This window comes from Lycium barbarum, chromosome 3 (assembly GCF_019175385.1).
Source record: "Lycium barbarum isolate Lr01 chromosome 3, ASM1917538v2, whole genome shotgun sequence".
Lineage (NCBI taxonomy): Eukaryota > Viridiplantae > Streptophyta > Magnoliopsida > Solanales > Solanaceae > Lycium > Lycium barbarum.
In genome coordinates, this window is record NC_083339.1 from 67,681,727 (window position 1) to 67,753,815 (window position 72,089).

A 72,089-nucleotide genomic window follows, 5' to 3' on the forward strand; every position below is an offset into this window, starting at 1 on the left:
TGCTTCTAAGAGTAGAGTAATATAGAAGCTCGCTTACTCGCTTGTTGGATCGTATCATAAGATCATGCCAAAAGAAGAAAGCAATGACCTTAACATACCTGGAAGTATAATCAATCGTCCAACTTCTACCTCTCGAACTTGCAAATCTGCAATTAAGATAACACAGGGCTAAATTAGGCTATTTTCTTCGCTTACTAACCATCCTCAACTACGTATAAAGCTCAACGAACTATAGACACTAATTTCTTTTGTAAGCTTACAACACTCCAACTTCTCATTCGATCCCACATCAACTAACATACTCACATCAACAATGCTAACACACACACACACACATATATATATATATATATATATATATATATATATATATATATATATATATATATATATAAATCAATATATACGTAAACCCGTTTCAAATCATCTCTTAATATAACCCTATATCACTACATTGCCCTTCATCATTTAACACTTCCACAATTACCTCCTTTTCACTTAACATCACTAAAACTCTTGATAACCAACTTAAATATAAGGGTAGAAATCAATTACATACCTTCAGGGGTAAATAATCCCAAGAATCACTTCAACTTCAACTCCCTAAACTTCACAACCTTGAAGAAACCCTAGAATCAACCTTCTTCTTCACCATCTCGGGTTTACGGGGTCCGGGTTTTCTCAAATCTTCACTAATATGATGGAAAATATTTTGAGAGAATATACTAGGGTTTTTTAATTTAGAGAGAAGGATAAATATGAAATAGGGTCATGGACCACCTATTTATACTTACAAGCCAAAAAGGCTAGTACGTCTGGTTCGACAAGCGGGTCGACGACCCTTCGACATGTCGATGGTCCATCAACTTGCCCCGTCGACTTACACCTGCAGATGCATGGCTACGGGATCCTGTCAACGCCGCATGTCGACGGTCCGTCGACGATGACTGGTGTCATGCAGATTTTTCTGAACAGTTCAAATCGCATCGATTCAATTCGTTCAACTTTTAACTCTATAAATTGCCAGGAATATCTACTGGTACCCTCGTACACGGGGTATGACATTTTGTACCTCCAAACATGGGCTCGAGTCTCTATTCCAAGAGCATACCCAACTAGGAAACCATAGGTTCTACTACTACGAACACGAGGGGTGTAACATTTTCTCCCCCTTAGGAACATTCATCCTAGAATGTTCGAACAATCCTAGGCTATAAATTTTTTTGCAGAGTTTCCCCTGTACTTATACCAATCCACCCTGCACACAACAACACAAATAATGCCACACAGAGCCACATATTATAACAAACAATACCACGGCCTCAGACTACCAATCACGATAACTGAAATGAAATAATACCTGGGGGCGATGATGTCACGGACTGAACCTCCTGTACTGCTGGGAAAAAATGCGGGCACTCAGTCTTCATTGCCTCTTCTGCTTGCCAAGTCACTTCCTCAACCTCCTTATTCCTCCACGAGACTTTAACGGAGGCTACATCCTTAGTTCGTATCCGACAGACCTGTCTGTCCGATATAGCCACTGGAACTTCTTCGTATGTTAACTGCTCCATCACTTGGATGTCATTCACTGGTGTCACTGTTGAAGGATCTCTAATACACTTATGAAGCATTGATGCATGAAATGCTTGATGTACCGACTCTAACTCAGAAGGCAATCCTAGCTCATATGCAACCGTGACTACTGTACGAATGATCTTATAAGGCCCAATATATCGGGGGCTTAACTTACCCTTCTTGCCAAACCTCATCACTCCCTTCATAGGTGAAACTTTCAGGAACACTCAATCCCCCATCTTGAACTCTAGCTTACGTCGCCGATTATCCGCATCGGATTTCTGTCGGCTCTAAGCTGTTAGCAACCTCTCTCTTACCACTTTCACCTTATCAACAGCTTGCTGAATTAAGTCTGGGCCTAGTAACTGATTCTCCCAACAACGAACCACCCTATGGGCGATCTGCATCTCCGCCCATATAAGGCCTCATAAGGAGCCATCTAAATGTTGGAATGGTAACTGGTTTTATATGCAAACTGGATAAGAGGCGAATGATCATCCCAACTGCCTTGAAAGTCAAGTACACAAGCTCTAAGCATATCCTCAGGGGTCTGTATAGCACGCTCCGCTTGTCCGTCTGTCTGGGGGTGAAACGCAGTACTAAGACTCACCTGAGTCCCCAATCCTTGCTGAAAAGACTTTCAGAATTTGGCTGTGAACTGTGCTCCCCTATCTGAAATAATGGCTGAAGGAATACCATGAAGTCGTACAATCTCCTTAAGATAAATCCTTGCTTAATCCTCGGCTGCATAAGTAGTTCTGACAGGCCAAAAGTGAGCTGACTTTGTAAGCCTATCAACTATGACCCATATCGAATCATACTTCACCTGAGTGCGGGGAAACCCTGTAATAAAGTCCATATTAATTACCTGCCACTTCCATGTCGGAATCTCCATAGCCTACAATAGACCTCCAGCCTTCTGGTGCTCTATTTTGACCTGCTGACAATTTGGACACTGAGCGACAAATTCTGCTATATCTCTCTTCATACCATCCCACCAATAAACTTCCTTAAGATCATGGTACATCTTTGTTGAGCCTGGATGAATAGATTAGCGGGAGTAATGTGCCTCCCCCATAATCTGCTGACGGAGTCCTGCAACATTAGTGACATATAATCTACCTCGATCCCTGAGTACTCCATCACCTGTGATCACAAAGGGTGTCTTTTGTTTCTGAGGGGCTGTACAGTAATGAACTAAAACATGATCCTCAAATTGACGCTCCTTTATCTCTACTACCAAAGGGGATACCGCTGTGTCTTGAACGGTAACTCCTGCATCACCTAAATCTATCAATCGACCTCCGAGGCTAGCTAATAGATGAACCTCACAGACCATTTCTCTTCTTTCTGGCAGCACGTATGACAAGCTACCCATAGATTTATGACTGAGGGCATCGGCTACCACATTAGCCTTCCCGGGGTGGTACAGAATATCCACATCATAGTCTTTTAACCTCTCTAACGATCGCCTTTGACGTAAGTTCAAGTCCTTCGGCTTAAAGATGTACTAGAGACTCTTATGATCAGTATAGATATCAACATGGACACCGTATAAGTAGTGCCTCCATATTTTCAAGGCATGAATCACTGCCGCTAACTCAAGCTCATGGGTTGGATAGTTCTTTTCGTGCTTCTTCAACTGTCTAGAAGCATAAGCGACAACTTTACCGTGCTGCATCAACACACGGCCCAATCCAACACCTGAAGCATCACAATATACCACATAGCCATCTGCTCCTTCTGGAAGAGTCAAAACTGGTGCTGAAGTTAACTTATCCTTCAACGTTTGAATACTCCGCTCACAAGCTTCTGTCCATTTAAACTTAGCTGATTTCTGAGTCAATTTAGTCAATGGGGCTGAAAGAGAGGATAATCCTTCTACGTACCTTCTATAATAACCTGCCAAGCCCAAGAAACTACGTATCTCCGTTGGTGCCGTGGGCCTTGGCCAATTCTTCACAACCTCAATCTTCTGGGCATCCACTCTAATGCCTTCCTTTGAAATAATGTGACACAAAAAAGTCATAGAGTTCAACCAGAACTCACACTTAGGAAACTTGGCATACCACTTTTTACCTCGAAGAATTTCAAGCACCGTCCGCAGATCATCCTCTGAAGGTGAATAAACCAGAATATCATCTATGAACACAATCACGAACGAATCTAGAAAGGGCCTAAATACACGATTCATCAAATCTATTAATACAGCTTGCTACACCCCTCGTGTTCGTATTAGTAGAACCTATGGTTTCCTAGTCGGGTATGGCCTTGGAATAGAGACCTGAGCCCGAATTTGGAGGAAGAAAATGTCTTACCCCATGTACGAGGGTACCGGCAGATATTCCTATCAAATTACAGAGTTAGAAGTTGAACGAATTGATTCGACGCGATCTGAACGGAATCAAAAACTCTGCAAGACACCAGTCTTCGACGACGGGTCGTCGACAAGTTTGACGGACCGTCACCGTGCGGCATCGATAGGATCCCGCAGCAATACATCTACAGGCGCAGGTCGACGGGGTAAGTCGACGGACCGTTGACATGTCTACGGGTCGCCGACCCGCTCGTCGAACTGGACGTTGTAGCCTTTTTGGCTTCTAAGTATAAATCGGTGGTCCACGACCCTATTTCTTATTTTTCCTTCTTAAAAAACCAAAAAAACCCTAAGATATTCTCTCCCAATAATTTTCTTCATATTAGTGAAGATTGGACAAGACCCGGACCTCGTAAACCCAAGATGGTGAAGAAGAAGGTTGCTTCTAGGGTTTCTTCAAGTTGTGGAGTTTAGGGACTTGAAGTTGAAGTGATTCTTTGGATTCTAGTGATTCTTTGGATTCTTAACCCCTCAACATATGTAAATGACTTCTACCCTTATGTTTAAGTTGAGTATCAAGAGTTTTCGTGATTCTAAGTAAAGAGGGAATAGTTGTGGAGGTGATGAGTTGATGAAAGACAAGATAGTGACTTAGGGTTATTTCAAGAGATGATTGGAAGCGGGTTTATGTATATCTTGATATATATATGTGTGTTGGCATTGTTGATGTGAGTATTGTAGTGGATGTGGGATCGAATGAGAAGTTGGAGAGTTGTAAGCTTACAAAGGAAATTATTGTCTATAGTTCGTTGAGTGTTATTCGTATTGGAGGATAGTTAGTAAGCAAAGTAAATAGTCTAATTAAGCCCTGTGTTATCTTAATTGTAGACTTGCAAGTTCGAGAGGTAGAAGTTAGGTGATTGAGTACACATCCAAGTATATTAAGGTCAGTCTTTCCTTCTTTGGGCATGTTCCTATGATATGATCCGACAAACGAATAAGTGAGCTTCCATATTTACTCTACTCTTAGAAGCATTAGAAGTACTTCGGTTTTTGATGTTCATATACCCCCATTTACGAGTAATCCTTCTACTCGTGGGTCCTGTCTTATGTAGCCAGTTCTGTGCATAAAGTTTATTCATGCATTTACATACATTATATATTATGTATATTGACCCGTGACTAGAAGGCATTATATACAAAATCATATCAGGCGTTATATACGCGAATATTAGATATATGTAAAGTATGAGAAGAGATATAGGCATTATATACGCGTTACTACAATGATGATGATATTGATTATGGCCAGAGGAGCCAATATGATATGATGAGATGCCATAGAGGCTTACAGGCGTTATATACACATATACATTAGGCGTTATATACGCACTCATATATATGCATGACCATCATTGATAGGTATGAGCATGTATATTATGTGCCTACAGCGGCATTATCAGTTACGCAAATTTATGTAGATTTAGGCAGATACTAGTTCATACAAGTACATGTAGTCAATCATTTCAGTTATGAGTTCAGATCTTATCTATGATTCTTATGTATATATATTGTTCTTATGCCTTAAATACTCGGTACATTCTTCATACTGACTCCCCATTGCTCGGGAGGCTGTGTTCATGCTCGCAGGTACAGGGAGATAGACAGGTGGTCCAGCTCAGTTGGACCTCTAGATCTAGTAGTGGTCAGTACGCTCCATTTGATCCGTAGTTATAATCAGTTTTGGTATGCCCTTTTTGGATGTGTATGCATATGGGTATGACGGGGCCCTGTACCGTGTTTTCTACAGCTTTTATTCTAGTAGAGGTCTCCAGACAGTTGTATGTAGTAGTCAGATGATGTAGCCTTGTCGGCTTCTATTCTTTTGTGTACAGTATATGTAGCAGCCTAGAGGGCTTGCACTGTTCTTCCGCGTGTCGTGTATATATATGCAGATTGTACAGAGTTCTGATGTCTCTCTCTTATGAGATCAGTTTATGCCATTTATGGGCTTTTGATGTTCAGTATGTTCCAGAAACGTGTTTAAGGGTATTTGGTCGCTAGAGCTAAGACTCCCGTTATGACTCATCGGTTTGGGTCGTGACAGAAGCGGTACCAGAGCAGTTTCGTCCTATGGTTGTCTACAGACCGTGTCCAATAGAGTCTTGTTAATGGGACTGTTGTGCACCACACTCATAAATGGGAGGCTACAGGACATTTAGGATGATGTCATTCTTTCTCTCTTAGATTGTGCGATAGAGCCCTGTGTTAAGCGTTCGCTTCTGATGAATTATTCTGATTTCAGCGATTCCCCTCAAGAAAGCTACAGCCGCCCAGAAGTGCAAGGGAGCGGCCGGCGAGGCAACTAGTCGTACTCGACAGGCCACGAGGGCTCAGGATAAGATTCAGAGTGAGGGTCCGTCTAAGACATCACACACCCCGCCTCGAGCACCAGCCCCAGTTCCTCAACCGGATGCGGAGGGCCAGGATGTATGGGATGTTGTACGATTTTTGACCAGATTAGTAGCCGCCCAGCCACAACGGCAGGGAGTTGGTGCTAACCCAGCAGACAGGGCCAGTAGTTCGAGGGTTAAGACCTTCCTTGGGTTAGGTCCTCCCGACTTTTCTGTGGTAAAGCAAAACATCGACCCCCAGGATTTTATTGATGGTATGTAGAGGACTTTGAGGGTTATGCACGCGAATGAGGTTGAGTCAGTAGAGTTGGCTTCATATAGACTCTGGGATATTTCGATACAGTGGTATCAGGCATGGGAGTTATCTAGGGGAAAAATGCCCCTCCAGCTGTGTAGCGAGAGTTCTCAGATTTGTTTCTTCGCCATTACTTACCTCCAGAGGTCTGACGGGACCGAGCAGACAGGTTCCTACATATTGAGCAGGGTAGTATGAATGTGCAAGAGTATTGTGTACATTTCGATTCCCTAGCAAGATATGCCCCTGCCCTGGTGGCTGAGATGGAGGATAGAGTTCATCGCTTTGTGGCTGTTCTAGGGCCACACTTGATAGATGAGTGCACGACCACTGCCCTACATCCAGGCATGGATATCTCCCGTATACAACTGTATGCACAGAATTTGGACGATCGTAAAGGCTAGTGGTGGATAGAGCGTGAGCGTGACTGTAGTCGTGGTAAGAGGACTAGATCTTTTGATATGGTTGGTGAGTTCAGGGAAGGACAGAGGCAGCAGCATCCCGGGTATTCTTATCAGCCGGCAGGGAGTGTACCTCTGCGGTATTCCAGGTCCGAGATTTGACCGGTCATCTTATTACGATGCGGGCCAGAGTTCTAAAGCGTCAGGCTCTCAGTACCGACCAGAGTCAGGTCAGATGAGTCCCCCTTTGCCGAAATGTACTCAGTGTGGCAAGTTACATGCAGGTCAGTGTCGGTTGCGTTCAAATGTTTGCTATGCTTTTGGACAACCAGGCCACAAGATGAGGGAGTGCCCGATGGGGGTTGGTTCAGGTATGGTTCAGCCAACAGGGTCTATGGCTGGATCATCTTCTGCAGTGCGCCCTTCAGAGTAAATTTTTCAGATGCCAGCAGGGCGAGTTAGGGGGAGGAGTAGAGCATCCAGCTCGAGCGGTCCTCAGCACTGCGTGTATGCATTGGCTGGTAGACTGGATCGCGAGACATCTCCTGATGTCGTTACAGGTATATTATCAGTTTTCTCCCACGATATCTATGCACTGATTGATCCAGGTTCTACTTTATCCTATGTTACGCCCTTTGTTGCCGATAAGTTTGGGATCCGGCCCGAGTTAATTAAACCTTTTGAGGTGTCTACGCCAGTCGGTGATCTGGTTATGGCTAGGCGAATATACTGAGATTGTGTTGCTATAGTTTGTGACTGCCATACCGTAGCAGACCTGATTGAGTTAGATATGGTTGATTTTGATGTTATTTTGGGAATGGACTAGTTGGCTTCTTGTTATGCTAATGTTGATTGCAGAGCAAAGATGGTTCCATTCCAGTTTCCAGGCGAGCCAGTCCTAGAATGGAAGGGCAATGCTGCTTTGCCTAGAGGTAGGTTTATTTCCTACCTTAAGGCAGAGAAGATGATTAGAAAAGGGTATGTTTCTCACCTAGTTCGAGTTCAAGATGTGCAAGCAGAGTCATCAACTCTTCAGATTGTTCCTGTGGTTAATGAGTTCCTAGAAGTATTTCAAGATGAGCTTTCAGGCAATCCCCGAGAGAGGGAGTTTGATTTTACTATTGACCTATTGCTAGACGCTCAGCCAATATCTATTGCTCCATATAGGACGGCACCTGCGGAGTTGAAATAATTGATAGAGCAGTTGAAAGCTTTGCTCGAGAAGGGCTTTATTAGGCCTAGTATATCTCCTTGGGGAGCGCCAGTGTTATTTGTAAGAAAGAAAGATGGCTCTTCGAGAATGTGTATTGATTATAGGCAATTAAATAGGATGACTGTAAAGAATAAGTATTTGCCCCCGAGGATTGATGATTTATTCGATCAGTTACTAGGCGATAAATATTTCTCGAAGATAGACTTGAGATCAGGATATTACCAGGTCAGGGTGTCAAGACCTAACCGGAGGGCCATGATAGGTAGCCGGTGCTAACTCACCCGGACACCTCTTATCGTACTCTCATATTCATATCTAGGTGAGCCACATGGCTTACTCATAATTTCTATCCGTCATTCATGCTAATCTCGATGGGCGACAATACATTCATAACATCATTAACGACTAATCCCATATCAATGTACATAAGCCGACGAGGCCATCAAAAAGATATACAAAATATAAGCCGACAAGGCTAAGGACATCTAATCATACACAACTGTCTACAAGCCCCTAAGGAGAGTGTGTCACATCATATAGGCGGGATAGGACCCCGCCTTTCCCATAGGTACGTACACAAAAGAATAATACCAAAAGCTGTAGCTCCGGAATGAAATAGAGCTTCTCTATGTAGTCCCTGAGTGAGATGTCTATGGATCAGTCCTATCTCCTGTCCACCTGCGGGCATGACGCATCGTCCACAAACAAAAGGACGTTAGTACGAATAATGTACTGAGTATGTAAAGGATAATCAATATCATAATAGGAGCATAAGAGACAACATAAGAAATAGAATAAGAAATAGCATAAGATGGGAGATTCGGGGGATAGTAGCCATCATCGTGATTACTTACTTGTCTTTCATAGGGACCTTCCATTTTTAATGCGTGCTCATGTACATACATATATACATATACATATTTCCATATCCATATCCATATTCATAAAACTATTTTTACCCATAGCATACCCGACCATGAAGGTTCGGTGGTTTCACATACCCGGCCATGATAAGGCTCGGTGTCATACATACCTGGCCCTACCAAGGCTCAGTGTTATCTGTACCCAACCGCAGCGGTGTGCGCGCAATAGATATCATACCCGACCATATAAGCTCGGTGTTACATAATAGTCATATATACTTAGACACGTATACATAAAAGTCTATAAGTATCATCAGCATCATTGCCATCATCGTTTTTATTACATCTATCCTTATAGGATCAACTATCATATAAAGGAAGTACTAGTATCGTGAAAGTATCGAGAATCATGAGCTTTGGTACTCTTAGAGGTAGAGTCATTTATAAATCATTATGGAACTCATTAAAGGATATATATATACATATATAGCAAGGGAACCATGCCTTAATGAAAGAAGGGTTAGCCTTACATACCTCCTTGACTTCTTAACTATTTAGCGTTCACCGTTGAAGCTTGAATAATCTACATTTAGAAGGATTCATACTATTGTTATGCCTTAATGACACTCTTCAATTTAAACTAGAATAATTCATTTTCTAATGATAATTGGGCAGCATTTCCCCCATTTCGTCAACTTCCACTATATCACAAAACAACACCCAACGACCACAATAATATCCACAATATCATAATCAAGTATTCACATTCGATTTAGCCTTCAAAATTCATCCTTGTGTTCAACTTATGCTAGCAACTTAATACCCATTTTAGCACTTTTTCATATAATGCTTCTTCAGCACCATTATTACTTTCCGTAGCAATATTATACCCATATTATACTAAGAATCATAACTCAAGTTAGCTTACTACTCAAAAACCTCATAAAAACTACATTTAGAACTCATCTTCCACTTTTTCCATCTACCCAAGTTGTTCAACAAATAAACATTCTTGATAATATTTAATAAGTATGAAAACTAAACTTTTATCTCATAAGAATGAGCTTTGGAGCAAGCTATCAACTTATATGAAAACCCTAGCTTCAATATCCAAAGAATTCATGGAGTTTATTAACCCTAGCAAGACCTCTAGCACATGGGTATCTTGATTCTTGCCTCTTGATATTTAACCTCCCTTGGATTATTTTATAGAGTGGAAGAGAAGGTTTTTGAAGAGCTTTTGGATCTGATTTGGTGAAATAAAATTTCCAAATGAAGTTGAAAGAATTTTATAAAACGGAACTTAAACTCCAGTCGGGCAATTCTACGCCCATTTTGACGGGCCGTATAAATTCCAATGGACCGTCAAAATGGTCCATAGAGCTGCCCAGTCAAATATGAGTCACTGTGACCATTTGACGCTGGGCTGGGTCAATTTGACAGACCGCAGAATTTTCTGCGGGGCATCAAAATTCCTGTGGGCCGTCAAATGGTCTGCAAAAATTTTCTACTCAGATAGTCTATCGTAGAATGGCCATAATGTTTTACTCAGATGTCACATTGACGAGCGGTTTATTGCGTTGGAAACTAGACTCGATCAACTTCAATTTGGGAAAAAGAAACATACCAAAACTCCTCATATTCTAGAAGATAAGAGGCCACAAATTTGGACCAAAATTCTGTCCGAAAAGTTTGCCAAGTTTTACCAAAGTTCCCACAAACTCAATTGCTTTATTTGTCTGTTCTTAAATCCTTCCATAGCTCATTTCGTGGGCTTCAACCCCCATAACCATAATATGGGAACATGTAATCTCATATATCCTAATGTGACTCCCGTTTACGTGATTAGGAAAACTAATGCCTAACGAATCTCAACGGACGAAACTATGAGGTGTAAAATAGGGTCAAGGATAAGGATATTCTTAAGACGGTATTGAGGACTAGATATGGCCACTATGAGCTGCGTGTCATGTCGTTCGGGCTAACTAATGCCCCAGATGTATTCATGGATTTGATGAATTCTGTATTCAGGCCCTTTCTAGATTTGTTCATGATTGTGTTCATAGGTAATATTCTGGTTTATTCGCCGTCGGAGGCCTATCATGCAGAACATCTGCGGACAGTGCTTGGAATTTTTCGAGGGAAAGAGTGGTATGCCAAGTTTTCTATGTGTGAGTTCTGGTTGAAGTCTGTGGCTTTTCTGGTCACATTATTTCGGAGGAAGGCATTAGAGTGGATGCCTAGAAGATTGAGGTTGTGAAGAATTAGCCAAGGCCCACGGCACCAACAGAGATACGTTGTTTCTTGGGATTGACAGGTTATTATAGAAGGTTTGTAGAAGGATTTTCCTCTCTTTCAGCCCCATTGACCAAATTGACTCAAAAATAAGCTAAGTTCCAATAGATATATGCTTATGAGCAGAGCTTTCAGACGTTGAAGGATAAGTTAACTTCTGCACCAGTTTTGACTCTTCCGGAAGGAGCAGATGGCTATGTGGTATATTGTGATGCTTCAGGTGTTGGATTGGGCTGTGTGTTGATACAGTACAGTAAATTTGTCGCTTATGCTTCTAGGCAGTTGAAGAAGCACGAGAACAATTATCCAACCCATGATCTTAAGTTAGCGGCAGTGATTCATGCCTTGAAGATATGGAGGCACTACTTATACAGTGTCCATGTTGATATCTACACCGATCATAAGAGTCTCCGGTACATCTTTAAGTAGAAGGACTTGAACTTGCGTTAGAGGCGATAGTTAGAGAGGTTAAAAAACTATGATGTGGATATTCTGTACCATCCCGAGAAGGCTAATGTGGTAGCCGATGCCCTCAGTCATAAATCTATGGGTAGCTTGTCACACGTGCTACTAGAAAGAAAAGAAATGGTCAGTGAGGTTCATCAATTGGCTAGCCTCAGAGTTCGATTGATAGATTCAGGTAATGCAGGAGTTACCGTTCAAGACACAGTGGTATCATCTTTGGTAGTAGAGATAAAGGAGTGTCATTATTAGGATCATGTTTTAGTTCATTACCGAGATATTGCCCCTCAGAAAGAAAAGACACCCTTTGTGATCACACGTGATGGAGTACTCAGGTATCGAGGTATATTGTGTGTCCCTAAAGTTGCAGGACTCCGTTAGCAGATTAAGGAGGAGTCACATTACTCCCGCTATTCTATTCATCCAAGCACAACAATGATGTACCATGATCTCAAGCAAGTTTATTGGTGGGATGGTATGAAGAGAGATATAGCAGAATTTGTCAATCAAGTCAAAATAGAGCCCAGAAGCCTAGAGGTCGATTGCAGGCTGTGGAGATTCTGACATGGAAGTGGGAGGTAATTAATATGGACTTTATTACAGGGGTTGCCCCGCACTCAGCGGAAGTGTGATTCGATATGGGTCATAGTTGATAGGCTCACAAAGTCAGCTCACTTTCTGCCTGTCAGAACTACTTATACAGCCGAGGATTATGCAAGGCTTTATCTTAAGGAGATTGTACGACTTCATGGTGTTCCTTCAACCATTATTTCAGATAGGGGAGCACAATTCACAGCCAAATTCTGGAAGTCTTTTCAGCAAGGATTGGGGACCCAGGTGAGTCTTAGTACTGCATTTCACCCCAGACAGATGGACAAGCAGAGTGTACTATACAGACCCTTGAGGATATGCTTAGAGCTTGTGCAGTTGACTTTCAAGGCAGTTGGGATGATCATTTTCCTCTTATCGAGTTTTCATATAACAACAACTACCATTCCAGTACTCAGATAGCTCCTTATGAGGCCTTATATGGGCGGAGATACAGATCGCCCATAGGGTGGTTTGATGTCAGGGAGAATCCATTACTAGGCCCAAACTTAATTCAGCGAGCAGTTGATAAGGTGAAAGTGATTAGAGAGAGGTTGCTAACAGCTCAGATCCGACAGAAATCCTATGCGGATGATCGGCGACGTAAGCTAGAGTTCGAGATAGGCGACTGGGTGTTCCTGAAAGTTTCGCCTATGAAGGGAGTGATGAGGTTTGGTAAGAAGGGTAAGTTGAGCCCTCGATATATTGGGCCATATAAGATCATTCGTATAATAGGTACAATAGCATATGAGCTAGAATTGCCTTCTGAATTAGAAACGGTACATCCAGTATTTCATGTATCAATGCTTCGTAAGTGTATTGGAGATCCTTCAAAAGTGATACCAGTGAATGACATTCAGGTGACCGAGCAGTTATCATACGAAGAAGTTCCAGTGGCTATATTGGACAGACAGGTCCGTCGGTTACCAACTAAGGATGTAGCCTCCGTTAAAGTCTTGTGGAGGAATAGGAATGTTGAGGAAGTGACTTGGGAAGCAGAAGAGGCAATGAAGACTGAGTACCCGTATTTGTTCCCAGCAGTACAGGAGGTTCAATTCGTGACATCATCGCCCCCAGATAATATTTCATTTCAGTTACATGATTGGTCATGTGAGGCCATGGCATTGTGTGTTATAGTATGTGGCCCTGTGTGGCATTATTTTGGGTTGTTGCGTGCAGGATGGATTGGTATAAGTAGAACCTATGGTTTCCTAGTCGGGTATGCCCTTGGAATAGAGACCTGAGCCTGAATTTGGAGGAAGAAAATGTCTTACCCTGTGTACGAGGGTACCAGCAGATATTCCAGTCAAATTACAGAGTCAGAAGTTGAACGAATTGAATCTACGCAATCTGAAAGGAATACGAAAATTTGCAAGACATCAGTCATTGTCGACTGGTCATCGATATGTTCGACGGACCATCGACGTGCAGCGTTGATAGGATCCCGCAGCCATACATCTAGAGGCGCAGGTCGACGGGGCAAGTCGACGGACCGTCGACACGTCGACAGGACGTCGACCCGCTCGTCGAACCAGACACTGTAGCCTTTTTGTCTTCTAAGTATAAATAGGTGGTCCACGACCCTATTTCATATTTTCCTCCTTCAAAAATCAGAAAAACCTAAGATATTCTCTCCCAATAATTTTCTTCATATTAGTGAAGATTGGACAAAACCCGGGCCCCGTAAACCCGAGATGGTGAAGAAGAAGGTTGCTTCTAGAGTTTCTTCAAGTTGTGGAGTTTAGAGAGTTGAAGTTGAAGTGATTCTTGGGATTCTTGACCCGTCAAGGTATGTAAATGATTTCTACCCATATATTTAAGTCGAGTATCAAGAGTTTTCGTGATTCTTAGTAAAGACGGGATAGTTGTGGAGGTGGTGAGTTGATGAAAGACATGATAGTGACTTAGGGTTATTTTAAGAGATGATTGGAAGCGGGTTTATGTATGTCTTGATATATACATGTGTTGGCATTGTTGATGTGACCATTGTAGTGGATGTGGGATCGAATGAGAAGTTGGAGAGTTGTAAACTTACAAAGAAAATTATTGTCTATAGTTCGTTGAGCTTTATATGTATTTGACGATGGTTAGTAAGCTAAGTAAATAGTCTAATTAAGCCCTGTGTTATCTTAATTGTAGACTTGCAAGTTCGAGAGGTAGAAGTTGGGTGATTGAGTATACTTCCAGGTATGTTAAGGTCATTCTTTCCTTCTTTGGGCATGTTCCTATGATATGATCCGACAAGCGAATAAGCGAGCTTCCATATTTACTCTACTCTTAGAAGCATTAGAAGTACTTCAGTCTTTGATGTTCATATACCCCATTTACGAGTAATCCTTCTGTTCATGGGTCCAGTCTTATGTAGCCAGTTCTGTGCATACAGTTTATTCATGCATTTACATTCATTATATATTACGTATATTGACCCATGACTAGAAGGCGTTATATACACACTCATATCAGGCGTTATATACGCGAATATTAGATATATGTAAAGTATGAGAAGAGATATAGACGTTATATACGCGTTACTACTATGATGATGATATTGATTATGGCCACAGAGAAGCCAATATGATATGACGAGATGCCATAGAGGCTTACAGGCGTTATATACGCACATACATCAGGCGTTATATACGCACTCATATAGATGCACGATCATCATTGATAGGTATGAGCGTGCATAATATGTACCGACAGAAGCATTGTCAGTTAAGCAGATTTTTGCAGATTTAGGTAGATACTAGTTCATATAAGTACATGCAGTCATTCATTTCAGTTATGAGTCCAGATCTTATCCATGATTCTTATGTATATAAATTGTTCTTATGCCTTACGTACTCGGTACATTCTTCACACTGACTCCCCGTTGCTTAGGGCCTGCGTTCATGCCCGTAGGTACAGGGAGACAGACAAGTGGTCCAGCTCAGTAGGACCTCTAGATCTGGCAGTGGTCAGTACGCTCCATTTGATCCAGAGCTACAGTCAGTTTTGTTATGACCTTTTTGGATGTGTATGCATATGGGTATGACGGGGCCCTGTCTCGTCTTTTCTACAGCTTTTATTCTAGTAGAGGTTTGTAGATAGTTGTATGTAGTTGTCAGATGATTTAGCCTTGTCGGCTTCTATTCTTTTGTGTACAGTATATGTAGCAGCCTAGCGGGCTTGCACTGTTTTTCCGCATGTCGTGTATATATATGCAGATTGTATAGAGTTCTGATGTCTCTCTCTTATGAGATCAGTTTATGCCATTTATGGGCTTTTGATGTTCAGTATGATCCAGATACGGGTTTAGGGATGTTTGGTCGCTAGAGGTCAGACTCCCGCCACGGCTCATCGGTTTGGGTCGTGACACAGCTGGGGCATTGGTTAGCCCGAATGACATAACACGAAACTCATAGTGGCTATATCTAGTCCGGAATGCCGTCTTCGGAATGTCCTCTTCCTTGACCCTGACCTGGTAATATCCTGACCTCAAATCTATCTTCGAGAAATATTTAGCGCCTTGCAACAGGTCGAATAAATCATCGATCCTCGGGAGCGGATACTTCTTCTTTACAGTCACCCTATTGAATTGCCTATAATCAATACACATTGTCAAAGAGACATCCTTCTTTCTTACAAATAGTACCGGCGCTCCCCACGGTGATGTACTAGGCCTGATAAATCCCTTCTCGAGCAAATCTTTCAACTGTTCTTTTAATTTTTTCAACACCGCAGGTGCCATCCTATAAGGAGGGATAGATATTGGTTGGGTGTCTAGCAATAGGTCAACAGTAAAATCAATCTCTCTCTGGGGTAATGCCCGGAAGCTCATCTGGAAATACTTCTGGGAACTCATTAACCACAGGAACAGACTGAAGAGTCGGCGACTCTGCTTGAAAATCTTGGACTCGAACTAGGTGAAAAATATGCCCTTTTCTGATCATCTTCTCTGCCTTAAGGTAGGAAATAAACCTACCTCTAGGCGAAGCAGCATTGCCCTTTCATTCTAGGACTGGCTTGCCTGGAAACTAGAATCGAACCATCTTTGCTCTACAATTACCATTAGCATAACAAGAAGCCAACCAGTCCATGCCCATAATAACATTAAAATCAATCATATCTAACTCAATTAGATCTGCTACGGTATGGCCGTCACAAACTATAATAGCACAGTCTCGGTATACCCGCCTAGCTATGACCGGATCACCAACTGGCGTAGACACCTCAAAAGGTTTAATCAACTCGGGCTCTACCTCAAACTTTTCGGCAACAAAGGGTGTAAAATATGATAAAGTGGAACCTAGATCAATCAGTGCATAAACATCATAGGAGGAAACTGATAATATACCTGTAACAACATCAGGAGACGTCTCACAGTCCTGTCTACCAGCCAATGCATACACGCGGTGCCGAGGACCGCTCGAGCTGGATGCTCCACTCCTCCCCCTACCTCGCCCTGCTGGCATCTGAAAAACCTACATTGGAGGGCGCACTGCAGAAAAAGAGCCAGCCGCAGACCCTGTAGGCTAAACCATAAATGTACCAGCCTCCATCGGGCACTCCCTCATCCAGTGACCCGGCTGCCCACAAGTATAGCAGCCATCTGAGCCCAACCGACACTGACCTGCATGTAACTTACCACACTGGGTACATCGTGGCAAAGGGGGGCTGATCTGACCTGACTTTGGTCAGTACTGAGAGCCTGACGCACTAGAACTCTAGCCCGCTCCAGAATAAGAAGACCGTTCAAACCGCGGACCTGGGATCCGCGGAGGTGCACTCCTTACCGGCTGATAAGAATACCTGGGATGCTGCTATCTCTGTCCTCCCCTGAACTCACTAACCATATCAAAAGATCTAGACCTCATACCATAGCTCCGGTCACGCTCATGCTCTATCCACCACTCGCATTTACGATCCTCCAAATTCTGTGCATACGCCTGTAGACGGGAGATGTCCATGCCCGGCTCTAGTGCAGCAGTCGTGCACTCATCTATCAGGTGTGGCCCTATCCCAGCCACAAAGAGATGAAATTTATCCTCCATCTCAGCCGCCATGGATGGAGCGTATCTAGCCAAGGAATTGAAATTTACACAATACTTTTGTACATCCATACTACCCTGCATAATATGTAAGAACCTATATGCTCGGGCCCGTCGGACCTCTGGAGGTAAGTAGTGGCAAAGAAAAGCATCTGAGAACTCTCGCCACACAGCTGGATGGGTGTTTTGTCCCTTAGATAACTCCCATACCTGATACCATATCCCAGAATCAATATGAAGCCAACTCCACTGACTCAACCTCATCTGCGTGCATAACCCTTAAGGTCCTCTGCATACCATCAATGAAATTCTGGGGGTCCATATTTTTCTTCACCACATAAAACTTGAGAGCACCTAACCCAAGAAAGGTCTTAACCCTCGAACTACTAGCCCTATCTACTGGGTCAACACCAACTCCCTGCCGCTGTGCCTGAGCAGCTACTAATTTGGTCAACAACCGTACAACATCCCGTACATCCTGGGCTTCTACACCAAGCTGAGGAACTGGGCTGGTGCTGGAGTGTTATATCCCATATTTTCATACATTGGGACGTTTTAAACTAAACGCGACAAGTTAAAGACAAGACTATTTTAAGATACGAAGTAGAGACTTTAACTTCCGGTTTCGTTTCAAGTCACAAGTTACCTACAAATTTCATTTGGTATAGAATCATTAATGGAAAATTGGGATTAAATTAACCATGATTAGATTATTAAGTGGGATTGGAAAACTAAATCAGTCCATTAAAAATAGCCATAGTTGGCCGTGTAGTTTAGTGGGATGGTCAAAGATAATTGACCCAAAATTTAAGTGGGACACATGTCAAAATCTTGTAATGCATATATATAACACAAATGTTGATTCACTATCAACTAACTACATCATTTTCATCTTTACAAGTCAAGAACACATAGTGATAGAGAGGGAAGCTCTCGGCTACAAGCTGGCCGAGAGTGAGGTGTTCCAAATTGCTCCAAAAAAATTAGTTTCTTAGGCAATTTAACTCCCCTAAAGGTGTATTAACGTGTAGCATTCATTGGAATAGCAAGAACAAGTGTTAAAATTCAAGAAGTGAAAGTGAAGGGCTAGCCGATTGAAGTGTTGAGTTACAAGGTAAGAATTGATCCCTTCTCATGTGTTTTGTGGTGAATTGAAGGTTATGATGCTGCATGTTGGTATTGGACTGTTTTTCTTGAAGTTGAAGTGGGCCGTGTGTTGTAGACTTAAATGGAATCATGCTTAATCTTCTTGTACATGTATTGGGAATGAATTGAATGTGTTGTAGTGTGGATAAATGGATGAAAGTCATGAAGTTGTTGTAGTTGTGTTGAAGCCGTGTAGGGGGCTGTTTAGAGGAATTTATGGACTGTTTGTGTCATGTTTTGATTGTTGTTGTTATGGACATTGTGGTGTATGGTATGCATTATGAATATGTGAATTGAGGTGTTAAAGAAATGAATCATGTTGAAGGGGGAAAACAGTCCAAACCGTGGACTGTTTTAATGTTGGGAGTGAATTAGTGTATGTTGAATGTTGGATATTGTTATGAACGTATAGTGAAAGTGAAGTTTAATGATTCAAGTTGAAATTGAAATGGTTTGTGGGCTGTTGTAAGAGTTAATATGATGCTAAAACAGTTCCAATAATCATATAAGTAATGTTGTAAACGTGTTGTTGTCGTTGTAGTTGAAGTTGGAAAATTGCGAAGCGAAAATGGTAATGTTGTATGTGTTGTTTGGCCGTGGATAAGGGCCTGTTTTAAATGATGTACGGACTGTCCAAAGTTCCCTTAAGTCATGTTTAAACAAGTTCGGATCGATACATGAAAGAATGACTAACAATATTAGCTTGTAGTACTAGTTGGTTGGAATGCGAACGAAACGTCGTCTAAATGTTGGAAAGGGATTGTTAACGTTAAAATACATATTGAAGTCCCTCGTAGACTAATTGTAGCTCTTGATATCTTGATATAGGATAAGTACTATTGGGCAGCAAGTACAAGTTATAATACGACTAAACGCCAAAGGTATGTAAAGCCTATTCCTTCTTTCTTTTGGCATGTCCTAGACGTAAGTAAGAAATGATATGAACCTTGGGGTAAATTCTACTCTCTAGTTCCAAGCATGACTTATGATTCTATTCATTCCGTAATGTTATGGTCACGAGCCTACTATATGATTGACTAATGAATGGTGTATAGAAGTTCCTACTCTTAAAGAATTGCATAATTAGAGGCATACTTGACTATCAAAAGTTACACCATGTCAAATTGATACATGTACATGAAATCTGAAACATTCCTTGCTATAACTTGTAATGAGATTTAAAAAGAACTGAATATGATTATTATCCTGACACTTTAGAGCTGGTTAGTTACTTGTCTATTGAGTCTCAAAAGATGAATTGCATATATGTGGTTGCTTATTATTCTGCTCGTGCTTACCGTTATATCCTTCACTGAGTCCCGGGCCAGGACACGTTTTCGTGCGCATATTTACTATATTACTCACCGAGCCCCTCACTAGAGGGCTGGGACACGTTATATATATATGATGATATGATGATATGATGATATGATGATGATATGATGATATGATGATATGATGATATGATGACATGATAATATGGAGATGGCGGCCAGGAGGGCATATATTCCTTATTACCGAGTCCCTCACTACAGGGCCGGGACACGTATATGTTTATGTTATGATGCTATGATTATAATTACCGAGTCCCTTACTAAAGGGCCGGGACACGTTATATATGTTATATACAGAATGATTATTCAGCCTTGGTTACAGAACTCTATATTGACATTGATATGAGAACGATACAGATGAAATATGTTCAAAGGCAAGTTTTATGAAATTCTGTTTGTTTCATTGGGTCCTACACACCTTGTCTCAGTATGAGTCTATTACTATATTTCATGCTTTACATGCTCAGTACATATTCCATACTGACCCCCTTTTCTTCAGGGGGCTGCGTTCATGCACGCAGGTACAGACGTTCGTTTCGGAGATCCGCCAGCCTAGGATATCTATTCAGCTACTTTGGAGTGCTCCTTTGTTCCGGAGCCTAGCTTGTGGTATAACTCCCTTTTGTTTTAGATATATGTGTTTAGTCGGGGTACGGCGGGGCCCTGTCCCGTCATATGATTCTGTCATTACTCTTAGAGTTCTGTGGACACATGTGTGGGTCTGTATATAGTAGTTGTTGCGTTGTATGAATATGACTTATGTTTGGGGCGTACCCATTCATAATGGCATCCTTGTCGGCTTGCGTAGATATTTATATATGTTGTTGTTGAAGATCGTAACTCCTCAGGAGACAGGTGCCTACGACATACAGAATTGTGACAACTTTAGAATAACGTCCTGTTTTTTTTATACAAATAAGTTCATAATATGCTGGTTATAAAAGATTATATTTAACAGGTGGTATGAGTGTCCAATTCAGACACTAGTCACGGCCTACGGGGTTGGGTCGTGACATGGAGGCGGGGTATGCGATATCTCAGACGACCCCTCACTCTGAATCTCATATTGGGCCCTCGTGGCTTGTCGGGTACGACTAGTGGCCTTACCGGCTGCTCTCTTGCCCTTCTGGGCGGCTGTAGCTTTCTTGTGAGGCGTCGCTGAAATCAGAGCAATTCATCAAATGCGAACGCTTAACATAGGGCTGTATCGCACAATCTAAGAGAGAAAGAATGACATCATCCAAAATGTCTTATAGCCTCCTGTTTATAAGTATGATGCACAACACGCCCATAAACAAGACTCTACTAGACACGATCTGTAGACAACCCGACGAAACTGCTCTGATAAGACTTCTGTCACGACCCAAACCGATGAGCCGTGTCGGGAATCTGACCTCTAGCGACCAAACACCCCGAAACACTTATTTGAAACATACTGAACATCAAAGGCCCATAAATCCCATAAACTGATCTCATAAGAGAGAAGCATCAGAACTCTGTACAATTTGCATATATATATATATATATATATATATATACACACACCTAATAGGCGGAAGAACAGTGCAAGCTAGCTAGGCTGCTGCATATACTGTACACAAAAGAATAAAAGCCGACAAGGCTACATCATCTGACTACTACATACAACTATCAAAAGACCTCTACTGGAATAAAAGCTGTAGAAAGGACGGAACAGGGCCCCGTCATACCTATATGTATACATATCTCAAAAGGGGCACCGAAACTGACTGTAGCTCCGGATCGAATGGAGTGTACTGACCACTGCTAGATCTGGAAGTCCTACTGAGCTGGACCACCTACCTGTCTCCCTGTACCTGCTGGCATGAACGCAGCCCCCCGAGCAACGGTGAGTCAGTATGGATAATGTACTAAGTATGTAAGGAATAAGAACAACGTATATACATAAGAATCATGGATAAGATCTGAACTCACAACTGAAATGACTGACTGCATGTACCTGTATGAACTAGTATCTGCCTAAATCTGCATAACTGACAATGCCTCTGTGGGCACATAATATGCATGCTCCTACCTATCAATGATGTTCATGCATCCATATTAGTGTGTATATAACACTTGATGTTTATCCCTATATAATGCCTGTAAGCCTCTATGGCTTCTCGTCATATCATATTGGCTCATCTGTGGCGATAATCAATATCATCATCGTAGTAGTAACGCGTATATAACGCCTATATCTCTTCTTATACTTTACATATATCTAATATTCGCGTATATAACACCTTCTAGTCACGGGTCAATGTGCATAATTACATAATGAATGTAATGCATGACTAACCTGTATGCACAAAACTGGCTACATAAGACTCAACCCATGAATAGAAAGATTACCCATACACGGGATACATGAACATCAAAGACTGAAGCACTTCTAATGCTTCTAAGAGTAGAGTAATATGGAAGCTCGCTTACTCGTTTGTTGGATCATATCATAGGATCATGCCAAAAGAAGAAAGGAATGACCTTAACATACCTGGAAGTATACTCAATCATCCAACATGTACCACTCGAACTTGTAAGTCTACAATTAAGATAACACTGGGCTTAATTAGGCTATTTACTTCTCTTACTAACCATCCTCAAATACGTATAAAGCTCAACGAACTATAGACAATAATTTCCTTTGTAAGCTTACAACCCTCCAACTTCTCATTCGATCCCACATCAACTACCATACTCACATCAAAAATGCCAACACACACACACACACACACACACACACACATATATCTATATATCAAGATATACGTAAACCCGTTTCCAATCATCTCTTAATATAATCCTATATCACTACATTGCCTTTCATCACTTAAAACTTCCATAATTACCTCCTCTTCACTTAACATCACTAAAACTCTTGATAACCAACTTAAATATAAGGGTAGAAATTATTTCCATACCTTGAGGGGTTAACAATCCCAATAATCACTTCAACTTCAACTACCTAAACTTCACAACCTTGAAGAAACTCTAGAAGCAACCTTCTTCTTAACCATCTCGAGTTTACGGGGTTCGGGTCTTGTCAAATCTTCACTAATGTGACGGAAAATATTGGGAAAGAGTATATTAGCGTTTTCTGATCTGGGGAGAAGGAAATATATGAAATAGGGCCGTGGACCGCCTATTTATACTTGGAGGCCAAAAAGGATACAGTGTCTGGTTCGACCAGCTGGTCAACGGCCAGTCGACATATCGACGGTCCGTCGATTTTCTCCATCGACCTGCACCTACAGATGCATGGCTGCAGGATCCTGTCGATGCTGCACGTCGACGGCCCGTCGACCATGTCAATGACTCATCGACAATGACTGGTGTCCAACAAATTTTTCGTGTAGATTCGATGTTCAACTTTTAACTCTTTAAATTTCCAGGAATATCTGCTGGTACCATCATACACGGGATAAGAAATTTTCTACCTCCAAAATCGGGCTCGAATTTCTATTCCAAGGGCATACCCGACTAGGAAGCTATAGGTTCTACTACTACGAACACGAGGGGTGTAACAGGGACAGGTTTGAACATCGTCAAGGTATTATGCTGATTTGCGTGGCACGGGTATACCAATAGAAGGTGAATGATTTAGCAGTGACAGTGTATTAGATGTCGGTATGCAGGGATAAATTTAAGTTCGGTAAGGACCATCGAATTTGACAAAAGGCTAGTGACCGCGTGTAATAAAGAAGTGAGGTTGAGAATAAGGATATGAAGGATGAATTTTATTGCCAACGTGCAGTGAAGTAAGACTTCTTAGGGTATATTGGTAAGAGCACTTTTGTATTATGGGATGGAGGCGTAAGGAAGAGGATTTGGATAAATCAGTCTCCACTATTAGGAAGAGAACAATTAGTATCTGACGTGCTTGTTAGGATAAGGTTCAAATTAGTATGAGAGTGGATTTCGTATTGGGCTGTGAAAGGTTAAGTTATGCTTCGATGTGGCTACATGGCAGTGGTGGAGTAAGAACTAGTGTTTTGTGGGTTCTTTTAGGAAGGTGCTTATTGATTCTACATCGGAAAGCCAGCTTACTTGTGATGAGTGGAGACTTAAGATGTTGGGCAGCCGTGATCTTGGTCCCTCAAAAAAGGGTGTGCTAGCTAGGTCGTCGTATTTAAAGGATTGGTAAGGATATCGTGGAATCAAGAGCTAATTGATTTGAGAGTTATCTTGCGGTCATACATGGTAGAATAGATGTAAGGGTTCATTGTCGAGTTGGTATGATTGGTTATGTTGTGTGCCAATGGGATCCAGTGGTTGACTAACAAAGGTGACTCTAGTGTTGGACAAGCACAAAGTTTTAGTGCTCAAGGAGCTATCGGGTGTTGCATATACTCTTGGAAAATGGGTGTGAGCATTGTACCTATTGTGTAAGCTTCGACTAGTTCTGCTATTTCTAGTGTTATGATTCTATGGAATTGGTTGAATGAGATTGATAATCGTATGATTTGTTAGAGGTGATTCTTCGCGGGCTAGTAGCATTTACAGACATTTCAAGTGGTAGATCAATAATGGTTTTTAATCGATTCGAGTTGTGGAGAACATTTTAGAAATTGAGTTAAGGAAATTTGAGAAAGGGCACCATGGTGGAGATACATGAGGAGATTAGTAGGATTGTGTATATGATACGCTGGGTATAAAAAGTATTTAGTTTAGAGTTGAGTGAGGTAAGGGAACTCTAGGGTGTAGATCGTGAGGCATATTACTATCTCCAGTATTGACTCGGCTAGTTTGCTAAACATATGATTATGCGATATACTATTGAGTGGATTCGAGTGATGGTTAGACTGTGGCAGTGATTGTGATCTCATTGAAATTAAAGAATTGAAGGGTCAAGAAAAGGTATAGTTGGTCGATAATCGGTAAGAATAAGGTACAACTTCGGGATTACTTTGGTCAGTATAGATTGTGGTGTTGTTGTCTTGCATATTTCAGATGAGGTGTGACCATTGAGTACGCTTAAAGAAGGAAGTCTACAGAAATGGACTAAGTGATATGACTAAGTTCTGTGATCAGCAACTAGTGAGAAGGAAATTCATGTAACCGACGTGTTAAGGTTTATGGGAAGTGGCTTGTGTGGTACCCAGTTGGGTAATTTGGTAGCACTCTTCAATGGATTAGTTAGTATGATTTAAAGGAAAGGGATTCTGTAAATCCTTATAATTGGAAGGTTGGAGTTATATTTTCAAGATGAGACCGTCTTCGTCATAGTGTATTATGTTGTGGGTATTACTAACTGGATAGCTTGGGTGTGCATTTTTGGAATATTAATGGCTTGGGAATAGTTGTGCAAGGTTGGTGCAAGAGACTGTGAGATTTGATGCTTTCTGAATGGTGATAGACGTATTAAGGTGTTACAGTATGAGATTTGATGGTTCAAAGTGTTTTAATTGAGATGCTCAGAGTTGTGAGCGAGTTAAAGGGAAGAACGAGGAGAAATTGATGATTTTAGAGTTCACGAGATTCAGTCAGATTCGCGTATAGGGTGAAAGTTGAGGAAACCTTAAGGTTGCAATCTTAAGGTAAAGTTTTTCATTATTAAGTTGATAACTTGGATAAAACTCAGCTTTCGGAGTCGAGGGTGACAAGCATATTTGATATACATGAGGAAATATTAGAATTGGTCGCCGCAGATGGGTGCCAGGACTGTGGTTGGTTTAGGAAAGTTTGGAGTCAGTTCGAGTGGCTATTGGTGGTATTCAAGGGTTATGCATTCATTCCGGGTCAGGATCGTTCGATTAAAGCTTGATGGACTATGTTTATATTTCCAGAAGGACTTATGGGTTTCAGTTCAGAATTGAGGTATGACAGGTTGATCGAGTTATCGGGTTTGTGAGTAGACTTGATGATATTTTACCGAGGGCATCTATTCAGATTGTTACAATGGTATACGTCGGTACTTGGTTATGATTTGAGGAGGTACTAGGGTTGTGAGACATCTCTACAGTGGTCAAATGGTTCTTTACGGGTTTGGACACGACAAGAAAATCAGTGGGTATGCTTCTAGTAAGATGCTTCGAGGCTTTGAGAAGTCTAAGGCGATGGATTTTGGCTATAGTAGTTTCAACACCAGGCTACAGAATTAACAGACTTAGAATTAGTGAAATTGGCTTTGAGCAAGATTAGTTTGATGGAATTGTGTAGAGTTCTCAGATTGAGCAAGGATTCTTTTCTGGCAAGAGTAAGTCATGGTTTCAAGCTTGTGGTGTGTGTTTATGTGTTCTATGAAATCGTGATACAAAAAACGGCTTTGGAAGGTGTGAAAGAAAGGTTAGCAGAATCAGAATATCTTCCCGGTTCAGAGTGGGCTATAGTTTATGGCAATTTCTCAAAGGATAGTGTTGTTTGGGAAAATGTTTGTGGGGCCTATCGATCGCGTTTAGAGGTGTGGTTTTATCGAATTAGAGAATTCCAGCGAAAATAGTTCTTATATTCAGGGATCAGTTGTGAGAGAAATTCGAGTAAGGAAAATATGGAAAATTGGGTCTTTGAGCTAAATTAAAGGAAATTCTTACTGATAAGTTGAACGAGCAGTGATAGTGGTGTACTTATTGCCGTGGAAGCTTTTGAGTTATTATAATAAAGATTCCTCAGTTACCGTCGGCTTCCTTTCTCTTTTTCATCATTCGAGGACGAACGATTGTTTGATTGGTATCTGATGTAATGACCTGTTTTGTCATTATTACACTTTTACCTATTTACCCTCGTTGACCATTCCCCGAGCCTTGTTAGTATGATTTTGACTCGCAATGATGGTGACATGATTCCCAAGGTAATCGGGCTAGTTTAATGATGACTTATGAGGTCCGAAGGATCGATTAAGACTTGGTTGGATGTTCAGTTTGGATCCCGAGGCACTCGGAAGCATTTTGGGTTATTGGTTGGAAAGTTGGTTTTTTTCCATTAGGTGTTGACCCGGTAAAATAGACCTCCATTGGGAATTTCAAAACCACGAGTGAGTCTCTAGTGTGTTTTTATGTATGCTACACGTCTGGTTAGCATTTGGGAGGTCTTTGGTGATTTTCGTGTTTTAGGAACAACTTGGTGAAAAATCAGAAAGTTTCTGGTGTCTGATGTCTCTCTCCAGCAAGACTGGGTGCGCCACAGTGGACCAGCCTCGACGAGGCCTGGTCTCGAGGGCTGCTCTGCTAGTGCGAGATTTGTGGATTCTTGGGGAATCCGCTCCAGCGGACGGTAATCCGTTGGAGCGAATACGCTATGGCGGATGTATACCACTGGAGTGGATCCATTGTAGCGGACCATTTCTGTTGTGGCGGAAATCGCTGATTCAGAATGTTATTAAATGCTAAGGGTAACAATTCATTCTCCAATCCTAAAATTATTTCTCCTAAGTATCTCTAAGGCGATTAGAAGTGGTTCTGGGTGGATTCTTCTTTGAGTGAGTCTCTCCAACCTTGCTATCCAATATTTACCTTCCTATGCTTGAACTAATGGTGGGAATCTTGAAATCTAATGGAAAAGGATGAATTGTGATCTTTACTTTGTTATTTGAATTTTAGTCTTCCAATATAAGACTAATTGATGGATTTGACTAATCTAAGTATGGAATTTCATGAGTTAGCAACCAATAGGCTTGAATCTTCCATTCTAATTGAGAAATTGAAATATGGAAAAGCTAGGGTTTATGCCTAAATTTGGGGTTTAGCTTTGAATGACGCAATTCATCAATACTTGAACTAGATTAGAAATTAGATGGTAGAATTGAACTTCTAGAATATTGGGTTACCAATTCCATCTTTGAAGTACCCGTTTTATCCTTGTGGGCTCGTTTCCCCTATTTTACCTAGGTGGTTTTGATTCAAATGAATATATAGCAATATGGGTACCGTCGTTTCTCGTTTCTAACTTAGAATTCAATAATGGCTAGACTTTGAGCATTTGGAGGCTGTTCGGAAGGGCAAGGCCCAGATCTTATTATTCGTGGCTCCAGCGAGGTAGGTTACGGCTTACCTTTCGGTTAGACTTCAGTTAGCTAAGCATATGTAGAAGATAGTTATTGACGGAGAAAGCATGTTAAGCCTTCAGGTATGAAGTTGGATGGATATTCTTAGGTGGTATTGTTGTTGACGTTGTTTGCTTGTCGCCTCATTTATTGTAATTTAGCTGGTTTCCATGTTGTGGTATTGGGCTTGTAGCTTAATTATGATGTTAGTTGAGATACATCCGGCTCTCACTTACCTTGATATTTATTATTAATAAAGGAAAGAACTTGATTCTGTATTGATATTGCGATATGTGCTCATGTAGAGGAACGATTGAGATTTTATATGATTATACTTAAGATTGATATTATGCATATCATTCACACACATTCTACATGATTCATGTCACGACCCAACCAAAGGGTCATGACGGGCACCTGGAGCTAACCCACCGAGCACCTCTGAACATATATCTCATAATCATTTATAGGTGGAATACAAAGATATCACATGGGCGTCATACTCTGCAAGGGCATATATCACAAGATAATGGCACATCTCTATATAATCATCAGTAATTATGCCGATCATCACAAGCCGACATGCCGGCCAAAATATTATACCACAATATGCACTAATAAGGTTATAAAAAATCTAGCTACAGACATCTGTCTACAAGCCTCTATATAGAATGCAGGAATCCGTGAAGACGGGGCAGGACTCCGCCAAGCCCAAGTATATACACAAAGATAATACCAATAAACTGCCGCTTCGAAACCAATTGAGCAATCCTGAGACTCCGCTGATGAAGCTCCTAAGGGTCTGGTCTGTCTACCTATCTACTGTCACACCCCGACCTTACTAGGGTGTGATGGGCACCCGACCCCATATACGGAGCCAAGCGAACCCGCTGACTCATATTACATACTTAACCTCTTTAGACTCGTACATCAACAAGAAATAAAATATAGCTAAACCTTTAGATTTTTTTTTTCTTTTCTTTGTACTCAATTCAAACAAAAACTGTAATCATATGAAACTTATATCATAACACAAATGACACATCAGCTGGTATAGCCACTTCCGAACTGACAACCAACACCCACGACTCTGTCTGCAAAGTCTCTAACATCAGTCCAGAAATCCTAGCATACAAGCTCGGACTCGGCAACACTCCAGGAGCAAGTGGAGCTTGCCAACTTCGCTGGAATATCCTCTAGAATAACTTCAACTCATCTGGGTGTACCTGCGCGGCATGAAACGCAGCCCCCGAAGAAAAGGGGTCAGTACGAGTAATGTACTGAGTATGCAAGACATGAATACTAACATAATAAAGGGATGTACAGTATGAATAATGACGGAATAGACATATAGAGCTTATCCTGGGATAGAAGTAACCTGTATATATGAATGCCTTTTAGGCGGATGCTATGCATGCTTGGTCTCTTTTTCAGAAAACGGTACTTCTTATTCACATATATAGAAAACAGAACATTTCAGAAAACGGTATCCTTTATTCACATTTTACAGACGCCGAGTACATCGGCTCTCCCGCCCCCTCCCCAACGGTGTCCCACCATATCATATCATATCATACATATCATACAACACATATACAGACGCCGTGTCCGCTCTCCCATATCCCGCGTCCGGGACGAAATCCAGCTGAATCAGGTGGTAATATAACAGTTGCCCTTTCCCTTTTCCCCATATACATATACATATACATATTCATATACATATCATATACATAGAGATATATCATATAAACAGCATGCATGAGAGCCCAAAGAAAGTCATATACCCATCGGAGTGACGTAAGGTCGGTAACCTCCGATTACATTATGGAATAACCATGGTCACTTTGTCTCACCTTGAAGGAACAATTCTCATAAGGTGAGACTATCAAGGAAGAATAGCATTGAGAGGACATAAAGTAAAATAATCATCCCATAGGGCATCAATTCATACGCTTTGAAACCTTTAAGAAATAATTGTCGTTCATTAATAAAATTGAGATGTCAAGAAAATAGCCCCACATTCTTGTATCGTCATTGAAACGTAAACTTGGAACCTTTCAAACATAGAATCATCATCATATCCATCATAGGAAAACTCTCTCATTCTTAGCATTCATTGTCATCATGATCAAACATGTCCATCATCGTTATCATAAAGCAGTACAAAATCGTAAACCTCCGTTTTGGAAAAATATAGACATTTTGGAAAACATTAACGATTTTTGGAAAGGTAATCATGCCTTGTAATTATAAATGTCCAACATTTGAACACAAAGAGGATTGTGGAAACGTTCATGGAATTAGAGTCGTAGGAATCATGCCTTTGAAAGAAAGGGACGAGCCTTAACATACTTGTTCCGCCTCTTATTAGCTACGCTTATTTGTCCGAGCTCGTAAGTCTACATTTAAGATAATTCACACTAATGTTAGCCCCTTCAATGCACATTTATACCATATTCAAAATTATACTATTTTATATTCTACCAAAAATCGGGCAGCATCTCCCCTGTTTATATGCCTAGCCCGAATTTTCAATTCAGCAACCAACAACACCAACATCAATAATATCAATTTCCATATCAACATATCTCATAAAACAGCCCACACGATGTTTTCCAATTTTCCACAGCTAATTAACTCGGTATACAATCATTTAATCACGCTTTCTTCGTAAATAAACCGGTATTTGCACAAATAGAAAGAGATTCATACATTTCTCCCTTTAATACTGCTTAATCTCCACCTTTTCACGCTAACTTTTGGCCACCACACGCCCGTCATATGATTCTGCAGCGAAAAAAATACGGTATCTAGACCGGAATTGGGAGATTATACCTGATCCGGGCTAAAATTTGATGTTGTAGGGTTGTGGAAGGTTTTTTTTCAGAATTTTGGGGGTCTTTGGGCGTTTTTGGATGAAGAATGGAGGTTAAGCCCTCCTTAAATAGAGTTCCAGAAGCTGCCCAGACCGACATAAAATTTGGTCTGCGCGTTCGCGCCAAGTTGGCCAGTGGCCTCTTGCGCGTTCGCGCCCAGATGGGCCGCGTTCGCGCTGGCTTAATATTCTACCTGCGCGTTCGTTCAGTAAAAGGGGCATAACTCTCAATCCCGATATCATATGAGGGTCCACGACCTATGGTTGGAAAGATAATTCAATTATCTACAACTGTTGTTTATGGACATTTTCCCAAATTCCAAACTTATAATGCCGTTATTTCCCCTCCAAGTCGGATCACCCAAAAACGTTTTCTTAAATTGTCCTTTTGGCGGGCCTACACTTATTTTTAGCTTATGGGTCCTTCTTAAGACTTGCTCAACTTTCCATATACTACTCATATGTCTCTTCATACATCCTTTATGAAACCCCGACATGTGGGCCCCACTTGGCGACGAGAATTTCCCGTTAAGTACTATGTGAACCGATTCACTCCATATGGTCTCCAAATATCATATATAGGTTATTATTACACTCTTATAGTATAACCTTCATCCCGAACCTGGTCCGCAGATTTTTGTTCAGTGCGTTCGCGCTGTTCTGGCCCTTGGTCTTTCTCAATATTTTTCCATACTAATAAACAACTTGTACATTAAAATAATTTTGGAGATAGTCTTGCCCTTAACTTCTCGCATTTATCTTGAATTATCCGAACGTACAAAGTACGGGCTATAACATCTACCTGCGGGCATGAAGGCAGCGTCCATAAGAAAGGACGTATGTATGAATAATGTACTGAGTATGTAAGGCATGAATAACAACATAAGAAGAGATAAATAACATAACATGAGATAAGGATAACCTGTACATCTAGTTACCTCTTATGGCGAATATCATGCATCCTTAGCTTTCTTTTAAAAAAACATTTTTCATACATATATAACATAATAGTACTACGGAAAGTGCAGCCCGATCCATAACTATATTATATCATCATCATATATGTTGCCGCGGAACGAACGGTCCGATCCATTTATCCCATATATCCCTCGTCCGGGCATCCAGCGTTCGGGACTATTTCATAATATGCCAATTGATCAGGTGGTTATGCGTATATACGCCTCGCCCTTTTTCCCATATCCTAGATATACACACACACACATCTAAAGGAGGTTAGTAAGTGTAGTGCATAGTCTAATGAAGGTCTATGTTATCTTTATTGTAGATTTACAGGTCGAGAAGGAGGAGTCGGACGATTTGATATACGTCAAGGTATGTTAAGGCTATCCCTTCCTTCTTTTGGCATGATCATATTATATGATCCAATATGCGAGTAAGCGAGTCCATGTTACTCTACTCTTATAAGCATTAGAAGTATTTCGGTTTTTGACATTCATGCACCCCGTTATGATTATTCCTTCTGTTCATGGATCCAATTTTATGTATATAGTTATTCATGCATTACATTCATTTATATATATGTATGTTGACCCGTAACCAGAAGGGGTTATATATGCAAGTATTATATGTATATGGGTTATGGAAAGGAGTAGGTGCACTATGATGATGATATGAGAATCAGGCTGCAAGTACCACATCAATGTATATGATGATGGCCGCAGAGAGGCCGATATGATATAAGAAGAGAGACAGGTGTTATATACGCGCACATATCACGCGTTACATATGCACATATATACAGATGTATGACATTCATTGATAGGCATGAGCATGCATATTATGTGCCCACTGAGGCATTGTCAGTTATACACATTTATGCAGATTCAGGCAGATACTAGTTCATACAAGTACATGTAGTCAGTCATTGCAGCTTTTGAGTTCAAATCTTATCCATGATTCTTATGTGTATATATATATATGATGTTGCTCTTGTGCTTTACATGCTCAGTACATTATCCGTACTGACTCCCCGTGGCTCGAGGGGCTGCATTCATGCCCGCAGGTACAAGGAGGCAGACAGGTGGTCCAGCTCAGTAGGACCTCTAGATCTAGCAGTGGTCAGTACGCTCCATTCGATCCGGACTTATAGTCAGTTTTGGTATGCCCTTTTAGATGTGTATGCATATGGGTATGACGGGGCCCTATCCCGTCCTTTCTACAGCTTTCATTCCAGAAGATGTCTGTAGAAAGTTGTATGTATTAGTCAGAGGATGTAGCCTTGTCGGCTTCTACTCTTTTGTGTACAGTATATGTAGCAGCCTAGCTGGCTTGCACTGTTTTTTCGGATGTTGTGTATATATATGTGCAGATTGTACAGAGTTCTGATTTTTCCCTCTTTATGAGATTAGTTGTGCCATTTATGGGCCTTTGATGTTCAGTATGATTCAGATACGAGTATAGGGGTGTTTGGCCACTGGAGGTCAGACTCCCATCACGGCTCATGGGTTTGGTCGTGACATAGCATGCATGAGAACCCAAATAAAATTTACCACTTTATCGGAGTAACGTAAGGTCGGTAACCTCCGATTTATATTATGGAATGATTATCATCGCTATATCTCACCTTGAAGGAATAATTATCATGATTATCATCGCTATATCTCACCTTGAAGGAACAATTATCATAAGGTGAGCTCAACAAAAATGAGTAAAATCAAGAAATTCATGAAATAAACTCAATAATCTCATAATAGCATCAAGACTGTAAACTTTGGAATTTCTAGACATGGGATCATCATCATCATCATAGGAAACATCTATCTTTAGCAATATACGAACTTTGAGAATCATGAACTTCTAGCTTTTTGGGAATAAGGATATTATGGAAAACATGTATGGGTTCATAAGAAAAGAATCATGCCTTTATAAAGAAAGGGACAGCCTTAACATGCCTTTTTGGTCTACTTAACTACATAACGCTTATCCTCCCAAGCTCGTAAATCTACATTCAAGAGAATCCATATTATTGTTAGGCTTATCATCATATGCTTAACTTAAGCCTTCAAATTAAACCCCTTTAGAATATGCCGAAATTTTGGCAGTATCTCCTCTATATCTTCTACTCCCTCTAATCTTCAAAACAACTCTCAAAGAACAATAAAATATCAACAATCCCATAATCAAAAGATTACATTCAAACTATACTCAATTCAATCCCAAAAATTTTTTCATAATCAATCCTTAACAATAACTTCATACAACTCCTTATACACTAGTATACGATGATTCCTTAACATCATTATTATCCCTCATAACAAGATTATGCTCAAAACATACTAATAATTATAACTCAAGTTAATTCCCAACTCAAAATATCATCAAATGCATATTTGAACTTTTCCTCCAATTTTGTTCTCCTCAAATATTAACATAATTACCAAACAAACTGATAAACATGAAACTTAGATGAAATATTACCTCAAAATTCAATAACAGTTCAATTCCATGGTTACTCTACCTTAAAATACTCACCTAAACATCTTCAAGAAGAGGAGACAAGTGTAGGCCTCACTTGGAAACCTTAACCACTTTAATCTTCACTTGGATCTTTCATTTAGGCTTGGAAATATGTTGGAATATGTTTGGAGAGGTTTCTAGGGTTCTCTAAGACTTGGGGTTATGTAAAAAATGAAATAAAAATGACCAAAATTGTCATATAGACTTGTTGGAATATATGTGCATGTTTTAGAAGTTGGGGAATGTTCTAGAGGATTTGGGATATGTTTAGGGGGCTTTGGATGAAGAAATAAGGGATAAACCCCCTTTTCTAGTACTCTAGAGTCGGTTGGCACCGACCTAGAATTTTCGGGTACTGTAGCGCCCGTGTCGAGCACTGTAGCTACGCGTTTCTGCTCTACCAGCCTAACTTGTAAAGTCCATAACTCTCTACTCCGATGTCATATCGACGAGCGGTTTATTGCGTTGGAAACTAGACTTCATGAACTTCAATTTATTCTTTTGCTTTACTTTAAACCTCCTCATATACTAAAATATATACTCCTCTAAATTTCAACCAAAATTTCTGCCCAAAATTCTGCCAAATTGTTCCATACTTTCAATAAACTTATTTTCTTCGTGTGTTTAATCGCAGAACCTTTAGACACTCTCTTAACACTTGGTAAGAGTACTCCTTAACCTTATAATGGTTCCATGACCTCTCCGAGCTTACGTCATTTTCCAAACGACGTTAAAATTTTCAAGGTAAAACATTCTCTCCCCCCTCCCCCTTAAAAACATTTGTCCTCGAATGTTAAACTCTCAAAGATCTTATGGAGGTTTCGGTAGAGCTTCCTCTGTAGCTGTATTACTACCAGCCTGAAGGTTATAATGTCTCCATATAGATCTCCTTTAGCAATGAAGACAAATACGGATACTTGGATTTCATATCTTTCTTAACTTCTCAAGGCGTCTCTTCTACCTTCACATGCATCCCTAGTTTTTTTTTAATTAATCCACAATCCTAAAAATTTGGCGATCTGAGAGGGTAGTAGGGACTTCCTCATACGATAATTGTTCTGTATGCCAAAAATCATCAATTGGTACAACTGTGGGGGGATTTATTAATACACTTGCGAAACATTGACGTGTAAAAGACTGAATATACAGATTTCAATTTTGAGGGTACATCTAGTAGGTCCTTCGACCATCATCTTGCGAAGTCTAAGATATACAAGGGCCATACTTACCTTCTTTATTAGTTTTCGTAAATTCCTTCAGGATGAAATTCCAGATTTCAAACAATCTAACATTGTCCCATTCTTATAGAACTTCATACGAGCCATATGGATATTGGAATGATGACTAATACCATATGAAAATTCAATCCATACTAACTGGTCATCCTAATTATATTCGAGGTTCTAATATACATGCTCATGACATATCCTTGGACGTCGGAAAAGTGTGTTCTACTTACCCACTAATCTCAAGGTGGGAAAGAATACTGGAATAATCTATTTTCTTTAGGTTTCTCTGTATATTCTGATCCTCATGTGCTAGTAGAGAACTGAACATCTTAATCGGGTAACCAAAGCTACTAGATAATCGAATAATTCCATGCCGATCATTTCCTGAACATTCTATGCCTGAGATTCTCATATCATCATCATACACATTTGTATCATCAAATAATCGCGTTCCCCCGAATATTTCATTTTCATTTTAGTCCTTCTCAATTGGTAACTCTACTTATTTCCATCGACAAGATGTTACTAGATTCTGGATCGAATACTTTTTCCTTTAAGGTTTCCTTGTACAATGCTTTCCTAACTGTTCTGTGATGCTAGAACTTTGTATTCACTCAACTAGCTCGTGGTGGCTATTTAACTTAACTTTTATCTTGGTCTACTATCTACTTCAAACATCATACTCAATCCTTCTCTGCTTATTCATTTCTGAACTTCCTATTACACTCTTATCTTGAATTTTTGAGTAATTTACTCCTTAGTGTACTCCCTTTCAATCTTTACTCAGTCATGCACATGACTGACTGGTTATGTTGATCACCAAATCGTCCTTTCATCTTATCGGCCTGCTAGTGTAATATCCCTTTGAGGTAATTTCCAATTCCTTTATCACCATATTTCCATCTATTAACAACGCCTACTTCTGATCCAATACTTGTTCATCTCATCTTCCCCCCTTAGGGTGTTAGCCCATTATTCTATATTTAACATCCCATTAGTTCTCCTTTTTCTTGCAAGTACATACTCTTAGCGAATCTGTAACTAATCTTAATTGTGACTAATCATCACCTGACTTTATCTAGTCAGTTGGACATCTTTGTAACGAGTCACATATTCCCGTAGACGTACTGGTCCTTGATGGGCCTGATCTTTCCTCAAAAGGATCTTCATAATTTCTTTACGGTTCTTCCCAAATCACCTTTCTCCCATTTCTCACTTTCCCATTTCATCATCGTGATGGTATCTAGCGCCAATTTCATCCTCAAAATCTGCCCTGATTGTGAATGTTCCTCCTTTTCTTTGCCACATAAACACCCGGTCTTTAAACAAGCCTCTCTTAAACTACAAATTCATCTCGTTAATGAAGGGTACATCTTATCACAACTTACAACTTCCAACTCATTCATCTACCATCATATTACCAATTCCTTCAAAGCATCGTTCACATCCATCTTTAGATATTCAGCCTTATATTACTAACTCAATAATCTTGTGACAAGAAGACTTCTGAAAAAGAATCTTTCTGCACCTTAGTCCTAACTTTGTCGTATATCTATATATCCTTATACTCGTACCTCCGTACAACGTCCTTGCCAATATACTTTATACGATAAAAAAAGCTCTTCTCGATATCTGGCTCTTTTAGTAACGTACATCGTTCTCTTACCTCTTCTACCCCTTTGTACTCATAAATTATTAGCTTATTTATACTCAAGGTTCATGCGTAAATATATACTTATCCCTTCAACTTCTAACTTCAAGAAGAAGTTATAACTCCCATCTAATCATACTGACGTCTTATTAATGGAACACTTTGAAAGGTTTAATCAACTCAAGTTTCGCCCCAGTCCAACCAATAATATAAGGAGTAACATATAACAATGTAGAACTCGGATCAATCAACGCATATACATCATGAGAGAATACTAACAATATACTTTTGACAACATCGGGGGAGGACTCAAGATCCTGTCATCCAGCTAGTGCATAGATACGGTTCTGAGGGCCGCCCGAACTAGATTCTCCCTCTCTACCTCTACCACGACCTGCTGGCACCTGCGAACCTTGCCCCACAGGGCATGCGGACGATGAAGAACTAACCGCTGATCCTGTGGACTGAGCCTTATCTCTGCCATTCCTCCATGGATAATCACGCATCATATGATTAACCCGACCGTAGGCATAACAAGAACCTGAACCTAAGCAGCACTATCCAGAATGTGGCCTACCACTCTGAGCACATCGGGGGTGAAGGTAGTCTCATCTGGCCTGAATCATCCCTATACTGGAAACCTGAAACTCTGGAGGTCTGGCCCGGTCCGAAATAAATGGGACTATCAAATCTCTTACTCGCAAATCTAGGAGGTGCACTGACTGGAGGGAATTCCTAGAATACTGCTGCCTTTGACCCCCTATAAACTAACTAGCGGCACCGGAAGATCTTACCCTCTTACTATAACCTCTATCATAATCTGGCTCACCCCTTTGCGGTTGCTGCTGTTGTTCTAGATTTTGGGCATGGGCCTGAATATGAGCAATATCCATCCCATCTTGAAGGGAGGCCATCAAGCACTCCTTAATCAGATATGGCCATAAACCACTCATAAACCAGTGTACGCGGTCCCCCACAACAGCCACGGCTGGAGCATACCTAGCAAAAGAGTTAAAGCGAAGGTTGTATTCTCGAGCACTCATAGTCCCTTGCATAAGATTCAAGAATGTCAGCTCTGGCCTGCCGAACCTCTGGCAGCAAATAATGTCGGAGGAAGGCATCTACAGACTCTTTCCATACCGGGGGAGGTGCATTAACCCCTCTAGGAGATATCCAAACTCTATACTAATGAACCGCAACATCCCATAAACTATATGAGGCCAACTCTACCGACTCCACGTCCGAGGCATGCATTATCTGTAAGGTTCTCGATATTTCATCCATAAAACTCTGCCGCTCCTCATCCCGCTTTGACCCACAGAATACTGGAGGGTTCAGACTAATAAAATTGCGGGCTCTTGTACTGACCGCTTTATCACCCTAGCCAGCACCCTGCCGCTGGGCCTGAGTGGCTACTAACTGGGTCAACAAAAGGATAGCATGTCTCATCTCCTGGCCTGTGGCATCTGGTGGAGGAACTGGTGGTATTGGAGCTGGAGCTGAGGCCCCATTATGCTCCTCTAAGTCAGGTGGGGTATGAGAGGTTCAAGATGGAACCTCATTCTGAGACTCGCCCTCCTCTATATCCACAGGCGGTTACCATTCAGTCCTCCTTCCTGCTACTGTCTCGCCCTTCTAGGCCACTGTTGCGTTTCTCTTCATAGGCATTGCTGAAAACATAATCGCACGGTTAGAAAAAAGTGAATCCTGGTAACATAGCTCTATCGCACGATCTAAGATTAGAAAGAAAGGTTAATTATTCCTAAATGCCCCGCAACCTTCTGCTTATAACTATGGCGCGCTTTACACCCATAAACAAGACTCTACCAGACATGGCTTATAGATATCCCTAGGACGAACCGCTCTAATATCACTTTTGTCACGACCCAACCAAAGGGCCATGACCGGTACCCGGAACTAACCCACCGAGCACCTCTGAACATACATCTCATAATCATTTTTAGGTGGACCACAAAGATATCTCATGGGCGTCATATTCTGCAAGGGAATATTTCACAAGATAATGGCACATCTCTATATAATCATCAACAACTATGCCCATCATCACAAGACGACATGGCTGCCACAATATTATACAACAATATGAACTATTAGGGTTATAAAACGTCTAACTGTGCACACATGTCTACGAGCCTCAACATAGAATACAGGAATCCATGAAGATGGGGGCAAGAATCCGCCATGCCCAAGAATATACACAAAGAGTAATACCAATAAACTGTAGGTCCGAAACAAATGGAGTACTCCTGCGACTCCGCTAATGAAGCTCTTGAGGGTCTAGTCTGTCTACCTGTCTACCTGCGGGCATGAACGCAGCGTCCACAAGAAAGGACGTTAGTATAAATAATGTACTGAGTATGTAAGGCATGAATAACAACATAACAAGAGATACATGTCACGACCAAGCCAGTGGGCCATGATGGGTACCCGGAGTGGACTACAGAGCACCACTCATCATGCTAACCATCATACCCAATTTGTACACACGTAATTGCAAAAACAATACATATATGTATACATAAGCCCTCACAGTCGTAAAACGATATCTAATAATATATACTGGGGTGATCATAAGACATCTAATACCCACACATATGTATCTACAAGCCTCTAAATGGAGTACTGAACATAAGGACGGGACAGGACCCCGTCGTGCCCGAATATATACACAAAAGAATATTTCAAAAACTGCACCTCCGGAGTAGGGAAGTGTTCCTGTACAAGCTGATCTGGCTCCTAAGGATCTGGATCGTCCCCCTGTCTACCTGTGGGCATGAACACAACGTCCAAAATGAAAAGGACGTAAATACAAACAATGTACCGAGCATGTAAGGAATATACGATGAAGTAATAAGGAAACATAAAAGGCATGAGAAGAAAAGATAACTGTAGCTGCTTGCCTCTTGAGGCGGAATCATGCATGCTCACTATTAATTTTCAAACATATCACATATACACACATAATCTGCCTGAATCAGTAACATCATTAGCCAGCATCCAGGCCTCCCGCGTCCGGGGGAATCATCTCACGCCGCCCACTAGTGGTGTCATGTCCAGCCAAATAGGCACGGTGTCATCATAAGTCACCCGCCCTAGCGGTGTCATGTCCGGCTATCTATGTTACATCCGACATTTTTGCTTATTCGAAAAATTCAAGGCAAATTGACTTGTAATGAATAAGGCCACAATTGGACCTTACTCGGTATGAATGTGTAGGTTATGAATACAATGGTGTGGAATTACGAAAGGTGGCCAAGGGCAAAATGGGAATTTTGAAAACTTGCCTCATGAATTACAATATGTAGCCAACTAGTTGGACTAAAAAAAATAAGAAAACAAGGCCCAACCGGCCAACAGAGAAGTCCAAGCCCATGGACTAATTACTTTCCATGTGGAATTATAAGATCATAGTTATCCAAAGAAGGTTGAAGAAAAATGAAAAGAAATCAAGAATAAGAGAGAGAGAGGTTTCGGGTGAGGAAAGAAAAAGAAAGAAAAGAAAGAAAAAAAAAATTTTGGAGCAAATCCTTGGTTCAAAAAATTAAATTCTTGTGAGATTAGTACTAAGCTCAAGGCCCTCTACAAGTTGATATAAGTATTGTGGCAAGAAAGCAACCTTAACCCCAAGTGAAGAAAGGTAAGAATTTTATGCTTTTGACATGTTATGAGAGGTGTATGTATGTTGTAGTAAGTTGAAATGAATGAAAAACATGAAAATTTTGTGTGTTGTGGTTGTATGTATGTTGGCCGAATATATGCATATATATTGCATGATTATGGTGACTTGAATTCATGTTGAAATTTAGTTGTAGTGTGGTAGAAATTGTATTAGAAATGAAAGTGGAATGAATTGTGGAAGTTGGAGAAACATAGGTTGTAGCCGTGTGGTGTTGTGTGGTGATGGAATATGAATTTAATCTTGTTAATATGTTAAGTGTGTTATGGTGAAATAAATGGAAAATAAAATAGTCTTTGTTGTCATGGAAAAATGGTTACTAAGTTGTTGAAGGAAATTATGCAACCTTGTTATAGCTTACATAAAAATGGAAATGGAAGTGTTAAGAGGAAAATTATGAGAATTGTATAATGAACTTGTATGTTGAAGGTTAGGAGAATTGGATAAATTGTGGCTTTGATGGAAAGTTTGTAAGTTTGCATATCTTATGTATATCTTGTGAGAATGGTATGATATGCCTCCAAATCGTGTTGTAATGAATTTGATGGGTAATGAACATCAAAATAATAAGTTTGGTTTGGAAGTGTAAGGTCGGAACGGAAAATGTTAAGTTATGACGGAAAGTTGGCAAATTGTGCCTTATTATGTATTTTGAGCTACTTGTCGTTATTATGAATATTGTTGTTGGGTTGTGTTGATTGTTTGGCTGTGTTTAACTTTTGGGGATGTCATATATACAGAGGAAATTCTGCCGAAATTTCGGTAGGCAAATATGTGTTAAGTTTGGAGTATTGAAAAGTTGAAACTAACAAATGGTAAACTTGACCATTACTAGATTTTGGACGAAATTGAAGTCGACGCCAAGCGAGCGTAAGGCGCTATCGAGGTATGTGAAGCATTTCCCTTTGTTCCTAGGCATGTTCTGGATGTGATAGGATCAGCCGCGAGCCTTAAGTACGACTCCGTTCCCCGGAATTCGAGACGGAAAACCGCTCCAATTCCTTCAATCCAATTGAAGCTATTTTCTTACAATTGCCTTTAAAATGAATTTTTGTATGAAACTTCCCTAAACGGAGTCGGAACACTTCCAAACGATTACGGATGACCTTATAAGGTCTATTGTCGGTAAATTACATATGTTGCCTCGAGTTGGTCCGAGGCGGGCCCACAAGGCCCGATATCTTCTGTAATACTTTAAATACTTCCATTTTGTCCGATTTTCTCAGAAAACAATTGAACCATTATTTTGATTATGATACAACTATTTTTATGAAATTCTTACAAAATGACTTCTGAACATCTGAGAATTCGATTCTGATAACGATCTGTCGTGCCTTCCCAAGTAGAATGTAGGCGCGTACTATGCATACTATCTGGATATTCTGATTTTGGCTCGCCATTTGGCACCCTTCAGTCTGATTGAGTCGGTATGTGAGTCTGTATGTATGTGGTTTCTCATGGATCTGTTCGTGGCTGTCTCAATGCATTCCTTCACTGCGTCCCGGGCCAGGTTCTGTTATCGTGCATATTCCTCTGCATTGTTCACTGCGTCCCTCGGTGTGCGGGCCGGGATCTGTTATATCTGTATGATTATGATATATTGATCTGTGTATGGGGATGGCGGACAGGATGGCATCTGATATGATCTGATCTGATCTGATTCTGTCTGTCCACCGCGTCCCGTACTAAGAGGGCCGGGTTCTGTTACCGCGCCCCCAGCCAGGGCCGGAATCTGTATGTCTGTATGCATGTGCCATCAGTATCTATATAAGCACATGCTTCTGTATGATTCTGTATGATTTTGTATGGTTCAGTATGACTCTGCACTACTCTGCATGCATAATTCTGTCTGTCCGTCTGAATTACGACTATGTCTGTATGTCCGTATGGCTTCTGATTCTGTATGTCCGTATGGATTCTGATTCTGCTCGTCTGTCCGGATTATGATTCCGTCGGTCTGTCCGAACCATGATTCTGTTTATCTGTATGGACCACGATTCTGTATGTCTGTCTGGATCATGACTCTGCCCGTCTGTCTGATGTATGGTTCTGTCCGTTATATTTCTGTGACTCCGGTTCGGACTATGATTGTATCTGTTATGTTTCTGCTTTACATACTCGGTAAATTTTTCGTACTGACCCCCGTTCTTCGGGGGCTGCGCTACATGCCCGCAGGTACAGACGCACCAGGTGATACGCCGCCAGCGTAGGTTTCTGACTCTGCTGTTTGAAGAGCTCCTTTGATCCAGAGCGTACACTTTTGGTATATATCTTCTGTTTTCCGCATATCCTGTATGTATGGAAATTCTGGGTACGGCGGGGCCCTGTCCCGTCATATGATTATATATGTCTGTAGAGGCCTGTAGATAGATGCATGAGTTACGGGTTTCGTCTGTATGTTAGCCTTATCGGCTTATCTGTAAATGTCTGCATGTCCAGGTATATATATATATATGTTTGCGCGCGTGCCGTATCTGTATCGGCCTACTTCTGTAACATCTGTTTGAAAAAAAAAATTGTATGATACGAAATTCGGTCAGGTAGGTATGTACGGGTACCCAGTTAGGGTACCAGCCGCGGCCCGCGAGGTTGGGTCGTGACAATCTAGGCACGGTGTAATATTATCATTATATACTTGTCATAAAGCATGCATAAGAGCTCAAATAAAAGCTGTACTCTATCGGCGTGACGTAAGGTCGGTAACCTCCGATTACATTATGGAACATCATGATCTTCATGTCTCACCTTGAAGGAACTTGCATTATAAAGTGAGGCTATCAACAATGAATAGCATCAACGAATCACACAAAGATCATTAACATCATAATAGCATCATATTATTATCATGGAACATATCTCATCTCTATCTCGTAGAACACTTTTAATACTCTTTAGCCTTTATCTTTTGGAATGTAAGAAGGTCATGGGAACTACCAGAAAGTAATCACAATATATAAGAATCATGCCTTTGAAAGAAGGGCTATAGCCTCACATACCTTTACGTCTCTTAAACTTTATCGTCTAATTGTTTGCCTTTCAAGCTCGCGATTCTACCTTCAAGAGAATTTGTACTAAGATTAGACAACCGGAAACATGTTTAAGCTTAAGCTAAAACAACTAAGATCTAATGAAGATTTGGTGATATTTTCTTTGTTTTGACAACCTCCTCCATAAATAAGACAACTCCCAAACATCAATAAGAACACCTATAATATCATAATCGATAGATTCTTTAAGTTAAACATTGTTTACTTCTCAAATCCACCTTCAAAATCATCCATAACCATACCTCTAATACAACATCATTTGTATTATTCATCTCAAGGTTGTACTCATAACACGTCAAGAACTATAATTAAAGTCAAGTGATTATTCAAGAATATGACTATTTCCCTATTTGCACTCCATACTCTTCTTCCTTCCACAATCCAAGTCTTTCAACCACTTAATCGTCACGACCCAACCCCGTAGGCCGTGACTAGTGCCCGATCTGGGCACCCGAACCCATCTATCAAATATTATCTCAAATTCTATCAACTCATTCTAGTATATGGCGGAAGCCGACAAGACTTTATTTCAAATTTAGGTAATTTCCAGAAAATTTCGGCAGAGTTTCCTTTGTTTTACGGACTATCCAATATACCCTGCACGCAGAAAATACCAACAAGAGCCACACAGGGCTAACCAAGCAATATATAAACATATGCGGACCGGCCGCCTCGGCGTATAGTATCGCCCAAACAACATATGCGGACCGGCCGCCTCGGCGTATGGGATCGCCCAAACGACATGTACATACATCCATACAGAAAGACCCTAACCCACAAACATGTCCACAGACCTCTAAACAGACCGACAGAATCATATGACGGGACAGGGCCCCGCCGTACCCATGAACGAATATATACAAATGCACTAATAAATATATATACCAAAAGTATAAGCTCCGGAAAGAGAGGAGCACTCCGAATAGCAGAAAGGGTGTCCTAAACAGGTGGATCACCAGGCTGTGCGTCTGTACCTGCGGGCATGAAACGCAGCCCCCGGAGAAGGGGGTCAGTACGAAATATGTACTGAGTATGCAAAGCAGAAGGTACAGAAATAAATCTGAATAATAATCGAATCAGATATATAGAAAATAATACATATCAAAATGTTTATTTCCAAAGTATAAATTATGCATAGGGCACTGGAAAATGTGGTCGCCCGCCTGTCGATGGCGCCACAACACAGCATAACACCAGAAAGTTTCAAATCTCTGAATCCCCGTCACACATCACAACACAGCATAACGCCAAACACAGCATAACGCCAAACATAAGTGGAACCCGGCCCTCGAGCGAGGAGCACGGTGAACCATAAACACAGCATAACACCAGAATGAATCAAAAAGCGCATGACAACAGAACCGGCCCGGGAACCGGCGAACGATATCATAGTAGGCACGAGCGGAGTAGTGAGGAATCATATGCATAAAATCATTATTATAAATCCGAAGGATAAGTAAAATAGTCATATTCGAAATCGGAATGATAATTATCACTTTTTGATTCAAAGTTGTCGAATTTACATACAGGGCGTCGCGGGACCCACGGACGAGTATAGACCCGAACTGAGCCCGCCTATGAAAAATATACCCATTATACATCAAGTAAACTCCTATAAAAATTATTGGAGCGATCCGAGCCTCTATGCGAAAAATATGGCATTCAGAGATTACAAAATTCCTTAAAGTGAACATTTTCTATGCGAATTTCGGAAAGCGATTACTTCAAATACATCATGGTTCATATTTCATAAAAACATATATAAGAGTGCCAAAGAATATATATATGGATCATAACATGCTCGGATCTCGAATTTGGAATTCCCTTAAAGCTCTAATCTAGCCTATGTGAAACTAAGGCATGCCAAAAGAAGGAAGGTTGCTTTACATACCTCAAACGCTCTCCAATATGATCCAACTCAAGCTAAGTCCAAACTATGATTCGGGCTGCCCACGATCTAAAAATAAGCCATAAAATGCCAAACATTAGCTAAAAGACTCTTTGGACATTAAATTCCAATTTCGCCCTTAATCCTACAGAAATTTGGGCAGCATTTCCCCTGTAAATAGGCTACCCCGAGAATTTAACTCGCTCAAAATCAACAACAACAACCACAATAACCAACCTAGTAACATTGACAACCAATCCGAAAGACAAAATACAATAATCGCTTTCTTTTCCATTTTTCGACAACTTACATAAATTCAATTCGACGACTTACCTTCAAGCCAAAATCGACGCTTATACATTCAATCAACAACCCGAATCCTTAACAAAAATATTCAAGGGCATTCTAAGCAATTCATACCACATTTCCAACAACCCGAATATTTTTTTCCAAGCTGGCCGAAAACAGCCCCAACCGAGACAGCCCTTTTTAATTTTTTTTTTCCTTCATTTCCAAATCATGGTTTGTATCCTCTAATTACATTCTAACAATGCTATCTCATCAATATACCAATTAAAATAAATATACAATAACCTCCAAAAACAGTCCGCACATTAACAACATCATTTCGAGTCAACAAACATTCATTTCCAACATAAGATTCATAGCGACGGCGATTAAAACATTAAGCGACGTTCCTTTGTTCATCGTCATATAATGTGACCCATTTCAATCAACACTATATATACACATATATGGATGATTCTCAATTGTGCTTCACCTTACAATGACCCCAATCAACTAACTAAACATTAATTCATAATTTCAATCACAACACAACAACACCCATCACACGACCCACTTCCAATCATACTATATTTCATGATTTCCAACCACTATAAGATACTACAACATGAATATAACCTTCATAACACAAAAACATAATGAATTCTTACCTTCCTTCTTCAACTTTCCAATAGCCTAGGGTTTCCAAAAGATGAAAATAATGGGTTGATCGCTCCAACGATGCTTCCACACTACTTAGGGACCTTAATATAGTGGGTTTACATCAATGGAATAATTTTAGAGGAGCTAAAAAGATGATCTTGTTTTTCTCTCCTCTTAGCCGTGAGGTTGGAGTTGTTGTTCTCCTCCTTCTTAATTTTTATTCTAAGTGTAGAAATGAAGAGAAATGACTTAGAGGTCATATTTTTAAGTTCCCACTAAAATATTTCCATGTCCCTATGGTCCACACATGTGTTGGACCAATTAAATTTGGCCACACAATGTGGGGACCCCTTTAAATTCACACGGCCACATGGCCCTTTTTGCACAAGATTTTTAATCCCAATTTTATGAATTGTGGTCCCAATTTTCCCTAAGTGTTCAATGCCATCAATTTCATATATAATTTGTGTCTCAAAATAAAATCAAATGGTCAAAAGTCTCGACTTCAAATCCCGGAATAATCTTGGCCTTAAATTATCATAGTTAATCCGGGTTGTTCCAATGTATAAAAATACGGGACGTAACATTAATATTCTTAATAACATTAATTGAACGTAAAACTCACCTTTGATGATGTAGAATGGACTTTGAATGGAATTACTTCACTTGGAGAAAACCCTACTTCAACACCAAAGAGATTCTTGGTTTCCACAAACCCTAGAGAGCATCCAAACACCTGATTTTACTAATTCTTGGTGTTTAATCCTTGATTTCCCTTGGATATATCATAATATGATGTGAGGAATATTCTAGAGCTCTCAAGACTTAGGGAGAAAATGAAATCTGAAAATTTTGGACAAGGGTCGTCTATTTATAGCTGAACCCAGAAAATTCCAGAGAGGCGTTCGACGGCGGGCTCGACGGTCCCATCGACTGGCCCCATCGACTCAGGCCTGCAAATGTCTGATTGCAGGAGCACAGGGACGGCGCACATCGACGGTCCGTCGACATGGTCGACGGCCCGTCAACCGTGACTGGTGCCAGCAAAGTTTCCTGATTCAGTTCAGATTTTGCCATTTTGATCTGTTCAACTTATAGTCCTATAAATTACCAGGAATACCTGCTGGTGTACACATACACGGGGTAGGACACTCTCTGCCTTAACTTCCTCCAAGGAACTCTCCTCTCCCTCCCCAGGTGTCTTTGGAATCTTAATTAGAGTCATTAAGTATCCCTTCTTACTTGTAGGGACACCATAACTTGCATTAGTCCATCTACCGCGCAACAACCCAGAATTCCGATGTGTAACATTCTTCCCCCTTAAAAATATTCGTCCTCGAAGGTTATGTTTTTGGGAATTCTATAGAACTTTCGCCAGAGTTTCCTCTGTAATACGGCACTACCACCCTGTCACAACAACCCACAATAATATTGCCTCACAGGGCTACAACACAATGGCAAGAAAATATGTCCACACACGACTAAAAGCATTAAAAGAAACAGTACATACCTTACGATAATGGAGTCTCATCTTGAATCTCCTCCGTGGGTGGAAACAGTTGCAGGGACTTGGACTTCACGTTTTCTTCCACTTCTTAAGTCATTTCTTCTAGGTTATTGTTTCTTCATAAGACCTTGACTAAAGCAACCTCTTTGTTCCTGAGCTTTCGCACCTGCCTATCTAGTATGGCCATGGGTGCCTCTTCATAGGCGAACTTCTTAGTAATCTGGACATCATCTATTCGCATAATTCTTGATGGATCTCTAACACATTTGCGGAGCGTCGACACATGAAAAACTGGGTGGACTGATTCAACTCTTAGAGGTACGTCCAGCTCAAAAGCTACTTGGCCCACTTTACGGACAATCTTGTAAGGTCCAATATATCGGGAACTAAGTTTGCCCTTTTTTTTGAATCTCATTACACCTTTCATCGATGACACTTTTAGGAATACCCAATCATTAATTTTAAATTCCAAGTCCCGCCGGCGATTATTCGCATAAGATTTTTGGCGGCTTTGAGCTATCAACAATAGATCTCGGATAAGTTTGACCTTTTCCATTGCTTGCTTAATCAATTCTGGACCTATCAGTTGGGCTTCTCTGACTTCAAACCACCCGATTGGCAATCTGTATTTTCTTCCATACAGAGCTTCATACAAAGCCATCTGGATGTTGGAATGGTAGTTATTGTTGTAGGCAAACTCAATAAGTGGCAAATGATCCTCCCAATTGCCTCCAAAATCCAATACACACGCACGTAACATATCTTCTATGGTCTGAATAGTGCGTTCAGCTTGTCCATCGGTCTATGGATGAAATGTTGTGCTAGGTCTTACTTAAGTTGCCAATCCTCCTTGAAAGGATTTCCAGAATTTAGCAGTAAATTGTGCTCCTCTGTCTGTAATAATAGACACTGGAACCCCATGAAGTCGCACTATCTCCTTAAGATACAACGTTCCATAATCTTCTGTTGCATATGTAATCCTGACTGGGAGAAAATGAGCTGATTTTATCAGTTCGTCTACGATTACCCATATGGAGTCATACTTTCATTGAGAACGTGGCAAACCTACAATGAAATATATATTGATCACTTCCCACTTCCAGGTTGGAATTTCCATAGCTTGTAACAAACCTCCTGGCTTTTGATGCTCGACTTTCACTTGTTGGCAATTTTGACACTGAGCTACAAATTCTGCTATATCTCTCTTCATTCCATCCCACCAATATATTAACTTAATATAATGGTACATCTTGGTTGCTCCTGGGTGGATAGAATAGCGGGAGTAACGAGCTTCTTCCAGAAGCTGACGACGTAGCCCTGCCACATCTGGCACACATAGCCTGCCTTGATACCTGAGAACTCCATCTGCGGAAACTACAAATGGCGATTTCTCTTTCTTAGGAAATGTATTTGTATAGTGACTCAACTGGGGGTCTTCATAGTGGCGCCTTCTTACTTCCGTATCTAAAGAGGAAATAACTGAATTATGAATATCTACCCCTGAATTGCTTGAATCAATTAGAAGAACTCCGAGGCTAGCTAGCTGGTGAAACTCACGGATTAATTCTCTCTTCCACATTTCAATTGTTAAATGTAATTTATTTTTCTCTTTCTTCTTCTTTCTCCTCAACCACCGCCGCCGCCATACCGCAGCAGCAGTAGCAGCAGCAACAAGTGCAATAACACCAATATGACAATGGGTCTGACCCATTAAAACATAATGCCATTTCGGTGGAGGAGATATTTTGGTGTTTGATTTGCCTTCAAATGAATGTGTGTGTTAATGGTGTGTGTGTTAATGGTGTGTGTGTTAATGGAGGAAGAAAATGGGTTGAATGTGTGTGTGCTAATGGAGGAAGAAAATGTGTTGATGGATTTCTTGAAATGAAGAAGAAGAAGGGTTTAGTGATGAAGAAGAAGAGTTTAGTGATGAAGAAGACAAAATTAATGGTTAATTAGAGGTTAATTAGTGTAAATATAATTAATAAAAGGAAAATCAAATGAAAAAAAAGGAAAAGTGGCAGTAACGTGGCAGTAACGTGGCAACAACGTGGCACCAATGTGGCTGAGAGTGTGCAACACTCTCCACTGTGCAACTAGGCTTCAATGTTTTTTTGCCACGTTAGTAAAAAATGGTACAAAAATACAGAAAAATTAAGACTGGGGGGTAATAGGTCGCCCGCAAAGGTTGGGTGCGTCATATTTAATGTGGCTATACGTTGGGGGGGGGGGGTTATGTATTTTCCTATCCCTTCCTTAAAGCTATCCAATTATTATACCGTAGAACGGCGACATCCCGCAATCGATAAGATACTAACTCCATTGACTCAGTATTGGAAGCATGTATAATCCTCAGCGTCCTCAACATCTCATCTACAAAACCTTGCGGGTCTTCATTCGGGTTTGACCCGAAAAATTTCGACGGGTTCAGGCTCATAAAATCACGGGCTCTAGTACTAGTAGCTCTGTCACCCGGACCTGCACTCTGCTGCTGAGCCTGAGCGGCAACTAGCTGTGTCAACAACTGAATGGCCTCGGTCATCTATTGACCCGAAGCACCCGATGGTGGCGGTACTGGAGCTAGGGCTGGAGCCCCTTCGTGCTCCTCCGAAATAGACCGAGTTTGAGAGGTGTGAGATGGAGCCTCATTGTAGGACTCACCCTCTACTACATGTATCGGCGACTCCTGTTCAACCCATCTTCCAGCCGCAGTCTTGCCCTTCTGGGCGGTTGTTGCTTTTCTCTTTACCATCATCGCTGAAATCATAACACACAATCAGGGAAAAAGGAAAATCCTATAACATAACTCTATCGCACGATCTATGATGAAGAAAAACGATCAATGTTCCTAAATGTCCCGCAGCCTATTGTTTATAAGTGTGGCGTGTTTCACACCCATAAACAAGACTTTACTGGACACGACTCGTAGACATACCCTAGGACAGAACTGCTTTGATACCACTTTTTTCACGACCCAGCCAGTGGGCCATAACGGGTACCTGGAGCGTACGACCGAGCACCACTCATCATGCTAACCATCATACCTAATATGTACGCACGTAATCACTAAAACAATACATATATGTATACATAAGCCCTTACGGTTGTAAAAGGGTATATATAACAATATATACTGGGTGATCATAAGAAATCTACTACCCACACATATGTATCTACAAGCCTCTAACTGGAGTACTGAACATAAGGACGGGACAGGACCCCGTCGTGCCCGAATATATACACAAAAGAATATATCAAAAACTGCACCTCTGGAGTAGGGAAGTGCTCATGTGCAAGCTGATCTGGCTCCTAAGGATCTGGACCATCCCCCTATCTACCTGTGGGCATGAACACAGTGTCGAAAAAGAAATGGACGTCAGTACGAACAATGTACTAATTATGTAAGGCATATACGATAACATAATAAGGAAACATAGAAGGCATGAGAAGAAAAGATAATTGTAGCTGCTTGCCTCTTGAAGCGAAATCATGCATGCTCACCTTTACCTTTCAAACATATCACATATACACACATAATCTGTCTGAATCAGCAACATCATTAGCCCACATCCGGGGTAATCATCTCACGCCACCCACGGGTGGTGTCATGTCCAGCCAAATAGATATGATGTCATCATAAGCCGCCCGACTTAGCGATGTCATGTCCGACCATCTAGGCATGGTGTAATCTCATCATTATATACTTATGATAAAGCATGCATAAGAACTCAAATAAAAGTTGTACTCTATCGGAGTGACGTAAGATCGGTGACCTCAGATTACATTATGTAACATCATGACCGTCATGTCTCACCTTGAAGGAACTACCATTATAAGGTGAGGCTATGCACAATGAATAGCATCAAGGAATCATGCAAAGATCATTAACATCATAATAGCAACATATCATTATCATGGAACATATCTCATCTCTATCTCGTAGGCAACTTTTAATACTTTTTAGCCTTTATCTTTTGAAATGTAAGAAGGTCATGGGAACTACCGGAAAGAAATCACAATATATAAGAATCATTCCTTTGAAAGAAGTGCTATAGCCTCACATACCTTTACCTCTCCTCAACTTTATCATCTAATTGTTTGCCTTTCAAGCTCACGATTCTACCTTCAAGAGAATTTGTGCTAAGATTAAACAACTGGAAACATGCTTAAGCTTAAGCTAAAACAACTAAGAGCTAATGAAGACTTGGCGACATTTCTTTGTTTTGATAACCTCCTCCATAAATAAGATAACTCCCAAACATCAATAAGAACACCCATAATATCATAATCGATAGATTCCTTAAGTTAAACAATGTTTTCTTCTCAAATCCACCTTCAAAATCATCCATAACCTTACCTCTATTACAACATCATTTGAATTATTCATCACAAGGTTGTACTCATAACACGTCAAGAACTATAATTCAAGTCAAGTGATTATTCAAGAATATGACTATATCCCTATTTGCACTCCATACTCTTCTTCCTTCCACAATCCAAGTCTTTCAACAACTCAATATTCTTAATAACATGAATCTAACACAAAACTCACCTTTGATGATGTAGGAATGGACTTTGAATGGAATTACTTCACTTGGAGAAAACCCTATTTCAACACCAAAGAGATTCTTGGTTCCCACAAACCCTAGAGAGCATCCAAACACTTGATTTTACTAATTCTTGGTGTTTAATCTTTGATTTCCCTTGGATATATCATAATATGATGTGAGGAATATTATAGAGCTCTCAAGACTTAGGGAGAAAATGAAATCTGAAAATTTTCGACAAGGGTCGTTTATTTATAGCCGAACCCAGAAAATTCCAGAGAGGCGGTTCGACGGCCAGGTCGACGGTCCCGTCGACTAGCCCCATCGACTCACGCCTACAAGTTTCTGATTGCAAGAACATAGGTACGACGCACATCGATGGCCTATCGACATGATCGACAGCCCGTTGATCGTGACTGGTGCCCACAGACTGTTACACCTTGGAAAATTCATGTCGTCATGTAGTGAGTAAACGACTGTGAGCTTAAGGATGACAGAAAGTTCTTAAGATTATAAGACGGATAATTAGTGGTCCTAGAATGCGTACATTAAGATCTTGAAGTTATATGAGTTGATGGGATAAGAATTGATAAGGATAAGTGGAGTATAATGAGGTTTAGGAAAGGTTTCATAAACTTTTGCGTAAAGAATTGTTTGGAAAGGCCTTGAGGGAGAGTTATAGGGATTTTTAGATCATTAATGAAGTATTAAACAAGTGTTAATAAGGTTGTATAAGCATTGGAGATCAAACGAAACGACGAGAACAACTTCGGAAAAACTGTGAGTTACACGACCATGTTATACGGCCCGTGGAATGTTATACGGACCGTATAATGGTCCGTATAACCCAACAGCAACTATGTGTTCCATGGTGGTGAGCCATGGACACTTATACGACCCGTGAAATGTTATACGGACCGTATAAGTGGTCCGTATAAGTCCCGACAGGCTGAGTTATTCCAAGTATTTAAATGTGATCCCACTTAATTTTATTCATTCTCCTCACTTCAACACTTCTCTCCAAGCTTCTAGAGGGTTCCATACAAACTTCATATACAAGAATTCAAAGGAAAGCAAAGATCAATATCAAGAATTCAAGTGAATCAAGTGCAAGAAGCTCACTAGGGTTCCTCCAAGTCAAGAATTCTCTTGGGACTGAAGTTATGGTTTTCTCCAAGTAAAGTATGGGCAAACAAAACCCATTCCTACGCATTCAAAGGTGAGTTTCATGATTTCTCCATGTTGTTTAAAGTATGGAAAGGTTGAAACACTTGGATTTTGGAAGAAAATGGAAAATGGATTACAAAAGATAAGATTAGTGACAATTGTGAATAGTAGATTAATATGAATCATGAATCTTGATATGTTGAGATTGTAATCACGTTATGAAAGATGTTAGGAGTATGAGAGAAATATTAGATGAGAATGAATGTAACGTTGTAGTATGATTATGACTATGGATGACCATGAGAGTAAATTGTGGGAATGAATAATGATGATGATATTATGAATGTTATTATTGACGTTGGGTGTTGAAATATGATATGGGGAAAGTAGTAGAAACAAAGGAAATGCTGCCCAATTTTCTTTAGCTTTAGTAAGCACGTTTAAGTAATCGATTAGCTAATGTTCATGCGACTTCTCTTGAAGGTAGAAATGTGGGAATTGAAGGAGAACAAGTAAGCGATAAAATAGTTAAATGGAAAAGGTATGTGAAGCTAGTCCTTTCTTATAATGGCATGAATCCTGTGGTATGATTTTCCTTCTTCTCTATGAATCTTCTATATCCTGGAAAGCTAAGAGTCTATGTGCATGAATAGCTACATGAGATAAGGGATACATGACGAGCCCACTAATGATGATGATGAGTAAGTATAGAGATTCTAGAGTTCATGATATGATGTTCCTATAACGCTAATGATGTCATATATTGTATACACTCACCTTATATATTATTTCCTTCAAGGTGAGGCAGAATACCATAACGTTAATGATGTCATATATTGTATACACTCACCTTATATATTCTTTCCCTCAAAGTGAGGCAGAATACCATAAAGTTAACTATGTCATTTATTGTATACACTCACCTTATATACTATTTCTTTCAAGGTGAGGCAAAATACTTATAAATGTTCCATAATGAAATTGGGGGTTCACGACCTTATGTCACCTCGATAAAGTATATCTATCTTTGAGTTATTATACATGCATTATGATGAGTACATGTTGATGATATTACACCGTGCCTGTATGGACGGGCAGACACACCACTGCAGTGGGCAGCTTATACCCCGGACGCGGGAGGCTTGGACGCAGGTTAATTATTATCACACCGTACCTATATGGACGGCTAGCTTATACACTTATACATTTATGCATACATGACATGACGACGATTATGAAGTAAGCCAGCATGCATTATTTCTTTATGATGGACAGTCAACTACAATTGATCTTTATTTGATGCTTCCTTTATCTCATTGACATGTTATTATTACTTACGTCTCTCATACTCAGTACAATGTTCGTACTGACGTCTGTTTTCTTTGGACGCTTTGTTCATTCCCACAAGTAGACAGGGAGGTCATCTTGATCCAGACTCGTAGGAGCTAGTAGCTGATTTGAGAGCACTTCATTGTTCTGGAGGTGCCATCGATTATTCTTTTGGGTACATGTGTATATTTGGGGGAACGACCTGTCCCTATGTCTAGCACTCTAGTAGAGGCTCATAAATACGCAGTGTGGGTTATATAGTCTCCCGAGGTTACTGTTGTATATATATATATATATATATTTATTTTGATAGCCGAAAGGCTTATGTCTATAAAAGTATTTATGTTCTCAAATGAAAAATGATTTTTTCCTATCATTATGAGCATATGAATATTAAAGAAGTGTAATATGAGCATGATGAATAGTAGAACGAGTGGTGCTTGGTTGTTAGCCACGTGTACCCGTCACGGCCCCTAGTCGGGTCGTGACACAAACTTTCCTGATTCAGTTCAGATTTCACCGTTTTGATCCGTTCAACTTATAGTCCTATAAATTACTAGGAATACCTGCTAGTACACTCGTACACATGGTAGGACACTCTCTGCCTTAACTTCCTCCAACGAACTCTCATCTCCCTCCTCAGGTGTCTTTGGAATCTTAATTAGAATCATTAAGTTTCCCTTCTTACTTGTAGGGACACAATAAACACCATAACCTTCGTTAGTCCATCTACCGCGCAACAACCCGGAATTTTGACGTGTAACAATACAGAACATAACATGAGATAAGGATAACATGTACATTTGATTGCCTCTTAAGGCGAATATCATGCATGCTTAGCTTTCTTTTGAAAAAAAACATTTTTCATACATATATAACATAATAGTACTGTGGAACGTGCAGCCTGATCCATAGCTATATTATATCATCATCATATATGTTGCCACAAAATGAACAGCCGGATCCATTTATCCCATATATCCCACGTCCGGGATGATATTATAATATGCCAACTGGTTAGGTGGTTATATGTATATAACGCCTCGCCCTTTTCCCATATCCCATATACACACACACACACACACACACACACACACACACACAGATATATATATATATATATATATATATATAGTAGCATGCATGAGAACCCAAACAAAAGTTACGACTTTATCGGAGTGACGTAAGGTCGGTAACCTCCGATTTATATTATGGAATGATTATCATCGCTATATCTCACCTTGAAGGAACAATTGTCATAAGGTGAGATCAACAACAATGAATAAAATCAAGAAATTCATTGAATATATAAAATCAAGAAATTCATGGAATAAACTCAATAATCTCATAATAGAATCAAGACTGTAAACTTTGAAATTTATAGAAATGGGATCATCATCATCATCATTATCAACATAGGAAATATCTATCTTTAGCAATATAAGAACTTTGAGGATCATGAACTTCTAGCTTTTTTGGAATAAGGATATTATGGAAAATATGTATGGGTTCATAAGAAAAGAATCATGCCTTTATAAAGAAAGGGACAGCCTTAACATACCTTTTTGGTATCCTTAACTACTTAACGTTTGTCCTCCCAAGCTCATAAATCTACATTCAAGAGAATTCATATTATTGTTAGGCTTACCGTTATATGCTTATCTTAAGCCTTCAAATTAAACCCCTTTAGAATCTGCCGAAATTTGGACAACATCTCCCCTATATCTTCTACTCCCTCTAATCTACAAAACAACTCCCAAAGCACAATAAAACCTCAACAATTCCATAATCAAAAGATTACATTCAAACTATACTCAATTCAATCCCAAAATTTATTTTCATAATCAATCAATAACAACCACTTCATACAACCTCTTATACACTCATATACGACGATTCCTTAAAATCATTATTATCCCTCATAACAATATTATGCTCAAAACATACTAATAATTATAACTCAAGTTAATTCCGAACTCAAAATATCATCAAATGCATATTTGAACTTTTTCTCCAATTTTCTTCTCCACAAGTCTTAACTTAACTACCAAAAAAATCATAAACATGAAACTAAGATGAAATCTTACCTAAAAACTAAAGAACACTTCAATCCATGGTTACTCCACCTTACAATACTCACCAAAACATCTTCAAGAAGAGGAGACAACTGTAGGCTTCACTTGGAAACCTTAACCACTTTAATCTTCGCTTGGATCTTTTGTTTAGGCTTGGAAATATGTTGGAATATGTTTGGAGAGGTTTCTAGGGGTTACTAGTTTATGTTAAAAATCACCAAAATTGTCATATAGACTTATAGGAATATAAGTGCATGTTGTATAAGTTGGGGAAATGTTCTAGAGGATTTGGGATATCTTTAGGGGGGTTTGGATGAAGAAATAAGGGGTAAACCCCCTTTTATATTACTCTAGAGGCGGTTGGCACCGACCTAGAATTTTCGGGTACTGTAGTTGCGCGTGTCGCGCACTGTAGCTGCGCGTTTCTGCTCTGCCAACCTAACTTGTAACATCCATAAATCTCTACTTCGATGTCATACTGATGAGCGGTTTATTGCATTGGAAACTAGAATTCATGAACTTCAATTTAGGCTTATGCTTTACTTCAAAACTCCTCATATACTAAAAAATATACTCCTCTAAAGTTGACCCAAAATTTCTGCCCAAAATTCTACCAAATTTTTCCAAACTTTCAACAAAGTTATTTTCTTCGATTTTCTTAATTTAAGAGTACTCCTTAACCTTATAAGGGTTCCATGACCTCTCCGAGCTTACGTTAGTTTGGAAACGACGTGAAATATTTTGAGGTGTAACAATTCATTTATATGCACTCTGATTTGATATTAGAAATGATAAGAGAGAAAGTGAAACATCTGAGGTTTCTTATTATGGTGTTTGCTACATGTATATTCTATATGGCACCTTTTACATATATTGTTTGGTGTTATCTATATGGTCCGAAAGGAATTTGTTCCGGATGTGGCATTGCACAAATTAGGAATAAATTGGTAGTTGATTTATGGATGTTGTTATATTTATTAACCCTCCTGATTGTTGAATTTGACATTCATGCATGCACCTTTTCCTGGATTTCTCATGATACTGTGATGGGGGTGCAATGGAGAATGGGAAGGAGGAAAGTCATCTCTGGGTTGTGTACGGAGTGAGTACGGACAGATTTGATATAATAGCCATCTCTGGGCTGTGTACGGAATGACTACTGATGTGGAAGCCACTCTGGGCTATGTGCAGAGTGGCTGGTGTTGTGGAATTCATCTCTGGGCTGTGTGCGGTGTGGCTGGATCATGGACTTCACGATTCCCCCATAGGTCATGACTATTGAGATGTGGAGGTTTTCATCCGTAGCATATGTGTATGATATGAGACAGTTGTGCAGTACATTGCATGGCATCGCACATTTATTGATATTCCATCCACTCATATCTCTAATTCTGGTCGTTCCATTTATTGCATTGCATAGTGCGTTTCAACATTGATTCCTTGGTTGCTGATTCATTTGAGATGATGCTTTCCTGTTAATCACTTACCTAGGCACTTGATGGATTCGAGGACTAGTGGTTTCCGCCTAGGCTGTGACTGTAGACTACTGAGATCTAATGTGGTTCACATTACTGTAAGTCTTACATGGATATGCTTAGTGACTGTATTTGACTGCTTATATGCCTATCTTTCAGTTTCATTCTTTTATATATGTTTTCTAATTATTGTCGGCCTATGATGCCTACCAATACTTGTTGTTAATACTGATGCTACCTTGCTGCATTCTTTTCTGAGGGCAGAGTTGTTACAGATTCCACTTCAGGCCCTCGCGGGCGAGTTCCCGAGGGTGAGCCATGTTTCGGTTTACTGCTTGGAGATTCTTCTATCCCTCTGTCCTTATTTCCATTAAGAGACAAATGTTTTTTTTTCAGACTTGTATTTTCTAGACAGATGTACTTAGTTGCTCCAGTACTATTCAGACCAGATTTCTTGGGTAGTTGTTGTATTTTCGCATGATTATCTATCTATCATTTGAGACTGCATACCTTCTAATTTATTTACTTATGTTGTGTTGGGAGTTGAGAAAGGGGCGGGATCGCATACCAGGTGGGAATGTGTAGGTGCCCGCACGATCTTTGATTTGGCTTGTGACAATAACCGTTGGTAAAGATGGTTGACCGCAACTTTTCTACAATTGTTACAAAAACAGCCGTTTCCATAAGCCCAATTTCTAGTAGTGTCTTCCCTTATCTTTTTTGCAAATATTGAATTTTTGTATGTGTAAGAACCATGTCCTTGGTCAATCATATATTTTTGCTTGGTTGTTGTTTCAAGAGGACCAGTTCCTTTCCCTACTTCTGATTCTGTGTAGTTTGAGGAGTATATGGGTTGTTGGGTTGGTCTATCATTTTCCCGTCTTGCTGCTATGAATTAGTTTCCCCTTTTTGTCATTATCATAGCGTATGTATTGTTACGAACTAACATATAGTATTTAGCGCCATCTTTAGTTTGTCAAGAGTTAAATTCAACAATATTAATCTCAGTCACAATATTAAAATCAGAGACACATTAGAATTGCAAAATCAGAAACATATTAGAATAGTAATATTAATATCATTAATGCATCAACAGAGTTATTAAAACAATGTCTAAACATAAAGTAACATAAAGTATGCCAGTTAGAGCAAAAAAAAAACATTGATTTTTTACAATTTACATGACCCAGACATGGAAAGAAAACTAAGGCTGGGGCTATATTTTTTGTGATTAGTCAAAACTTCCTAAGCTTCTTGATGGAATTGCTCAACTGGTAATTTTCTAGTCCTCAACTTGTGGAGTATTATCCCTCGAATCTGTCCTTTTATATTACTTAAGATCAGGTCCTTTGATTAGGAGAACTATTTCTTTTATCTCTTAGAGGAGTTTAGTGCTGGTTTTTGAGGGGGCCTTGGTCCTATATTTTTCTTCCGATTTCGCCCATGAGGACCAACATCCAAACTGATCTCCTTTCCTAGATTGATCAGGATCACTCACCATTTGCATCTGATTGCTTATCCCAAGAATAACCACCATTTGTTTTCCCTTTTCCTTCATTTTCTTCTTGAACATCATCAATTCGATTTTCTTGGACTTCAACAATCCTAATGAGGACTTTAATTTTAGAATTCTTGGATTCAAGCCGTATACACTTATTTTCTTTACTACCATCCTTATTGCATCAATCTTCTTTGATCCTTTGATATTTTCAAGGGTCTCTTCAATCCTCATTTTTACTCTAGATGTTATTGGGTTCAATTGAACAATTCCGTACATATTTGCCACTTTTCCCTTTTCGATCTCTTTGTGAACCAATCTGATTTTCTCTTGCCACTATTTTTTCTTCATTACGAACAACTATTTTCAATGGATTTTGGACCCCTTTTCCTTTTTCTTTAACCTGTTCCTTTCCTACAAAAATCAAGACTTAGGGTTTCGCTACTATACGCAAATTTTTGAGTTGATCATCTTTCTTAGAAGGGTTTCTTGAGAATGGTTTGTAGTGGTTTTGACAGAGTATGATGAATTTTTTTGGGATCTTGATTGTCATGAGAGAGATTTTGAAGAGTTGTATTCTTGATCTGCGTTGACAGTGAAGGGTAAAGAGGAAGAAGTCGGATATTTATGCTTTGATGGTTCTTGTTTAATAGACTCATTGAATTGAAGTCTACAATGTACTAACTAGAGGGACTGATCTCTATGTGGTGGACTTTTAGGAATAAAATATCGACGCGTGGTAACTGACCATTATTCAATTAACATGTATTTAGATAAACATGCATACCTGATATTTATAAGGAATTGGTTATTTGTAGGTGTTCCTTTGTTGTATCCATTTCTGCTGGGAAATCTTTTAATTTTTGAAAAATTTCTCTAGTAGGGAAGTCTTGTCCTTTTTTGCCCTCTTGGAAGTCCATTTAGGTGAGAGGAGTCTAGCCACTGATCTCTTGGTTTCTCACCTAGGCCCTTGTGTGACAATGGATGGATCAGGTGCTTCTTGGTCCATCCAGGCAATTTTTATTCTTTCAGGAGGGCTCTGCATCTTTATTGTTTCACTTGTATTTATGATTTGATCTTGTCTAATTTCTTCTTGAATTTCTTTCATCCTTTTTTCTAAGTGTCTTAGCGCTACTGTTCGTCTTTTCGTATCCTTCTTTCACGCTTCATTCTCAGGTGTCTTCTTTTATCATTTATAATCATTGCTAGTGATAAGACCATTCTTCATGGTATTTTAAAGGAGAGTAAATTTTCTTTGATCATTGAACTTGTTTGTCTATGAACCTTGAGTGTAAGGATGTCTTATTTTTCAGGAATCTATTACTTTTAATACATCGTTGCACTCTCGTTTTAGATTGATGAGTTTCTTATAGTGTTCTGCTTTTTTTCATGCTCAACTTGTAGAGCACTTGTTACACCTTATATTCTCCTTTTATTTGTTCTTGAGAGTTTTGAAGTCTTCATCATCAAGAAGTGTTGATACCGTTGCATTATCCCTATAATTGAGTTGTTCTGTTCTAGGATAGGAACCTGTTCCTTCAAGGAGATTGTCGCTTGCTTTGAATTCCTTTTCTTTGATTCAAGTTGAATGTTTTTTTTCCAGCTCATCATTCTTTGAGTGTTTCCATCCCCATGTACACTAGATATTCTAATTCCTTCTTAGAATAGGTGTGTATATCATCCTTTAATTTGAAGAACTTTTTATCCCATAGATCATTCCTAGTTTTTGGGTGCTTTTGTTTTGCTAATGCTGTGTCTCTTTCTTTGTAGTATTTTTTCTTTTCCCATCTCATAGTTGTTTGGTAGTGCATCCCATAATTGTTTAGTGGTGATACATGAGGAGACTTTGCTAAATACATTTGGTCCAATACTACACATAAGGATCTTTCTTGCCTTATCATCCATTGAAATTTCCCTCTTTTCAAGCCTTGCATTGTTATGATTTTTCGGACATTTCATAATAATGTCCCATAATTTCGAGTCTTGCTTAATCAAATAGTATTGTATTCTCAATTTCCACAATCCATATTGTGCTCCTTTGAAGTGCGATGGTTTACCGATTTTTTATGTGTCACACCCCAACCTAGGTGAGGCATGATTGACACCCGGCATCTTACTCGGCCTAGCGAACCAAACTGCAACTCATATCCATACGTACATGAGAAGGTACTATATATATATATATATATATATATATATATATATATAGGTAAATTCATAAGACAATGCTGGATAATCTTTAATGTTAGGCGGTGAAGGTGTTGTCTTATCACCTGGGGAAACATCATACATAGCATACAGAAGTGCTATGATTAATATAAAAGTTAGGCAGCCACCTTTCTTTTTATTCATAAAGAAATACAATATGTGGAGTAAAAGTTAGGCAAATAGTTTATTTGTTGTAGTTGGAAGTATTTGTCTAATTAAAAGATACAACTTATAGTTAAGCAATATGACTAATATAACTATATACTAATGTATCCATTAATGGGTAATTACAATACACGGCAAAAAAAATAAACACACTAATGTTTCATAAAAATTATGATATCTAGAAAATAAATGCTATCTATATAATAAAGAAAATCCCATTTATAAACTTCCTCATATCATGCATACAATTTAAAGTGTATCTAAAAAGTAGTAATACTAATAAATATATAAAATCATATTTATCAAATTTTTGAAAAAAGGTTTCATTTAAAAGAAAAGGCAATTCAAGGCCATATATAATGGTTATGAAATTCGTCAAACCTGTTACACCTCGGAAGATTCCCCGTACATGTACTGTGAATAGGAAAACGAAGGTCATGGTGTATACGGTATTTCGATGAGTGAGAAATAGTATTTGATGACCCTAAACGAGATTTCAAAACTATCCGAGATAAGGGAAGGAAGTTGTTAAGGAAAGCGAGTCGTATGTTGTATATCGGATAAGAATAACGAGCAACGATTTGGTGATGGCATAATGGTGTCCTAGAGACATGCAATGAAGTCCCTTAGATTGGTATTGAAGTGTTAAACAAGTGTTAAGAAGGTTCCATAAGGATCGGGGATCAAACTAGTCGACGAAAACAAAGTTGGTTCAGTGAGGCATTATACGGCCAAACATACTGGCCGTATAAATTGTACCAGCCGTATGTTTGACCGTATAATTGGCCAAAGAGAGGACCAGCCACTGGACCAAATATACGGCCACACATACGGTCCGTATAAATAGTACGGACCGTATGTTGGTCCGTATAAGTTGGCTCGGCCAACTTTTAAGTTTAAGTGTAAGGGTCCATTTTTCATTACATCCATTTCATTCCCTCCACTCTCCAACTCAAGAAAGCTCTAGAACTCTCTAAACACTTCAACCATAATAACACCAAGGAAATCAATGATCAACAACACCAAATTTGTGAAGCAAAGTGTATGAAACCTAATTGGAAGTCATCTCCTTCAAGAAATTCCAAAAGAGGTGAAGAAGGGTTTTGGTGCTAGAGGAGTAATTCTAATCTAGACTTGTTCCGCCATCATCTAAGGTATGTTTCATGACTTCATCATGTTGTTTAAGGTATTAGGAGACTAAGAATCTTGAATTGTAGAAAGACATGAAAAATGGGTCTTGAATGAGTGAATAGTGGCACCATTGGATGATAATTGAATGGAATCATGAAAGTTGGTACGTTATGATTGTGAATATGCTATAAATGATGTTTAGACCATGGAATAGGTGTGAAGTAAGTAAAATTATGAAGATGAGCTAAAACCATTAAATGTGGAAAATTTTGAGAAAAATGATGGATTTTGCTAAGTGTAGATAAGTGAGGAATGTTGATACTATATTGTGAGTGTTGTTGTAAATGCTTGGGAGTTGAAATAGAACACGGGAAAAGTAGTAGAAACAAAGGAAATGCTGTCCAATTTTCTCTAGAATAGCGACGCGTTCTTATGGTCAACTGACTAACTATAATGCGCATTTTCTCGTGAAGGTAACGACGTGATACTGAAGGAGAATGAGTGAACGATAGCTAAACTAAGCGACTAGGTATGTGAGGCTAGTCCTTTTCTTTCTATGGCATGAATCACATGATATGATTCTTCTCCCTTTCCATGATTTCCCTATATCCCGGAAAGCCAAGAGCCTAAGATCATGAATAGCTATATGAGTCAAGAGATATGATATGACGTTCTTATAAAGTAAATGATGTTGTTCCTTGTATACACTCACCTTATATACTAATCCCTTCAAGGTGAGGCAGAATGTTCATAACGGAATCGAGGGTTCACGACCTTACGTCACCTCGATAGAATGCAGTTGTTCTAGAGTCTTTATGCATGTACAATGACAAGTATATTTTGATAAGAATATTCTTATAATTATTTTGTAATGAGCATGTTATCATCAGATTACACCGGGCCTAGTTGGCCGGGCAGTTACTGCGAAAGTGGGCAGCTATACGATAAACCATCGCCAGTTGGCATGGGCAGACACCACTAGTGGGCGGCATGAGATGGTACCCCGGACGCGGGAGGCCTGGACGCGGGCTAATGTTACAGATTATCACACCGCACCTATATGGTCGGGCAGTTTAGATAAATATACATATGATATGCATACATGAGATGATGATAAGCATAAAAGTAAGTCAGCACGCATTACTTTTCATATGATTCCCAGTCAGGTACAGTTGCTCCATACTTGATGCCTCCTTTACTTTCTTGATGTGTGGTAATTGTTCATGCCTCTCATACTCAGTACAAAATTCGTACTAACGTCTGTTTTCTTTGGACGCTGTGTTCATGCCCACATGTAGACAGGGAGGCGAGCTCGATCCGGATTCTTAGGAGCTGTCAGCTGATTGAAAGCACTCCATTGTCCGGAGGTGCTTATGATTATCCTTTTGGTACATATGTATATTTTTTGCATGACGGAGTCTTGTTCCGTCTACATGTATAGTATGTCAGTAGAGGCTCGTAGATGCGTAGTGTGGGTTAGATGGTCTCACAAGTTTATTACAGCATGCATGTATATATATTATATATATTATTTTGATGGCCTAATGAGGCATTTGTATATATATATAGACTAATTGTGTTTTCCACCCAAAAATACTTTTCATACAATCGTGTACGATAAAGAAATGTAAATGACTATGACAAGTGAAGAAATAAGGGGTGCTTGGTGGTCAGCCTCGGGTACCCGTCGCGGCCCCTAGCTGGGTCGTGACAGAAGTGGTATCAGAGCGGTTCAGTCCTAGGAAGTGTCTACGAGCCGTGTCTAGTAGAGTCTTGTTTATGGTGTGTTGCGCGCCACGCTAATAAACAAGAGGCTACAGGGCTTTTAGGAAGACGACCATCTTTCTTCTTATGAGATCGTGCGATAGAGCCATGCATAAGATTTTATTCTTTCTAAAAGCGTGTTGTGATTTCAGAATACCGCCAAAGGGAAAAGCTACGACAAAGAGACGGGCAGAAAGAGAGCCTCCGACGAATGTAGAGGAGGGCGAATCACAAAATGAGGCCTCGCCCAATGTAGAAGAGCTAAGAGGAGCCTCAGCCCGAATTCCTCCACCAGTTGCTTCAGGTCAATAAGTGACCAAGGCTATTCATTGTTATGTCCCGTGATTTCGTATAATGGGAAACTGAGAAAACAATTACGACTTGTGTGTTATAAGGACATATTTTAATTTTTGTGAATATGACTATGTTGGTTATGGAATTATTAATGTTAAGACCCCGGGGAAGGCCGAGGATAAATTTGGAATTTCGGGAATTAGTTTCGGGAATTACAAAACGGGACTTTTCTCGAATTGGGCCAAGAAAATGCAATGCAAAAATAAGGCCCAAGATCAAATGGGGGCCGGCCATAGTGTGGCCCAAATCTATTTTAAAAGGGGCATGTGCTATGCACATGACCCCATAAGTGGATATATACTAAGATCATACTTAGAAATTATCACTAAATAGAACAAAAAAATAAAAATCAAGAACACCTCTAGAAAGAGGCATTCGGCCGAACCAAAAAGGAAAAGAAAGAAAAAAATTCCAAGCTTCTTTGTGATCCAAAAATCTTGTTCTTCTCATATTTGTGGAGTACTCAAGACGCTCTCCGACGTGGTATAATTAGTTTGGCACGAGGACGACGTTTTCGACAAGTCGGGTTTTCAAGAGAAGGTGAGAATTCTTACCCTTTTATGTTATAGAATTGATGTGAATGTGTTAAGCATTGGAAGTAGATGGAGATCCCGTAATTTTTAGCGTAAATAGAAAGTCGTGGGTGTGTGTTTGTAGTGTGTTTGGCCGTGAGCCATAGAGAGAAAAATTGGTGTGAATTGATCCTGGTTAAGTTGGTATAATGTGTTGTTGTGATCCTTATATCGTAAATGATTGATTGTTGAATTAAATTGGCGGTGGAAAACGAATTCGGATATTATCGGAAAGTGTATATCCTTGGTATCTTTATGTATATCAATGTATATTTTGGGTACTAGAGACTTTAGATATGACTTTTTAATGATGTGGATGAATTCGGAATGAAACGACGTTAGTTAGCATGTTCGTCGTGAAATTTTGATATTTTGAAGAACTATGGAAATTAATTGATTTTGGTGCAATTTCGAATGGTTTGAATTGTAATGAGAATGTGGTTGTATAAGTTTGAATGTGGGAATGAATACAAATAGGTAGATATAGAATTGGAATTTTGAAAGTTTGAATGGAAAGTTGCCAACTTAAGAAATCATGTAGGACTTTGAAGCTAGAGTGCATTGATTGTTGCTTACATTGTTTGGTTGATGTGTGGGCTGTTGTGGTTGGTTAATTTGAGCCGAGCTACGCCTCGGGGATGTTAGATTTATAGGGGAAATGCTGCCGAAATTTTGGTAGGCAAATACGGAGTTAAAGGCATTTTTGAGCCTAAGAATCTCAATTGGTAACTTTGACCATTTGCAGATTTTTGACGAAACGGGACGGGACTTTTGGAGGAGCTTACGACGTCTGTGAGGTATGTAAAGCTTCCCAATTCTTTATTTGGCATATCTTAGTGTGTTAGTTGAAAATGAGACCTTCCGGAGCATTTCTGCTCCTCGAAACCCGATCCACAGGAAAGTTACTATTCATTCAATTCGATTGAAGCCTAAAGGCTCCCTTTTGGCTAGAATGCCATTATTCGTCCGAAACCTATCGAAATGTGGTCGGGTAACCTAGAAATGATTATGTATGACCTTTGGCATATTACTGCTCGAAAAAGAATATGTTCGCCACCTCACTTCGACTCGAGGTGGGTCCGCTACCCCAAAATGCCCGATTTGCCCTTCGGGCCATCTTTGAGAATAGAGTTGAACGTACCACTTCTGATCTTTGGAACATCCTTCCACGGGGTATGTTTGGACTATTCGATGCACTAATCCAGGTTTTGAACTATATGGACCATTTTGGAATCGTTTTGCAAAATGAAACCTTATGTCGACTAAGTATTCGACTATTTTGTAATAGGATATGATTTATGAGTTTACTTTGTTTTGAAACACTATTTTGAAATACGATTTGCATTTGTTTGCTCACGACTCCGCTCGTGCCTTATTATGACTTCGTTCACCGGTTCCCGGGCCGGTTTTGATTCGTGCGCTGTATGATAAATTCGGCCGTATGCTGTGTTACGGTTCCCGAGGCTTCGCCATAGGGCCCGGTTCCGTTTGGAGTTATGCTGTGATATGGCTCGGGACGCGATACGCTCACCGATGATTGTGATTATGTTCGGAGATGTACGGAGATTTGAAACCTTCTGGTGTTATGCTGTGTGTGGCGCCAGCGTCGGAGTGGCGACCACGTTCTTAAGCGTTTGCATGATTTTATTTGCATAAAACATATGTATATGATTTTGATACAGATTTTGACATACCAGTTTGTACCCCACTTTGACATTTGATTTGCTTTCGGTTTTGATCTATAATTCTGTACTCCGTGCTTTACATACTCAGTACATATTTCGTACTGACCCCCTTTCTTCGGGGGCTGCGTTTTATGCCCGCAGGTGCAGATATCGGTGATCCTCCGCAGTAGGCTTCACTTCTTGCTATTCCGGAGTTCTCTTATCCGATCCGGAGTCCACTTTTGGTACAGACTCTTTTGCTTTGTATATATTTGGTATATCTGACTATTTGGGTACGGCGGGGCCCTGTCTCGCCACATGTCTTTGTTTTGAGTTCGTAGAGGCCTGTAGTCATATATGTGGGGCGAGGGTCCTATGTGTTTATTGTCTGATTTTGCTTTCGGGTCTTAAAGCGGTCTGTTTGATATGATGGCCCCAAATGGCCCTTTGTATATAATTGTATTTTGACCGGCGATGTCTATTCCGCCGCTTTGTTTGAGTTTGATTTGATATGACCGCATAAGACATAATCTCGATATAAATTATGTTTGATATAACTTCTTGAAAATTCTGAAATAAGTTTGGATTCGGAAATGAATATGCGATTTGGTCTGGGTACCCAGGTAGGGTGCCAGTCGCGGCCCACGGGGCTGGGTCGTGACAAAAGTGGTATCAGAGCAGTTTGTCCTCGGAATGTCTACAGGCCGTGTCTCGTAGAGTCTTGTTTATCGATGTGTTGTGCACCACATCTATAAACGGGAAGCTACAGGGCATTTAGGATGTCACTTTCTTTGGAATCTTAGATCGTGCGATAGAGCTGTGCTATTAGGATGATTTTGACCTGACTCGCCTTTGTGTTTGCAGTGATGCCTCCGAAGAAGGCAACGGCGGCCCAGAAGGGCAAGGCGAGGATTGGAGAGACTAGTCAGGCACAGCGAGCTACCCGGGCTCGTGTCTATGATTTGCCTGAGGATGTGCCTCATTCTGAGGGGTCTGCTACACCCCCACTAGTACAGCCTGGAGCAGGACCTTCAGCAGCTCCAGAGGTCCGTGTACCCGCACCTGAGACTCCAGCTCCTCAGCCAGGGGCGGAGGATAGGACCCTGAGGGAGGCTGTACAGCTGTTGACTACACTGGTAGCAGGACAGGCTCGCAGGCGCGGGCGGAGGGACGACGATGATGATGACAGGCGGGACAGCCTGAGAGTTCGGGAGTTTTTGCTATGTGGCCCTCCAGAGTTCTTCGGGTCTAAGCCCGACGAGGACCCCCACGACTTTATTCGGGGGATGCGACGCTCGCTGGACTTGGTCAGGGCTTCAGAGACTGAGTCAGTTGAGCTGGCTTCGCACCGGCTTCGAGATGTGGCTACCCACTGGTACGAGACTTGGGAGCTGTCTAGAGGAGAGGGTGCCCCTCCAGCCACTTGGGATCAGTTTGTGACAGCATTCACCCGCCACTTTTTGCCCCCAGAGTTACGGCGGGCACGGGCTGATCGATTTTTACGTCTGCAGCAGAGGGGCCGGAGTGTTCGCGAGTATAACCTTGAGTTTGATTCTCTGGCCCGATATGCACCGGCCGTGGTAGCAGATATGTCCGATCGGATGCACAGATATGTTATGGGATTGGACCGGTATTTGGTTGATAGTTGTATGGCAGTGTCATTGCAGGCAGACATGGACATTTCCCGGCTTCAGGCCTATGCGATGGGTATGGAGGACCGTCGCAGAGCTCCAGAGTGGCAGGTTCACAGGTACCCAGGGGTCCCAGCCAGGCCAGACCACCCAGGCCCCGTTGTCCTCATTGCGGGAAGTCACATCCCGGGGAGTGTTACCGAGCGACGGGAGCTTGTTTTTCTTGTGGCGGTCAGGGCCACTTTATGAGAGATTGTCCATTGGCTAGCGGTTCTGGTAGTGCTGCTCAGCAGACAGGGTCAGCCGCCGGTTCTTCTTCTGCTCCATCAGTTGCACGCCCTGGAGGGCGAGGTATTTCAGCACCGACAGGACGCGGTCGAGGCCGCGGTGGCACTTCAGGTTCTAGCGGTCCCTCGAACCGCATATATGCTTTGGCCAGCCGCCAGGATCAGGAGGCTTCGCCAAACGTCGTCACAGGTACATTGCTGGTTTTCTCCAGATCTGTATATGCATTGATTGACCCTGGTTCTACTTTATCGTATATTTCCCCGTTCGTTGCTAGTAAGATTGGGATAGTGTCTGAGCCTATAGAACCGTTTGAGGTAGCTACGCCAGTTGGGGATTTTATTGTAGCGAGACAGATTTATAAGGATTGTTCTGTGACCATTTATGATCGTAGCACTAAGGCTGACATGATAGAGTTAGACATGCTGGAGTTTGACGTCATTATGGGCATGGACTGGTTGTCTTCCTGTTATGCTAATGTCGACTGCCAGAAAAAGGTAGTCCGTTTTCAGTTTCCAGGGGAACCAGTCATAGAGTGGTTCGGATCTACAGCATCGCCGAGGGGTAAGTTTATTTCATACCTCAAGGCTAAGAAGATGATCCAGAAGGGGTATATCTATCATTTGGTTCGTGTGCACGATACTGCCGCGGAGGTACCTACCCTTCAGTCTGTTCCGGTCGTCAGCGAGTTTCCAGATGTTTTTCCTGACGAGCTTCCTGGCCTTCCGCCTGAGCGGGAGATTGATTTTTCTATTGAGTTGATGCCGGATACGCAGCCTATATCTATTCCTCCGTACAGAATGGCACCAGCTGAGTTGAAGGAGTTGAAGGAGCAGCTGAAAGATTTGCTGGATAAGGGCTTTATTAGACCCAGCACCTCACCCTGGGGAGCGCCGGTGCTGTTTGTCAGAAAGAAAGACGGGTCATTGCGGATGTGTATCGACTACCGGAAGCTGAATAAGGTGACTGTTAAGAATAAATATCCCCTCCCCCGGATTGATGACTTGTTTGACCAGCTGCAGGGTGCTAGACACTTTTCAAAGATAGATCTGCGTTCTGGTTATCATCAGGTGCGAGTACGGGAGTCAGATATCCCGAAGACTGCTTTCAGGACTCGGTACGGGCATTATGAGTTCAGAGTTATGTCTTTCGGGCTGACTAATGCTCCAGCAGTATTTATGGATCTGATGAACCGGGTATTTCGGCCTTTCCTGGATATGTTTGTTATTGTGTTTATTGATGATATCCTGATTTACTCGCGATCAGTCGAGGAGCATTCAGATTATTTGAGGACGGTACTTGGCATCCTCCGTCAGCAGAAGTTATATGCTAAATTCTCTAAGTGTGAGTTCTGGTTGACTTCTGTGGCATTCTTGGGCCATATTGTCGGCGCAGATGGTATTCGGGTTGACACGCAGAAGATTGAGGCTGTGCAGAATTGGCCCAGGCCTACTACACCGACAGAGGTGCGTAGTTTTCTTGGATTGGCTGGGTATTACCGCAGGTTCGTGGAGGACTTCTCTTCCATTGCAGCACCACTGACGAGGCTTACCCAGAAAGCAGCAAAATTCCAGTGGTCAGATGCCTGCGAGCGCAGCTTTCAGATGCTGAAGGAGAGATTGATTACAGCGCCAGTTCTGGCTCTTCCAGAGGGATCTGACGGGTATGTTGTCTATTGTGACGCCTCTGGTATTGGGATAGGATGTGTATTGATGCAGCACGGTCGAGTCATAGCCTATGCTTCCCGGCAGCTCAGACCGCACGAGAAAAACTATCCCACTCATGATCTTGAGTTGGCCGCGGTGATTCATGCTCTGAAGATTTGGCGGCATTATTTATATGGGGTCCATGTTGATATCTATACGGACCATAAGAGTCTCCAGTATATTTTCAGACAGAAGGAACTAAATTTGCGGCAGCGGAGATGGCTTGAGTTACTAAAGGATTACGACGTTGATATTTGTACCATC